At 63.0% G+C, this 66862-nt stretch overlaps 4 protein-coding genes across 5 annotated transcripts; 2 read left to right on the top strand and 2 right to left on the bottom strand.

Moving 5' to 3' along the window:
* Positions 1 to 10631: 10631 nt before the first annotated feature.
* Positions 10632 to 33950, top strand: SEMA3F (semaphorin 3F). 2 transcript variants are annotated; one of them, XM_074152237.1, is made up of 19 exons: positions 10632 to 10753; positions 13829 to 13988; positions 22998 to 23158; positions 23324 to 23386; positions 24197 to 24316; positions 25695 to 25775; positions 27832 to 27925; positions 28316 to 28435; positions 29445 to 29584; positions 29663 to 29777; positions 29982 to 30051; positions 30164 to 30308; positions 30425 to 30647; positions 31477 to 31565; positions 31827 to 31868; positions 32126 to 32283; positions 32363 to 32430; positions 33246 to 33379; positions 33471 to 33950. In XM_074152237.1, exons 2-19 carry the CDS (start codon positions 13868 to 13870, stop codon positions 33879 to 33881), a joined length of 2355 nt encoding a protein of 784 aa, XP_074008338.1. In that variant the 5' UTR covers positions 10632 to 10753; positions 13829 to 13867; the 3' UTR covers positions 33882 to 33950. The 2 variants fall into 2 exon arrangements, with proteins under 2 accessions (XP_074008338.1, XP_074008339.1); XM_074152238.1 differs by lacking the exon at positions 25695 to 25775 and having other exon boundaries at positions 10679 to 10753.
* A 3151-nt stretch (positions 33951 to 37101) lies between these two features.
* On the top strand, positions 37102 to 40721 carry GNAT1 (G protein subunit alpha transducin 1). The gene is made up of 8 exons (XM_074152052.1): positions 37102 to 37207; positions 38824 to 38866; positions 39220 to 39361; positions 39435 to 39592; positions 39684 to 39812; positions 39901 to 40030; positions 40125 to 40278; positions 40531 to 40721. Exons 1-8 carry the CDS (start codon positions 37102 to 37104, stop codon positions 40719 to 40721), a joined length of 1053 nt encoding a protein of 350 aa, XP_074008153.1.
* Positions 40722 to 41877: 1156 nt separating this feature from the next.
* On the bottom strand, positions 41878 to 56971 carry GNAI2 (G protein subunit alpha i2). Its single transcript, XM_074151924.1, has 9 exons — positions 56795 to 56971; positions 48686 to 48728; positions 48364 to 48505; positions 47823 to 47983; positions 45215 to 45343; positions 43894 to 44023; positions 43531 to 43684; positions 42956 to 43163; positions 41878 to 42789 (listed from the first exon to the last, which is right to left on the bottom strand). The coding sequence occupies exons 1-8, from the start codon at positions 56910 to 56912 to the stop codon at positions 42973 to 42975; spliced, it is 1068 nt and encodes a 355-aa protein (XP_074008025.1). The 5' UTR covers positions 56913 to 56971; the 3' UTR covers positions 41878 to 42789; positions 42956 to 42972.
* Positions 56972 to 59328: 2357 nt separating this feature from the next.
* Positions 59329 to 66384, bottom strand: SLC38A3 (solute carrier family 38 member 3). Its single transcript, XM_074151238.1, has 15 exons — positions 66260 to 66384; positions 66019 to 66103; positions 65817 to 65932; positions 65270 to 65343; positions 65098 to 65190; positions 64922 to 65003; positions 63933 to 64015; positions 63718 to 63776; positions 63088 to 63261; positions 62876 to 62955; positions 62279 to 62379; positions 62053 to 62177; positions 61304 to 61448; positions 60709 to 60812; positions 59329 to 60601 (listed from the first exon to the last, which is right to left on the bottom strand). Exons 1-15 carry the CDS (start codon positions 66367 to 66369, stop codon positions 60497 to 60499), a joined length of 1536 nt encoding a protein of 511 aa, XP_074007339.1. The 5' UTR covers positions 66370 to 66384; the 3' UTR covers positions 59329 to 60496.
* Between the last annotated feature and the right edge of the window lie 478 nt (positions 66385 to 66862).

The following is a 66862-nucleotide window of genomic DNA, read 5'->3' as shown; positions in this document are numbered from 1 at the left end:
CCTTAATGATGAGCTCTGCTTGTCTGTCCCCTCAATTAACTCTGCTGTGCCGGCTCATTAGGCTGCACACGCTGAGAAACGCCGCAGCAAAGGGATGCTGCAGTCTCACAGGCGTGCAACGCCAGCTTGGAAATGCACATATATACATACATATACATATATGTATATGTATCTCCCCATAGATGCACACAGATGCACACGGTCCTGAGCACACACATGTGCTGACACACGCGCATGCGTGCCTGGACATGCACATGCTGCTGACCACGCGTGTCCCAGAAACACCCCCTCCCCACCAGCTCACACATGCACCCCCTGCCTGCACCCCAGCTCCCACTCTTCCCACTAATTCCAGAGCTAAAGGCGGTGGAATGTTTTGCAGGGAATGTACGCAGAGCAGCCAACTCTAGACCGGGGCTTTGCCAGCAGCTAAGCCCACCCTGAGCCAAGGGGCTGGGAGTGGGCAGCGTGGGGACTGTGGGGTGGGATGCTGCTTGGGCACCCATGGTCCATCTTGGGCGTCTCACCGCCGCCCCCCCCCCCCCGCCCTCCAGCCAGAGGACGTGCGGGCAGAGCGGCCACGTCTCACACATCAGCCCTGCCCGCAGGCTCTCTTGGCCTCCGTCCTGGAGGGCAGCAGGTGACGGAAAGCGAGCCCCTGCCTGGAAGGAGATGAAAGGCGGCTCGCAGCTGCGGACACCCGATGCCACCTGCCCGGGCTGCGCGGGCAGGAGCCAGGACGTCCTTGCTCCTGTGGGCAGATCCCCGTCCGGTGGAGGTGGTGCGGGCTCTCCAAAGAGCCCTGCCAGGAGCTGCCTGCCCGTCAGGCAGCAGAGGAGCCCCATGGTCCCACCAGCCCATGGGAGAGCTTCCTGGGACGAGCTGTGGCTGGGAATCCCAGGGCTGCAGAGTCCCCATCTTGGCTGAACCCCCCTACAATGGGGACAGGCATCCCCTGCCATGCCTCAGTTTACCCTCTGCCAAACACCTCTCTTCCCAGATGTCTCTGCTGGGGAGAAGCCATGGACGCCTGGGACACAAGGCTTTGAGAGCAGAGGGATGTCCAGCCAGCCAGACCTCCCAGTCAGGACATGCTCTCTCCCTCCAGCTGAGCACCAGGATGCTTCCCTGAGAATAGACATGTCCCAAGCCCCTGCGCTGCCCAGTGGGACCACCCCCATTGCCACGGGAGTAAATCCAACTCTGGGGAAGGCTGAGGAATTTCTAGCCTGCCACCCTGGGTCTCAGCCCCATCCTGCTCCAGTAGCCCCTTCTCCTCCATCAGCACCTGCCATGTGTGCCCAGTGCTGCCTCCTCCACCTGGCCGATCCCTCCATCCATAAATCACACCCCATGGGGGTGGGGGCTGCCAGCTTGTTTCAGGTGGCCATGACATGGCCTAGATGGGTTGGCCCCACCCCTTCTAGCTACAGAGGCCACCACGGGGAGGTGGCCAACCCACCCAGTTCAAGCAGCGCTGCCTGGTGTCCCCCGTGTTGGCATGTCCCCACTTTAGCAGCAGCAGCAGCAGCGCTGTCTCCTCCCTGCTCCTCACACCTCCATCCCAGGGCATCAGTAAATGCCCTACCCCACAGCTGCCCTGGGCTGCACAGGGAATTTGTTCCTACTGTTTGCCTCCTGCCTCCCAGTTAAATTTGACTCCATGATGCGTCTCCCACTCTTGGCATCCCAGCCTGCCGATGCTGCAGCGTCCCTGGCCATCTCCTGGCCATCTCCCCCACCCAGCACCCAGTCTCAGCCCTGGAGGGCGCCCAAGGATTGGTCCTGCTGGGGAGTCCTGGCTCCTGCATCCCTCTGCCAGGTCACTGTCTCCAGAGGGGAGCCTGTGGCTGATCATTACCCCCACATCAAGATGTTCTGCTGCAACATTCCCGTCCTTGGTGGGGGGAAAACAGAAATAATAAGCCAGTTTTGAAGCCTACCACCTTCCTGCAAAGCTGGCCAAGGCTTAAAATTGCAACCCTGGGAGCTGGGAAACATGTTTTCTCTGTGTTTGTAGCAGGTTTGTGGCTCAGGTGAACGCTGCAGGCTCTGGGTGATTCATCCCAATTTAATTTCCCTGCTTGCTTTGGCACTGCTCAGTGCCTCTCGGCCCCTGACAACATCTCCCCAAGACAACGAGCCCCCAGGTTGTTTTTCTGTTCCATCCTTTTCGTGGTGGAGTGGGATATTAGGTAAATCACATCCTTCCTCCGCCCTGGCCGCCCACCTCCCTCCCACGCTCCAGCCTGGGGCTGCCTGCCCCCAGCCTCAGCCGCTTTGATGCCTGCCCTGCGGGGTCATCTCCCCCCCGCCAGGGTGCCTGGACATCCCACCCCCAGCTGCTGAGCATCCCTGGGCATATTCTGACCCTCTGGGAAACAGACAGGACAGACAGATACGGATCCAGCCCCTTCGCTGTGTGTCATGACACGTCCTGAGTGGGCTCTGTCTCCAAACCTCACTACCTCCCATGCACAGCAGGGACAAAACCTTGACCCCCGGTGCAGGCAAAGGGGGGGTCTCCCAGAGCTGAACCCCCACCACAAGGCAATGGGGAGCATCTGCATCCCCCCTCCGGCGGCTTTTCCAGCCCGGCACTAGTGCTAACCTTTGGCGCGGCAGTAGCTCCCCCCACCCGCCCTCCCTGGTGGGTTGCATATTTTTAGCTGACAAAGACAAGGGGAGAAAAAAAATGAGAGAGAGAAGAGAAACAAAGAGGAAAAAGGCTCCTTTTTTGTGGGGTTTTGAAAAAAATGGAAATTACCCTGCGGAGGAGGGGAGAAGGGCCAGGGGCTTTCAAAGCATCTTCTCCACCCTGGAAGGGATGCAGAGAAGATGCTCCAGGCCATGTGGCCTTTGGTGGCTTTGAAGTTCAGGCAGCAGCCGGGGAGGGATGGTGGTGAAGGGCAAGGCAGGGAGGCAGCTTCCTGGTGAGGCGTGTGCTGGCATCGGCATCAGCATCGGCATCAGCATCGGCATCTGCTGCCTGGGCCTCACTTGCCCCTCAGCTGGAGCCCGGCCGCAGGAAGGGGGCAGCCCCCCAGCAAGGAACCAGCTATGGGGAGATGGGGCTGTGGAGGTGTCAGGAAGCGGTCCCAAGTGGGGGTAGTGATGGGGGTCAGATCCTGCACCCCCCCTCGTCGCGCCTGCCGGTTGCCACGGCGACCTGGGAGCAGGAGCATCCTGTCGACAGATTTTTGCCGGGAAGAGGAGAGGCAGGTTGTACTTCTGGGAGAGGGGGGAGAGGATCCAAGGGCAGCACGGCAGCAGGGATCAGGAGGAGGCTCTCCCAGTTCCCCTAGCCTCCATGGAGAACCCTTCCACCAGTATTGCCACTGTGGACCCTGTCAGGGTTCCAGATTCATGCTGGGATGAATGTCCTTTCTCCACCCCAGAGGGATGCTGGAGGTGGCTGGGCCGTGCTGGGCGCGGGGCTGCGGCCAGGATCCGTCTGCCTTTGCCAGGATGAAGGCAGCCATCCCTGGAGGCATCCCGGTGAGGAGTTTTGTAGCTGAGCAATTGCTGAACCCCGCAGCCCATAACCCTCCCTGCACACTGGCCCAGCTCCCAGGCCAACTTCTCTGGGAGGACCCACGTGTGTGGAGGTGTCCCAGTTTTTTCCAGCCCTTGAGCCATTCCGGCTGCCACCGCCCTGTCCTCTCCAGCTCCTCTGTGCCCGCTGGTGCCCACGGCTGTACCACTGACCCACTTACATGGCACACCAGTACATCGGGGCCGTGCCGCAGAGCCGCTGGCTCCCACCCTCTGCCCATGTTGCCTTCCCAGGCTCTTGAAAACCCTTGGTAGCCCCAGAAAATTGGGAGGTTATCTTAAGTGTTGAGCTACTCAATTCTCCCTCTCCCGCAGATGACACTGAGCATCTCCCTGCATTTGTGGGGGCTGGAAAATGGCTGCAGGCAGCAGCGAAGGGGAGGACAGAGGCTCTGCACCACGACCGATGCTGCCCTTACCCTGAAGATGCTGCTTCTTCTGGCTCGGTGGTTTGACTCCCACTGTGATGACCTGTGACGGTCCTTGTGCTACCTCCTGTGCACCACTGGGACAACATTTCTGCTGCAGAGCCTGGAGATGTGTTTGTGGGGTCAGGGGGAGGAGATGGATGAGATGGGGCTGCCCCCCATGCAAGGGTGGGTGATGGCTTCTTTCTCCAGAGCATGGAGAGCAGCAAGGATGGATGACCTCGGCACTGCCATCTGAACTGCAGCTGGGGGAAGATGTCCTGCTCGTCTGCCTGGCTCCGCAACTGGCACAGGGACAGGGCAGGACGGGTCCCTGTGGCCAGACTTGGCACGGGCAGCACCAGACATCCCCTGCCCACGTCCTCGGGCAGGGCTTGTGTGCTGTGACTGTCATCCCAAGCCTCCTGGGATGCAGCTGGGGAGTGAAACACCCCAGCCCCGGGGGTAGCGCTGACTCCAGCAATTCCCATCTCAGGAGGTTCGACCTCCCCCCAGCCCCGTGCCCGCCAGCACGTCATGCTGCCGACATTGCCAGGGCACCCGTCTGCCCTCCTTCGCAAGCTCCTGCTGTGCCTGGGGACCCCCTGGCAGCATCTGCCCCTGCCTTTGCAGGCGGCTATCGACCTGCTGAGAGCCTCACCATCATCAGTGAGAGCTGCTCTTCAAACGCCTTTGCCGTCGGCCCTGGGCTGGCCATCGATCTGGCGCCACCTTTCATGTCCTCACCGCATCCCCTTCCTGGAAGAGCCGCGGCCAGGCTGTCCTCTGCCCAAGGGACTCTGCTTTGTCTGGTGCCCCTCTAGCTCCCCACCCCACAGCCCCCTGCCCCACAGCACCCGCTGCCAGGCCCTGCTGCCTTCCTGCCTCAGTTTCCCCACCTGCAAAGCACAGGGCTCAGTGACCCCAAGGGCTGGGGGCAGGTCTGCCTGATGGCATCTCCACCTGATGGCATCTCCAAGTGCAGGGCATATCTGGGTGGCCAAACCCACTTTGCCAGGGCACAACAGGCTCACCTCATCCCCATGTCACCCATGCCGCACCTACTGGGTCCCTCTGCTTGTCCTCTCGCCTCGCCGGCACCTCACTCTGCCCATCTGGGGCAGACCCCTCCACTGCTGCTGCCAGGGGACCCGCTTGGGCACCCGCTCCAGCGCAACCCCCCGTTGGCTTTCCCAGCTCGTCATGGTGCGAGGCGGAGGAGATGACATCCCCGCTCCTGCCAAGACAAACACGACGCCTTCCAAACACGCAGGGCTTGGCAAGCCCACGCCTCGGCCATCGATCACTGAGTCCGCTGCGCTCCAGCCCACGACAGCCTGGCCGGGGAGCAGAGCCAGGGGGTACAGGGGGGGGGTCTCAGCAACCCCCTCCCTCCCAGTGCTGCCGGCTGAAGGATGGAGCTCCCAGCTCCATCCCTTGCCTGGGACTGGGGGTTTGCCCTGGGCTCTTGGTGCCCACCTGCTGCTGCCACGGGATGCTGGGTGATGCCAGGGGGTCGGTCCCCAATGTCATGGCATGCAGAGGGTGCCCTGGGGTGGGGACAGCTCATCCCCAGGGTGGCTGTGCTAAAGGGTGCCCTGCAGCTGCTGGCTTGGCCCCAGGCGGAAAGTTGGCCGGAGCCACCTCCAGGCTCTTACAATAATAAACCCCGCTCAGGCAAGCATTTGTCACCGGGGCCAGAGCGGCAAGGGCCCAGCTATCCCAAACATCTGCGGGAGGGAGCGTGGGAGGCAGAGGGCAATCGGGGAGGTCCTGGGGGGCCGGGCAGGGTCCGTCCTCTCCACAGTGTCCTCGAATGGTGACAGCAGAGCGTGGCAATGCCAGATCAGCCCTTCCGACAGGCTCGATTTAGCCTGGAAGGGAGAATCCTGCTCCTTCCTTACATCCCCTGCAGCTGGGAGCCGCTCAGGGTTACGTATGAAGTTGGCAGCTCGGAGAGCTGTGGCATGGGGACAACTTGTGGGGACTTTGGGGGATGGAGGCTGCTCTCGTGGCATTCCCAGGCTGAGCCGGGCTGGAAGCAGGAGGCTGTGGCGCTACTGCCTCCGTGCACCGAGGTGTGCCGTTCTCAGCAGCAGGAATGGAGCAGCCGCCCTGGGGGGAGTCCTGCGGCCGCAGCTCCCACCTGCCTTCTTTTACCGGCCCCCATCTGTGGGGGAGACCTGCAGATGAATCTCTGCCGGGGGCTGGGGCACCCCCCCAGCACCACTTCCCACAGCAGGGTGGAAAGAGCAGAGTGTTGGGGTGGGCCAGGGGAGGCCCAGCCCCTCACCCTGCACCCGTCTGCCTCCCCTCCCACCCTTGTATCCCCCTGCCCTGCAGTGCAGCTCCTCTCTCCCCCCACGCTGCATCCCCCTGGTCCCTGCGTCCCCCTGCCCTGCCCCAGCCTCTGAGCCCGGTGCCCCCCTTCCCAGCACCCAGCTGTGGGGTCCCCCAGCCCTGCTCTCCGTGTGGGTGTCTGGCACTGGCCACCATGACCCCAGCGAAGCCCTGCAAGGATGGGCAGGGTGCCTGGCAAGCTGGCATGCAGCCCTGGCTCAGTCGCCTGCTCCTGCCCTGCTCTCTGCAGGACGCTGCCAGGCTCTGGGCACTCTGGGTACCTGGAAGACCACCCCGCACTACCCAGATGGGTTGGGGGGCACTGACATTATGGGGGGGTCGGTCCTGTGAGTCATATCTCTGGGGCACAGCAAGGGGCAGATGCTGTTTCCCAGAGGCTGCGAGGCAGCAGAGGGTTAAGCAAGCGTCTGGCAGGCGGGAAGGGGACCGAGAGGAGGGGGGAGAGACGGAGGAGTTTGTTTAATAGCTGGAGACAAGCTATGCAGCTGTGCAGGTCGGACGGGCCCTGCAGCGCCTCGACCCCTTTCCCCACCACCCTGCCTGGCCATGCCTGGGCACAGCCCCCCTGGGCTGCTCTGGGGTGAGCAGGCAGGGCTGGGCAGGCAGTGCAGGCAGGGCAGGCTGGCTGGCACGGGGCTGGCAGCTGGGGAGCATCAGCAGGGTTATAAAAAGCAGGAATGCTTCCCCCAGCAGCAGGACACCGAAGGCGATGCCTGCCAGCCCGGCAGGGAAGGCGGTGGGAGCAGGGGGCTGGCACAGAGGGATCCCAGCAGCCAAGTCCCCAGCCCAGGGTGCTGGGGACCCTTTGGCACCGGGGCGCGACCCAAAGGGCTGAGCAGGTCCTAGGGTCCCTGCAGGTTCCTGGGGTGGGTGACAGCAGGTCAGTCTCCAGGCTGGCAGGCAGGGTCCACCAAAGCCAATCCTGGCATCTCCCTGCTGCTCAGCCGCCAGCATTGCTCGGGTCTGTCCTGGCATTGTCCTCCTCCCTGAGGACACCCATCCACTGCCTGGTCCTCCCTGGGGACACCCACCCTGGAGCCTGCTGGCATCCGCTGCCTAGGGCGGGCGAGCCGGGTCCCCTGGCCCCGAGGAGGAGGCGTGAGACGGCAGGCAGGCGGGGGACAGATGGCCGGAGCACGAAGCTGGCACAGGCTGTGCTGAGGCATCCGAGAGCAGCCTGGGGCCTCCGCACTGCTGCGCAGCAGGGCCAGGGAGGAGAGGGGATGGGGAGGGAAGGGGGGAGTGGGGATGGGTGTTAGAGGTAGGGGTGGGAATGGGGACAGGCATAGGAATGAGGACAAGGATAGGGATGGGAATGGGAACTGGGACAGGAAAAAGGATGAGAATGGGAATGGGGACAGGAACAAGGATAGGGAGAGGGATGGGAGTGGGAACGGGGCCAAGAACAGGTATAGGGATGGGAACGGGCATGGGAACAGGAACAGGGGTGGGGACAAGGATAGGATGGGAATGGGGTGGGGATGGTTATAAGGGTGAGAACAAGGACAAGAATGGGGATGAGGACAGGGATAGGGTACCAGATGGGTGGTGGGTGCCCACCCCAGGCCTGCAGACAAGAGTCAGGGAGGCAAAAACCAGCTGGCAGGAGCTGGGACTGGTGGGCAGCCACCCTCAGCAGTGGTGTGAGCAGGGCTGCATCAGAGCTTCCCATCCCGGACGCTCCTGGGAGAGCTCATGGTGAGGGGAAGGGTCTGAGGGTCAGTGCATGAACAGGGAAAGCAGTGACCCGCTCCTCAGAGAGCCTTGGAGGTGTGAAGAGGCTGGAGACCAATTAACCTCACTGGTTAATTAGGACAGGAAGCCACAGGCTTAAACTGTAGCAGGGGAGAAGGAAGTTACGGGGAAGGCTGATTTATAACGACGGGGACTTGGGAGAGTCGGGCTGTTAATGGCTCAGTTCTGGGTTAATGATACACCGGGTGGGGCCAGGAGCCTTTCCGTGCCAGCGAGCCAGGGTTGATGGGGACAGGGGGGGTGATGGGGACTCAGCTGCATGGCCCTGGCTCCTTTGCAGGTTTCTGGGACCCCCACACCCAATCTGGGGGGCAGATCATTGGAGGGTGGCCTGGGGCAGGGCTGGGCACCCCCTCTCCTACTTGATGTCACCCCACTGCAGCTTGAGGGAGCACCCACAGCCCAACCAGCACCGGGCAGGTAGCTGGGGGGGAGGGAGTTGAGAGCTGCCTACGGCTGTGACTGCCCCAGTTTAATTTGCTGCCAAATATGTGTCACCACCCCCAGAACTGCAACCAGGGGCTGGGAGGCTGTGCCGGAGCCTGGTGGCCTGGGGATGCCGTCAGCCTGGGGAGGCTGGATGACCTGCCACCACTGCAGCCAGCGTGCTGAGTCGCCAGTGCAGGGGAGAGGGTGCCCCAAACCATCGCCCAACTCGCCAGCTGCGAGGAGAGAAAGTGAGACGAGAAATTCAGGACAGCCTTTGTGTTTGGACCAGACCACGAGAGACTGGGGCTCTGAGGGGAAAATAAAACCTCTCCTTAGAAATTCTTTTATCCCAGGAAGCTCTCGCATATCGTGTTTCGGGCCATTTATTTGTACTGCTGACTAGGGCCATTACGGCTGCCCTCTCCCGCACACAGAGTGGCTGGTGATGAGAAGCCAGTGACAAACTCCTCATTTTTCAGAGAAAGCCATAGGAGAAGCATGAGGGCGGAGGATGGAGATGTTTATTCCTGAGGAGCCATCCCTGGAAAAGGAGGTGGCAGCGGGGTGCAGATCACAGCAGGGCTAGGAGCAGACACCACCTCTGCCTCCTCCTCCTCCAGCCCCAAGGGGTGACAAGGTGGCCCTGCCTGGCTGGAGACCCTGCCCTGCAAACTGTCCACTCTTCCTGCCGTGGAACTGGGGTGATGGAAGGGTACTGGGACAGAGTGGGAGGCTGTGCTAAGGGGAGTAATTGCTCCAGCAGCAAGGTCTGCTTGTGGGTGTCTACTGCTCTCTATCCTGTGGCTCTTGTGCCAGGACAGCCCTGGCTCCCCCATGCCCTGCTCCTGCCTGGGAAGCCAGGCTTGGAGGCACCGGGACCATCCTCGGTGTGGGGACAGCTCAAGCCCACCCACCCATATGATGGGTCTAAGATCAGGGCACCTTCCCCTCCAGCACCCCTTTTTGTGCTTTCTCATCATCCTTAACACCTCATTACCCTGCACGGGAGCAGCGTGTGGATGGGACCTCTGAGGCCAAGGGAGAAGGTCTTGCTAGGATGAAGGGGAGCATGGGGCAAAGCTCCATGGTGCTTGCAGGGGGATTGTATCTGCAGCTGGGGGTGGAGGCAGCTCCTGCCTTTGCAGGCAGCACCATAGAGGCCCCCAGCCCAGTGGGAGCAGAGCAGGGGAACTAAGGCACGTGCCTGGCATCTGGAGGGCTCCAAGGTCCCCAGCTTGGGGCAGGAAGGACCAGGGCAGAGCTACAGGGCTCAGCTGCACGGTGCCTGCCAGTCGCTGCCTTGGAGGGAAGCGTGCCATGGTGTGCAGGGGAAATGGTGCTGGGCAGGATCAGCCAGGGGCCAGCAGATCCTGGAGCAGAGGGATTCTGGGGAATCGATGTTGGGCAGGGATCACCCAGGGGTAAGCAGGTCTCAGGTAGGGGTACCCCAGGGAGGGGTCCTGGGGAAGGATACCCCAGGGCCAGCAGATCCTGGAGCAGCAGGATGCGAGGGCCCCGGAGCAGGACTGGGATCACCTGTCTCCCGTGGGCTGAGGGTCACCGGTGGGGGGGGATAACCGGGGTGGGGGGTGGCAAAGGAGCGAGGTGGGGCCGGGGGAAGGAGCCCCGCTCCCTGCCCAAAGAGTTGCCGTGTGTGGGAGGCGGTTTCTCGCCGGAGCCGGAGCTCTCACAAAGCCGCGGCTCGCCCGGGCTCGGCTCCCCGCTGCCTCCCGCCGCCCCGGGCCGCCCCCCGCCGCCCGCCTCGGCAGACAAAGGAGGGACACGGCGCTTATTTATCCGCTTCCTCCCCGGGGCCGGCGGGAGGGTGGTGGGCGCCGGAGGCCAACCGAGCCGCCCGCCGCCTCACACGGCGGGGGGGAGCCGCCGGCACGAAGCAACAAAAGGCCAGAGCCGGAGGTGAGCGGGGGCGGCGGCGGGGCTCGAACCCGCGGTCCCGAGGGCGGTGGGTGGGGCCGGAGGGAGTGGCTATGCAAATGAGGCCCCCGGCGGCGAGCGCACGGGCTGCGGCGCCCGGTGGGGCCGGGCCGCCGGCGCCGCCGCTGGCCCCGCCCCCGGCCCCGCCCCGCCCCGCCCCGCCCCGCCGCCGCTCCACGGGCCGGGGCCGCGGCGGCAGTCGAGATGGCGGGGGGCCGCGGGTGCCCGGCGCGGCGCTGAGCCCCGCCGCCCTCCACACACCCCCCCCCTTCCCACCCCCTCCAGCCGCCGCCGCCCGGAGCCCCGCAGAGGTAAGGGCAGGGGCGGGCGGCGGAGCGGGGGCTCGGCGGGTGGGTTGGGGGGCGCCCCGGGAAAACTTTCCGCCGTTCGGAACTCGCGTGTGTGTGTGTCCGTCCGTGTGTCAGTGCCCCCCCCCCCCCCAACACGCCCCGGGCCGCAACTTGCAAGTGGGGCGGGGAGGGGGGGCTGGTGGCTGCGGTCCGGTGCTGGGATCCCTGCCCCGAGCTGGCAGCGCCACCGGGGGCTTTGCAGACCCCCACCGTCCCGACGCGCCTCGGAGCGGGGCAATACCGGGGAGAGGGAGGGGAAGGGTCTCTGCCGGTGCCCCCACCCGTGGGAGCCCATGCCGGGCAGGCGCGCCCCGGTCCTGCGGGGGGGACGGTCCCCGGGGCAGGGTGCAGGCAGGGACGGAGGCTGGCAGGGAGCTCCCGGGGCGGGGGGGGGGGGGGGCTGCGGCAGGGTGGGTGCCCCCAAAGGGAGGGGGTGCCGGAGGGGGTGCCGGAGGGGGAGACAGACACACACACCAGAGACACATACTCCCCCCCAGCACCGTGGAGCGGGTGGTGTGGGGCAGCCGAAACCCGCCCCGGTGGGACCCCCCGCCCCGGCAGCACCCCGAGCCCCGGTGGGGGCCGCAGAACAGGGGACAGCAGGCTCTCCCAGGGGACAGGCCAGGCGTGCCGGCGGTGCGAAGTTGTGCAAAGTTATTCCCCGGGTGCGAGAGGCCGCGGCGGATGATTAGCGTTATTATTTTATTTCTTACGTTTTTTTCTCCCCTTCCCGCCGGTGGCATCACGCGTTCGGGCACCCTGGGCAGGCTCCCCTCCCGCTGCCCATCCTCCCTGCATTTCTTTTTCCCTCCCAAAACGTTTCCTGCTCGCAAGGCTCGCTCCTGAGGCCGCTGGGACCAGACGTACGGGCAGCCCTACCCCCAAGCCCCCCCTGTGCACCCCCTCTGCACCGGGATTTCGGCCCCCCCAGGGGAGTTCCTATTCCAGCCAGGAAAACCTTTTCCTAATTGCTTCGGCTCGGCGCGCTCGGTTCACCAGCCTTGGGGAGGGGGGATAAAGCCGAGCGGGATTTTGATCTTCCTGCGGCAGCACCAGCAATGGCCAAACTTTAATTGCCAAAAAAAAAAAATCCTAACCCCAGCCAGCCCGGGTGCTGTGGGGGGGCGGGAACGTGGCCACTCTCCCCTGGAGTTTCCAGTTTCCCTGGAGCGCAGATGACCCTGGAAATAGAGATTTCCTGGTCAAGGTGCGCTCCAATGGGCCGTTTCCCCTTTTTGCTTCCTTGGAATTTGCCTTTCCTGGCCGGGCCTGGGTGCCCCCGGCTCCCCGCCGGCCCTTTCCCCCCTCCTCGCCCTGCGCTCGCTGCGCTCCCCTCCTCTCCCTCTTTTCCTTTGTTTGCCATCTCGCTCCCTGTCTCTGACGCGTACGCCGCTCCATCCAAATGCAATAGTGGGATTTGCCAGAATTATTTCCTAAAGCTGCTGGGGAGAGGGGGGGGAGGTTTGGTTGGGGAGGGGGGTATTTAACTGCAACCAACTGGAGTTTTGGCTGGTGGAGGGACTGGGGGGCTCGGGCTGTCCCGGCCCGGCTGATGGGAAGGGCAGAGCCTGAGAACGGGTGGGAGAAGGGGGGGGCAGCCTGGAAAGGGACCGAATGCCAGTACAATGGAGCAGAGCTTGTGTGTGTGGGGGGAGAGGAGCAAACTGAAATATTTACTCACTCCAAAGGCAAGAGTGAGGGGAAAAAAAAAATAATAATGGAGCCCCAGGGAACAACAGTGCTGCCGTGCTCCGGGTCTTGCCCAGCCACCCGAGGGAGCGCATTGCTGGAGGGGCTGCAGTGGCAGCCCCCTGGCCACCCTGCTTGCTTGCCCGCCAGTGACAATGCTGCTGCCCTTGTCCTGCATCATGGGTGCCCCCCTTGTGGCTCAGTATCCCTCTCCAGGGGTGCCCTGAGGGGTTCCTGGCCATCCACCCGTCACCTTTCTGTGTGCCCGTCCCCCATGGGGCTGTGCGGTGGCAGCTGGCAGAGCCATGGGGGGCATGTCCCTGAGGGGGAGGCACAGCAGGGACCCCCCCAGTGTAGTGTGCTGGGCAGCAGTGCCCATCCCCATGGCTGGGCTGGCCGGGCACTCCCTGGATGCCCGAGCCCACCCGGGTACCACAACGCATCCCACCCTGGGCGTGCAGCTCCCTGGGGACGCAAGGGGCTTCCCACTGAGGGCCTCCTTCCAAATCTGGCCCTGAGCCTCCTGGAGCTTCCCGGGAGGGTGCTGCCTCGGGAGGGGGGACCTGGGGACCGTCCTCTCTCCGGGAGGGGCAGCGGGGCACACCGGGGGCACTGCGTGCCGTGCCGTGCTGGGATGCGTGTGTGGCTTGCTGGAGGCAGCTTGGCGGACTCCGCTCAGTGCCGGAGCCCCAGGGAGTCCAGCTGCCTGGCACACAGGCAGGGCTTTTTTTTTTTTTTTTTCCCTTTTTCTTCCTCTTTTATTTATGAAAAAAAAATCCCTTTTTTTTTTTTTTGTACGTTCTTGGAATAATGAAGTCCAGATTTCCTTCATGTTGGAAAGATTTGATCCCGGCTCTGCTCGCTGTGGCTTTGCCGGGGGCTGGGAGGAGAGGTGGGGGGGAATGGGAGAGGGCTGGAGATGGGACCCCTCTGGGTGCCAGGGCGGGGGGAGCCAGCCTGGCGGGGTGGGGATGCTGCATGCTGGTGGGGGGGGGACGAGGAGGGATTCTCCTCACCTGGGCAAGGCTTGCCGGTTTGGGTGGAGGAGCGCGCTGCCGTGATGCTTGCCGCCACACTCACCTCGCCCTGCACGCTTGGCTGGGCACCCGAGGAGGTGAGGCTGGGTACCCCCCAATTCCTGCCCCCCACTCCCCTCAGTCTGCAGAGTGGGGTTCAGCTGAGCACCCCCCCTGCAGGGCTGGCTCCCAGCCCTCCCCAGAGGATGCTGCGTGCTGGCGGGTGATGAAGAGCGGCATGAGGAGATGTGGGGGGCTTGTCCCCCCCCACATTGGGGGTGTGGTGGGTACAGCAAACTGATGTCCTTACCCCCTGTGCCCTCCTTGGCAGGCTCGGCCCCCCCCTGGACTCCCCTCGACGACCAGGCGCATGCCCACCATGCCCGTGGTCAGCGTCCTCCTCTGGGCCACCCTGCTGACTCTGGGCTGGCGGGCCACCCACGCCAAGGACCACGGCTTTGCCACCCCCAGGGTCCAGCTCTCCTTCAAAGGTAAGAGCCCGGCGGAGGGGGTCAGGGAGTGGGGTGGGACCCCGGAAAGGTGGAGAAGACCAGGAGCACCCCAGTCCAGGCTGCCTCTCCTCGCTTGAGTGGGGGGCATCAGCAGGCTGCACCCCCAGAAATCTCTGTGTGGATGACTGAGCTCCCAGTCTGCCCCCTCACTCCCAGTCTGGGGGTGCTGGTAGCCTGCCCAGTCCCCCCAGTACTCTTCCCTTTGTGGGTGGGTGGCTTCCTCCATCTGGCAAAGCTGAGTGCTGGGGTGCGAGGACACCCCCTCCCTGCAGCGCCCCGAGTCCAGACAGCAGCTTGACGCCGCCCCGACCCCCCCAGCTGGTATTAGCGCCTGGGAGCTGGCAGGGAGCCGGCAAGAGGCAGGAGGGGAGGATGCCGGGCAGGGGGGGTGGGGGAGAGAAGGGGCTTAACCCTTTGGTACCGGGGCTGCCTCACCCACCCAGCGGGCTCTGGGAGCTGGGGGGGGACCCCGGAGTCAGTTTTGGGGTGCGTGTTGCCAGAGAGGTTGGCCAAAATAACATGGGAGCTGCTCCTGCCATGGAGATGCTGAGAGTGGGCGGGATGGGGGGCAATGCAGCAAACCTGGAGGAGCAGAACGAAAATTGCCCCCACCAGAAACAGTGTATTTGGTGCTGCCATTGCCCTGGGGCTGGCTGCTCGCTTGGACGCATCCCAGCCTGGGGATGTGTGTCAGGAGGGTGACAGGCACACAGAGCCTTGCGTCTGCCTCCCCTCAGGGTCCCGGGGGAGGAGAGCTGGGGCCGTGCTGCCTGCACCCCTGCAGAGCCGTCCCACCGTGCCTTTGCCCTCCGGTCACATCCCGAACCGGCAAGCCCGGGATGTGGTAGCAAAGCCCATGGTGAGCATGGCGGCTCCAGTCCTGCAGAGCCTGGCTGGAGGGGGCTGACGGCAAGCATGGCACAGGCAGGACGAGCCGCTGGCGCTGGAGGCTGGTCTCGACAGGAAAAATGGCTGGTATGAAGATGCAGGGGACAAGTCCAGGCTGGAAAGGAGTGAGCAGTTCCTCCCAGCATGGCAGATGCCGTTTTCTTCTCTGATAGGTGGTTTTGGAGGGTTTTTCGGGGCTGCTGGGGCACTTTGGCCACTGCTGTTTCCTGCCCAGGGATGTGTCTCTTGCCCCGTCTTGGAGCATCCCTTCCTTGTGTCCATGGTGAGGGGAGGGTCCGGCAAAGCCCTGGCTGGACCCGGCGCCTGCTGCCCTGGCGAGGTGTGTGTTAACGCCTGTCGCCGTCCCACAGCCGCCGGCATGCCCCGGGAGTGGGATTAATTCCGGATAAGCGTGGTTAGGCCTGCTGTGCCGCAGGGTGGGGGCTGGTTTGGGGTTGGTTTTTTAGCCCTGGCTAGGTGAAGCGGAGGTCCCTGGCCTTGTCCAGGGGACCTGGGAGTGTCACCCAAGTGCCTGGTGTTGGGATCTCAGTCTCTCCCTCCTGCCTGGGGTGGCCTGGAAGGGCTCCCCCTGCCCTCACTGCCCAGAGAGGGGATTTGTGGTGGGAAAAGGGCTGGTTCACGCTTGCACATGGAGAAGAAATGCCGGCGGCATGCCAGATCCAAGCACACCAGGACTGGGAAGGAACGCCACTTGCCCTTTCCCTGCCCATACTTTTGCAGCAGTGGCAGCAGAGAATTATCCCAGGGTCTTCCTCAAGGACCAGCCGGGAGCCGCATGCCAAGCTGCCAGTAAGAGGCTTCCCTGGTTGATAATCTGCCCCTCTCGAAGCCGTGGGGCCGTGAGATGTGGGGTGGCAGCAGCGTTTCCCAGCCAGCCTACCCCCTTCTCTTGCTTGGAGAGCTAGGGCTGGTACTCAAATCCCCAGCCCCAAATCCCCCAGGGCAGCTGACCAGGCAGTGGAGCTGGGCGTGATGCGAGATGGGCTGTGGGACACTGGTGTGATGAGCTGGGGTGGGCTCTGCCAGCAGGGACACAGCTGCGGTACTGCGGGGGACCCAGTGGCCGTTGGTGCGGGCATGGCTGGAGGGATGCCGCTGGGGTTGGGGTGCGGGTCCCCACCACCAGCATCTCTCTGCCTGAAGCATCCCCGTGCCAAGGCGCTATCTGGTGGGACCGAGGTGGCTGTGGCCTTGCACTGGTGCCCAGCGGGGTGCTGGGGAAGGAGCTGTGCTGGCGGGAGCTGCCATGTCCCTGTGTGTACCCCCCCCCCGTGCCTCGCCTCGGCCGCGCTGCCTGGAGCCCCGCCAGCCCCGGGAGCGTCTCTGGGTTTGTTTGCCTTTGCTTGTTATCGCGCGCCGGAGGTTTGTCGCAGCTCCCCAGGGCCTGCGTCATCCTCTACGGAGCCCCATCGTCTCAGAGTGCTTTAAAAATAATAATATATAAATTAACAAAGCAATAGGAAAGGGATTGGAGCCGACCTTCTTCCCCCCGGTGCAGGGTGATGGGCTGGACAGGGTCACCCCCTGGTCCTGCCCCCCCATTCCATGACCCCCGTGGTCCCTATCCATCTGTCCTCCCTCTCAAGGCTTTCCTGTCCGTGCGTCGGCAGGAGGAAGGTGACCAGCATGGAAAGAACAGTGCTGGGAGCGGCTCCGGCTCCGCTCCCTTTTGCCAACAGCTCTTCCCAGATTCCAGCCTGGTGCTGGCCAGAAATAGGGTGGATATTTTTAATCATCTCCTTGCTAACAGTTCCCCCGTCTCTCCTGTACACATCCTGTGGCCCCCTCTCCTCCGGACCTTCCTCCGTGCCGGGGGGCTCGGGCACCGGGGTTGACTGCCCGGCCCGTGCTTTCCCCGTGAGGATGCCGGAGGTGATGATGATGATGATGGTGATTCATCCCTCCGTGTCCTGCTCCCTGTCCGGCGTGGGAAAAGCGTGCGGGAAGGAAGGGTGGGCTCTCGCCCCCCATCGCCGCGGGAAGCCCTCAGGGTCAGGGCTCTCGTTGAGGCTTCAAAGGGGGAGCCGCTCCCCCCCACCCTGCTGCAATGGGAACAGCTATGCCGGCACCTCTCGGAAAAGCTGCGGCAGAGGTCCAGCCGGGGGGCAGCCCTGGCTGGGAGGGACCGGGTGAGAGGCAGGGCAGTTCCTGCAGGGGGAAAAAAAAAAAATCACTTTAAAAAGAATAAATCAAGCAGCAGAGTCTCCTGTTGGTGCTGCTGCCAGCCCTCTGCGTGACTGTGCTCCTCCCCACCTTGTGCCTCAGTTTCCCCTCCTTCCCCGCTGGCATCTCGGCTGGCGGCCGGGGGACATCGGCACCTTTGATCTGGGGCTGGGGGTGGCAGATGGCTGGAGAGGAGCCCGGCCAGGGGACCATGTCCCCGAGGGCCGCCCCGGCGCCCTCCTAAGCTGCTGCAGCTGTGGGCACCGCTCGGCGACAGCGGGCTGGGATAAACATGGGGGGGGACACACACGGGGGAGGAATATGCAGGCAGGGCCAAGGGCTCGGGGACAGCCAGCTCTGGGGACGTGCTGGGACAGCCAGTGCCATCGGTCCCCACCCTGGTGTGGGTTGGGGGGTTTGTGCCAGACCCCCATGCTGCTCCTCAGACCCCCTGAAGGTAGGGGACACACCACGGTCCCCTCTTCCATGCCCTGGGGGATGGGGATGTGGGGCTGAGCCCCCCTAAGAGGATTTCTCTGGCTGGGGCGGTAGGGGGCTGCGGCAGAGCCCCCCCCACCTGCTGCGACCGGCTGCCGCTGGGGCTGAGACCCCCCCGGCTCCAGCTTCAAAGATCCGTAAGCTCCTTAACTCGTGTCCCTGACCCCGTCCCTCCCCTCCCCAAAAAAACCCCACCCGTGTGACTTCACCCCCCCCCAGCCAGTACCTAATAAGCTTGTTATCCCTCAAATTAGCAACGCTCCTTCTGGAGCAGCACAGCCAGCGCGGCCCTTCCTGGGGTCCTGATTGTGTTGTGTCCCCCGCCCCCAGCTCTGGTGCCACTGGCCCCTGCCCCGGAGCCCCCCCCAGCCACTGCCTTCCCCGCTGCCTTTTTGGTGTGGAGCAAATGGCCTGGGAAAGCGGCTGCCTGCCTGCCCAGCGCCTTGCCCTGCTCTCGGGGGGCTGAAAATAATGTCACAAAAATTAAAAACCCCCACAAATCCAAAGGTGACGGGTGGGGACCCCTCAGCTCAGCCCTTTGCTTTCGCTTTTGCAGAGATTAAAGTGTTTTTTCCGAAGCCGGGCTCTTTCCCGAGAGGGTTTTCCTGCTGCCGGAGCATCCCCTGGCCCAGCTTCCCCTTGGGGACCGGGGTCACCACTGCCGAGTGATGCTCGGTGGGGACGGGGTCCCCCTTGCCAGCGATGCTGGCTGGGGCACGTCCCCCTGTGAGCGCTTTGGGCAGGCTCGCCAGGGGATGAATCAGCGGTTTCGGCTGAAAAAATGTGGTTTTTCCCTTTTTTTTTTTTTTTTTTTTTTTTTTTTGGCCGGTTCCCAACTGGCCGGGCGGTGATGGTGGCCAGGGGGGGAGCACCCGCCCGGCCCTGCCTTTATCCCAAGGGATTTGACCCGGGTGGCCGTAGCACCTGTCTCCTCCTGGGGGGGGGCTGGGGAAGCGGGTGCCGGGTGCTGGTGTGGGGCGACACTCTTGGGGGGGGGGGGGGCTGGGGATGGCCGGGGGTGGAAGGCGGTGAGCGGGAGCCGGAGCCATTTCATCTCCCAAGCCCCGGCAAGGCAGCTTCGGTTTCCTCCCACCTGTGAATCGGTTAAATGGGAAAAGAGCTTGGCTGGGGGCCACGGAAACTCTCTTATTACATGTAATTAGCTTAATTACATCATAAATAACCCATCAAGGGGTAGCGGAGTGACGCTCAAACAAATAAGCAATTCTGCTTTCATCGGGCGACCCACCCAGCGCTTTGATCAACCCCAATAACAACAAATGCTTTAAACGCGCGAGGGGACGCATCCAGCCCCCCATCCCTCTCCCGGCAGCGCTCCCCATCCCTCCCCTCCGCCGGGTACCCAGACACCTGCATCCCGGATTGCCAGTAGGGAAAAAAAATTAGGGAGGAGCATCCTCAGAATTTGGGGCGCGCTTTAAATTTGTCGGGGATAAAACGCTTCAGGATGGAGCCGGGATTTATCCCTGCTGGGCCAGGCTCCCTCGGGATCAGCGCTGGGCTTCTCCATCGGCATTCGGAGTGAATTCATTCACCCCCGTGCAAAGAAAGGGCTCCCGAAAGGCGCTGCCGCTGCCAGCCGGGGGGGAGAGCGGTTATTGAATATAAACACGCCGTGTAATTTACATACTAATTATGTTGAATGCGCTACAAGCCCATAATTAGAAACTAATTAGGTGAGAGCGCCTGTAATTGGTTTTGGGGGGGGGGGGGAGGGTGCAGTGATGGTGCACCTGGGGAGGTGACCGGCTCGGGTCCTAATGACATTAACTCTTTCTGGTGGCACCCTGGTGATGTTTGGGGGAGTCAGGGGGATATGGGGGGCTGGGGTGGGGTGAGCAGCACCCCAGGATGCTTGATTTTTTTGGGTTCCCCCCCAAAATCTCACCCTTGCTTTGGAGATCAAGGCCGGTCTCTGTATCGATGGGCGATGATGGGTAGGGACCGCTCATCCCTGCCCGATGGGGACTGTGGTGGCAGCCAAAGAGGGTGGAGGTGTGGGCAGCTGCCGGAGCCGCAAATTCAGCCTGAATTTGGCATTACAAGGGGGATTTGGCTTTGCAGAGTGTGTAATTGGGTGGTGCCGCTCGCCACCATCACAGGCAGAGCTGAGCGTGGCCCCGTGTTGCCGGCCAAGGGTCTGATGGGTTCCTGGCCGCTGGCATCGCTTGAGGGCACAGGGTAATTAAATCTCAACGCCCAAGACCACCGAATAATGCCGGGGGGGGGGGGCTCGGTGGGGGGCTCCATGGAATGCTGCAAGGGGACTGTCCCCAGGGAGGCCACCCCGGCTGCGATGCCGGGCGGCTCCTGGCTCCGGTGCTGGGCAATTAAAATGGGATTAGGCTCCCGGCCAGCCAGGGAAGCTCCGCCGGTGCCAGGGTTGGCAGTGGGGCTGCAGGAGGGAATACGCTCATCAGTGCGCATCCGCTAACGAGCTGGCTTCTCCAGTCCTGGGGGACACCCCCTGCCCTGCTCCATCCCTGGGGACACCCTGTGGCTGCCGGGGGCACGTTTGGGGGCACGGTGCTGGGGGATTAGGCGAGGAGGGCGGGGGGGGTGGCGGTTCGGGAGGTCAGAGGTTGGGGCGGGGGCTTGCCTGCCCCTCCATCCCCTTTGGAGAGGGCGTCACGGGGCAGCGGGTCTGTCACCGCCCCGCTTTGGGGGTGCCCCTCTGATCGCTGGGGCGTGGGGGGCTGAATGGGGCTCCCTGCAGGAGGCCTGGGCCCTTTGTGCTACTGGCCCCATCCCCTGCCGAGCCCTGGGGTTGTCCATCCTGATGGATGTGGGATATTTGGGACTGTCGCTGGCACAGGACCCTCCGCCGCTGGTGTCCCCTGGCTCAGCCCCAGCTGGGAGGGGAGGGTGAGGACGGGACCGTGTCCCCTGTGGAGGTTGGACATGGCATCCCTGGACCAGACAGCGATGGGAGGTGTGGGGATGTCCCACATGAGGTCTCCCCACCCGGTTTAACCACCATCCCCGACTCTGCCTGCACAAGGGGTGTCTCTGCCCCAAGCCTGATGGCTGCCGGTGCCAGCAGTGGGTCCCCAGCGCTGGTGACAACCTCTCCTGCTCCTCCACCTGCGTCACCCTGGAGCCACTCTGCCCTTTCCTGGCTCTGAGCCCCAGCTCCCACCGACACCAGTGTCCCCCTGGGGGAATCCCCATTAAATTCATCCTGTGCCCCCATGCCACTGTGTGGGTCACGGGCGCCCACATGCTATGGGGCACTCACCTCCTTGCACACACACACCCATGCGCACACATGTACACACACAGTGTGGGGCACACACATGCACACACGTTGCACTCCGTACACACACCCCCCTCGCACACACACTGCACCGGCAGCCACAGGCTATGGGGCAGGCAGGGACCGGACCCAGTGTGCTGCAGGACAGGCAGGGGACACCGCAGGACAGGCAGGGGACGCCACGGGTGGCAGGCAAGCCAGCGCTGGCAGCAGGGAGCATCTGGAGCCCAGATGGGAGAGGCGGGAGGAGGAGCGTGCTATGGGGGGGGAGGCAGCCACCCACCCTTCACACTGTACCACCCCACCTCTGCCATGGCGGGGGGCACCCCCAAACCTCCAGCCCCTCCAATTGCCCACCACGCTCGCCCCGTCCATCCAGCCCCGCTGGGCGGGCGGACCCCCGGGCCGGGGGGAGGTTGATGTCATGTCCCGTGACGCTGTTTCCCGCAGCGTGTCCCGGGGGGGTTCCGCCCCATGGTGCCCGGCACGTAATGGCCTTGCTCCCTTGCTGCTGTGGCTGAGCGGTGCGGAGCGGGCTGCGGGTGTCCCGTTGTGGGGCTGGGACAGAGCCGGTGACACCAGTGAGCATGGATCTGGCTACGCCTGGACACCCTTGTGTCCCCTTGGCGTGGGCTCCCATGGAGACCTCTCTTCCCCCCGGCTAACAGGAGGGTGGGTGCCCACCCTGCCCCACAGGCTCTCACCCCCTGCCAGCTCCCCATCCCACCCCTGAGATGCCAAGCAGGGGGTCCCCGAGGCTGTGCGACGGGGTCCCTGAGACCGCCCGAGTGCTAGGGTGCAGGGCACAGCCCCCCTCTCATCCCTTCTGCTCGACAAAAAGGGCAGACTCCCATGTCCCCGGGGTGCTCAGGGTAGGAAGGGACCCTAGGGACACCCTTGGGATGTTGCCAGCCCCCCGTGGGGCTGGGAGGAGGGAGGTCAGGGTGATCTGCAGGCACTTGGCATCCTGGCTGGGAACAGCAGCTGGCCGCTGGAGCCCTGCCCGGCCCTGCCTGGAAGCCATCGTGCTTCTTCCCGCTACTGACCTACAGGATTGTCCTCTGCTCCTGCCTGGGAACTGGGGGGGTCCATGGGGAGCTGCCCCCAGCCCCAAGGGAGCTCCAGCACCCAGGCATGCCTCTGTGTGGAGGAACAAACTGTGGGATGGGGATGCTCGTGGGATCCAAAGAGAGTGGCATCTCTGGAGAGAGTGGCACCTCCAGATGGAGTGGCACCTCCAAAGGGGGTGGCATCTGGGACAGATGTCATCCCATGGAGGTGGCATCTGGTGGCTGAAGATGTCCAAAGGGGGTGACATCTGCAAAGGGGGTGGCGTCTGAGGAAGATGATGTCCTGTAGGGGTGGCGTCTGATGGCTGTTGGTGGCATCCAAAGGGGTGGCACCTCCAAAGGGGTGGCACTTCCAAAGGAGGTGGCATCCAGGGCAGATTGGTGTCCCTTGGGATAGGTTCCTCTGTGTCGCTCGTGCCTTGGCCCCTGCCGCGTGGTCCTTGGCACCGGCCCACATCATCTGCAGCACTTCTGCCTTCCATCTGGCTGCCTCATTGCACTTGTGAATATTCATGACCCTCATTATCCTCTTTCACTCGTTGCTCCCACACTTGAGCTAAAAATAACATCCCAAGGGGGGATGGGGTGCACGGGGTGGGGGAGTCCCCTCGCTGGGAGCTGGCTTCTTGGGGTCCCAGCTCCTCCATCCAAGAAGCCAGTGGCCTGGCTGGTACATGGGGACACTGATGTAGGGGCACCAGAGCCAGAGTGATGCCAGAGGTTTGCGGAGCTGCGGACTCTTGCATGGGGTGCCAGGAAGCCGCCCCTTTCCTCCCCTATCTGAGTGGGGTGCTGGTTCTTCTGAGCCCAGGTCCTGCTGCCCCCTCCCCTGGCCACTCTTGGTTGTTCCAATGAACCATGAGCATCTCTGTCATTGTCCCATGTCCCACATAGAGGTGACAGCATCATGGCGCTCATGGAGGATGAGGTGGGCACCATGGCCTGGAAGGTGCCCACCTCCTCTTGCAGGAGGTCCTCCAGCTGGGACCAGGCTTGGACTCAGGGGCAGGGGTGGCACTGGGGAAGGCAGGGATCCCCAGGGTGCTGATGTGTGTCCCTTTGCCCCTGCAGAGCTGAAGGCCACGGGCACAGCACACTTCTTCAACTTCCTCCTCAACTCCAGCGACTATCGCATCCTGCTGAAAGACGAGGACCACGACCGCATGTATGTGGGCAGCAAGGACTACGTCCTCTCGCTGGACCTCCACGACATCAACCGCGAGCCCCTCATTGTAAGCTGCCATCATAGGGTAGCATGGGTGGAAGGGGGGCAACTGGGCACCTGGGCAGGCATTTCGGATGCTGGGGCAGGAGCTCGATGGGCATCACTGGTGCTGGTGCGGGGAGGGTTGGGCCAGGTGGGAACCGTGGTCTCCCCTGGACTGTTGTCTCCACAGATCCACTGGCCTGCGTCCCAGCAGAGGATTGAGGAGTGCATCCTGTCGGGCAAGAACAGCAATGTGAGTGGTCACCATGAACCCCTTTCTGGTAGCATTGAGGGGGCTGGTGGCCAGCACTGGAGGGGGATTTGTGTCCTCGTGTCCTACCCTGGAAAAACCATCCGCCTGGTAGCCTGTAGCCCAGGAGTATCTGCAGCCATGCTGGGATGGGGTGACACTCCAAAGTTGGTCACGGTGTCCTGCCACCCTTTCTGTCCCAGCCATGCATGTCCGTGAGAGCTTCATGGGCGAACAGGAGGCTGGGGTCCCCACACTGCATCCCCCTGCCAGCCAGAACTGGGCTCTCCAGCATGCCAGCTAAAGGCCCATGCCAACCCCTGACCTGTGTCATCCCATGCCACATGCTAACCCACGACCCATGCCATCCTGTGACCCACACCAAGCCATGGCTCCATGCTAACCCACGACCCATGCCATCCTGTGACCCACACCAAGCTATGGCCCAATGGCAACCCATGGCTCCATGACAACCCATGACCCATGCCATCCTGTGACCCACACCAAGCCATGGCCCAATGGCAACCCATGGCTCCATGACAACCCATGACCCATGCCACCCCATGACCCATACCAATCCATTACCCATGCCAACCTGTGGCCCCACCCCACCCCATGGCCTCATGCCATGTCCCATGCCAGCCTTCCACCTTCCTGGCTCCTTGGCCTGCTTTCTCCCTTCCCCAGCTCCTGCCCCATGCCAGGGGGCTGGACCCCATGGTGCCCGCCCCAGCACGGGTACTGGCAGGCGGTGGGAAGGAGGTTGACCCTGTTCCCTTGCTGGGGTTGTCACCCCCTTCTTCTGCTTCCCAGGGGGAGTGTGGCAACTTCATCCGCCTGATCCAGCCCTGGAACCGGACCCACCTCTACGTGTGCGGCACTGGTGCCTACAACCCCATCTGCGCCTTCGTCAACCGTGGGCGCAAAGCCCAGGTGAGGGGTGGGAGGGATGCGGGGCTGAGTCGGTGTCCAGCCCAGCGGTGCTGGCACAGCCGCTACGGGACTGCGGTGGGGTGCGGGAGGGTGGCACAGCACGACTCGGCTCTGTCGGCTGGTGCTGGGAGGGTTGGAGGGAGCGAGGGTTGGGGGGCAGCAGCAGGATGAGGGGTGACCGTGGCTAACGGTGCTGTGCTACCGAGTGGGGCCGAGCCATCTCCGCAGACCGAGGACTTCACTCTGATGCCAGCTTCCAGGCAATGTGCCCTCCCACCCCGCTGGCCGCAGCCACCGCTGGATCTCCATGGGAAAGAGGGACATGTCTCCCCCCAGTTTCCCACCTGCCGCTGGGCCACTGAGCCCCTTGCCACGGATGTGGAGGATGCCCGGCACCACGCCAGCACCGGTGTTGCACAGGGAGAAGCATGGCATGGGCTGTGCTGGCACATGTGGCCATGTCAGAGATGTCCCTGGATGGATGTCACCAAGCCCTGAGGACCACAATGTGCAGCAAGAGGGTGGCACTGAAGCCGCATGCCACTGGGCTGGATGCGTGGCAGATAGAGGAGCGCTTTTGGCACAGCCCTGGGAGGGAACCAGTCTCTGCAAGTAGCAGCACGGGTATCCCGGGGGGCCCTGAGCCCCGCGAGGTGTCCATCCTCTCCGCGCCGGGGTGCCAGGTACCAGGCTTTGTCCTCTCCTGTGGTCAGAGTGAGCTGGGCACCGCCAGCCTGAGCTGAGGGAGGAGCACGGCGCTGGACGTGGAGGACAGGGGTCTGCCTCAGTGTCCCCCAAGCCTGGCATGGACCGCAAGAGAGGCAGGTGCCGCTCAGGCTACTCTGGATTGGGACCAGACTGGGACTGGATTGGGGCTGGATTGGAACCGGATTGGAACTGGACTGAGCAGTGGCAGCATTTGAGGACCAGGGGTGCTGGTGCAATTGAGGACAGCGTCGTGTGTCCTCTCCAGCAGAGACAGTAGTGGTGTGGCAGGGACAGGGGGTCCTGGTGACCCCTGTGGTGTCACTGCTTTCCACGGGGTTCTGCCAACTGGTGGCAGATCCCAGTGTTGTGTCCCTGGGCATGAGCCCAACCTGGCCGGCTGTGGGCAGCCACCTCTCCGCTCACTCCTGCCCCATGCTGGAGCATCCCAGTTCTGAGGGAAAGGGCAGGATCCATCCCAGAGAAACTGCTGCTGGAGGCCATTCCAGCCCAGAGCATCCGCAGACCCCCACTGGCACCACCTGGGGGACCGCAGCTCTGCTGCTCCATGGCCACCCATCATCCCAGGTCTTGGGGTCCCCCTACCAGCCCCCTCCCCAGGGGGTCCTTCCTCCCTGCCAGTGCTAACTCTCTGCCTGCTCCTTTTCCCCAGGGGTTTCCGCCGAGCCAGCCGGGAGGCCGGGAAAGCAGATCCACCGACAGCCCCCTCAGCCCAAGACCAGCACAAAGCAAGGTGGGAACCTGTCTGGGAGCCCGCCGCAGCCGTGCCCACCTCTCCCCCGGGCCACGACGGAGCCGCGGGCTCCTTCTCCTTCCCACCGGCATGCTTCCAACCCCCGAGCCGGGCGCCCCATGCCATGGGCATCCCCGCCATCTCCCCTCATCTTGGCACAGCATCCTCCAGCCACTGGCCTGGTGTCTCTGCTCTCTTTCTTTCACTAACTCCTTTCTCCCAGGCCACACATGGGTCCCCTACGGGGCGCACTGTCAGGGATGGTGGCTCCCCATGCCCAACCGACAGCTTTTCCCGGCTCTGGGCTTTCTGTGTCCATTGGAAGCAGGGCCACATGTCAGCAGAGCCATGGGGCTATGGATAGTTCAAGGGAGGATGCCAGGGCAATGTGCAGGAGGTGTTTTGGTAGGGTCTACAAAAACGTCATTGAACCGCTGCTTCACCCTGCCCTGTGAGCAAGTGGGCTCAGGGAGGCGATGGCATCCCCGGCTTCTGGGGTCACCCAGCATCCAGCCTGCCCTGACAGTGTCACCCCCCAAGCCTCTCCTCTCTGGACTAACGGGGGTTGGTGCATGGGCTGGGGAGTGTGTGGGGTGCGGGCACCCTGTGGCAGCCCATCCCTCTGTCCCCTCCAGTCTCTCTATTCTGAGGGTGGGCGGTAGGAGGGCAGAGGGTGATGCTCGGCTGTGAGCATCTCACTGGCTTTGGGCAGCTTCTGCTACCAGCTTCCCCAGTGGGGAAGCACTGTTGCCATTTCAGCCCTGTCAGGGCCCCCCAGTTCCTTCTTCCCTACCAGATCTGGTCCCAGCATCTGCAGGGAGAAGCTCCCTGGTGCAGCTCCCTGTGCCCTGAGGAGGGGCTTCCTGGGGGCTACCACCTCCCCACTTTCTGGCAGCTCCGACGCAGTTCAAGACATATGAGCCAAATGGCAGTGCTGGCACTGTGACGACTCATGGGTTGCCCAGCCAGGAGGGTGATGGTGTGGCCGGTTTGCCCACCTTGGTAGTGGGACCGGCGTCAAGCAGAGGAGTTTGTGGTGGTGACAGTGGTGACAGTGGTACAGGCAGCGCGGTGCTGCGATGGGGAGGGCAGAAGTGTGGCCGTGGCCATCCCTGGGTAAGGGTGCTCCAGGAGGAGCTGGCATGAGGACACCCTCTGGTGGGAGATGTGCGCAGTGAGCATCCTGGCTCCCACCCCTCCTGCCCTTCCTGGAGCTGGGTGCTCTTCAAGGACCCCCCTCGCCTCTCGACAGAGGCTGGCCACAGCCTCGCCAGCCTGACTTGGTTGCTTGAAGTTCTCCATGCTGCCATGCTGCTGCTTAGTCCTGTCTCCGGGGGTCTGTATGCCAGGGTGAGGGGTGACCTGGCTGGGCCAGCCTGGCCCTGCCTGCCCCTAGCCAGCACTGGCTGAGGATTTGTGTGCGTCTCCAGAGGTCATGTGGGTCTCGTCCCTGGCTGGGCACGCGTGACAGTGCTGAGTATGGCCACAGGGAAGGCAAAGGCGACAGTGGGGAGAAGGCTTCTAACGGCGTGGGGCAGGTCCCCCAGAGCGGGTGCAGCATCTCACGGTGATGTCACCCTGGCGGTGCCTGCTGGAAAATGGATCTTGGCAAGAAGAACGTGGTGGGTCCATCAGCTGAGCTGTGCCAAGCTGTGCCACTGGCCAAACCCTGCCTTCTGAAGCTGCTGGAGCTGCGTGACCTGGAACCACCCAAGTGGTGATGTGTAGCGTGGCTGGAGCGAAGAGGTGGCCAGAGGGAGATTGCTTGCCCAGAAGCGGGCCTGGGGGATCGATGTCCCCTTTCAGCCTGGTGGCTCAGCCAAGTCTCCAAGCAATGGAGGGCATGGAGAAGCACCCAGAAACATCAGAAGAGTAGCTCACAGGGTCTTCAGCTTCTCAGGAGACCTGCAGACCCCTGGTGTGGTCCATCCGCATCTGTCCTCACTGCTGGACTCCATCCTGGAGGAGGCTGCCTCTCCTGGTGGGCTTTGGAAGGTGCCACAGGGATGGGAGGGGTGAAAGTCTAACCAGCTCCTTGGTTTGCTTCCTTTTTCAGGATTATATCTTCTACCTGGAGCCAGACAAGCTGGAGTCGGGCAAGGGGAAGTGCTCCTATGACCCCAAAGTAGACACCGTCTCTGCGTTAATAAGTGAGTCCCGTAGCTCTCCGGGGCCAGCACTGCCTGCATCAAGCAGAAGGAACATGCAGGCAAGATGGGACAACTGCTCCCACCATCTTCTTGGATTGCCCAGATATTCCCAAGGAGTTGGGTTCCTGCCCCTGCCCACCCCTGCCTGCTCCAGCTGTAGGCCAGGCACCCAGGATGCCCAGTCCTTGGGCACCTGGCCCAGCAGAGGCGGTAGTCCTGGTTACAGACCAGTGCCAACCTCCCAAGCTCTCTGGGATGGCCACAGGCAGTGGGTTTTTGTTGCCTGGTGGCTAATGGCTGGGGCTGGAGCTGGATGGAGCCTGGTGGAGCAGGAGAAGGTGGATGGATGGGACTAGGTGGGGGTCTCCAGCCGATCTCTGCCCTCTGCAGATGAAGAGCTCTATGCTGGTGTCTACATTGACTTCATGGGCACGGACGCAGCCATCTTCCGCACCATGGGCAAGCAGACAGCCATGAGGACAGACCAGTACAATTCACGCTGGCTCAATGGTGAGTTTGGGTGTCATTGGCCTAGTTTCCCTGGGGACCCCACAACTCTAGCCCTAGAGATGAGACTTGTCATGTTGTACTGCATCCTCCTCCCAGGACAGAGACAGTAGCCAGCATGGGCAGGTGGATGAGTGGTGGTGTGGGATGGATAGGTGGGCGGACAGATGGGTAGACAGATGATGGATGGACATATGATGGATAGGCAGATAATGGATGGATGAGTGGATGAATGAATGGATCGGTGTATGATGGATGAGTGGGTGGATGGATGGGGGATGGATGGATGGATGGATGGATGGATGGATGGATGGAAATCTAGGCAGAGGAGCAGAGGGATAGCTGTGTGGAGCATGGTGACAGACATGCTGGGAACTTTGCTGGGTGGTGGGAGCAGCCAGCCGGTGAGAGATGGGATGGGCTCTGCCGGAGCCTGTGCATGGGTTTCTGCAGGGCTGAGATGTCAACCATGTCGCCTGCAATCAGTGACCCCAAGCGCTCATCCTGCCCCCCCCGGAGCACCCCTGCCTGTGGGGCAGCAGCTGAGTAAACAGAGCAGAGCAGATGGGCTGATCCTGCCGGGCCGGGGAGCCGGCAGGGCGGTAACCTGAAGAGGGGGAGCTGTCAGCGCAGGCTGGGCACCGGCTGATGGATGGCAGGGAGAAGCTTCCTGAGAAGCTTCCAGGCTGTGTGGTTCCTCCCTGGGGGGAAAGACCAGTTCCCACAGCCCTGCTTATGGAGCCACTAGAGCACTCCACCCTGTGGACCTCAGGGATGTTCCCAGGGACCTCAGGGATGCTCTGAGCCTCTCTCAGAGCACCAATAATCACCAGAGAGACCCAGATCCTCAGCCCACCTCTGGAGCTCTTGTCCAGATCCAGCACCTGCCCTGTGACCATGGCAGTGCTTTTCCAGGAGTAGGGCAATGCTGGAGGAAAGGGGGTTCAGCATCCCACTGTGGCATGGGGCAGGGGTGCTGCTGGGCTGACGGTGCCATGCTGTGCCATTCCAGACCCGGCCTTCGTCCGTGCCCAGCTCATCCCCGACAGCAGCGAGAGGAACGACGACAAGCTCTACTTCTTCTTCCGAGAGAAATCGGCCGATGCCCCACTGAGCCCTGGGGTCTATTCCCGCATTGGGCGCATCTGCCTGGTAGGTGGAGGGGTGGCTGGGCAGGGGAGCGGGCAGAGGGGGCAGGCAGGGCTGAGCATGGGGGTCCTTCCGTTGCAGAACGACGATGGGGGCCACTGCTGCCTCGTGAACAAGTGGAGCACCTTCCTGAAGGCCCGGCTTGTTTGCTCCGTGCCGGGACCCGACGGGATTGAAACACACTTCGACGAGCTCCGTGAGTGGGCGAGGCAGGGGCCAGGGGCCTTCTGCACCTCTGTGGGCTTGGGGAGCACCCTGAGGAGGGCTGGGGACCCCCTTGCTGCCCCCCACCTCTTACCTCTCCCACGCGGAGCTGCTCTTTGCCCTGCCCCAGTGATCCTGGGTGCGAGGAGGGGGTCTTGCCTCTCCCATGGTGACACCTCTGTCTTTCTGTCCCAAGAGGACGTCTTCATTCAGCAGACTCAGGACACCAAGAACCCTGTTATCTACGCTGTGTTCTCTGCTTCAGGGTGAGTGCTGACCCTCCCAGTACAGAGCGGAGGAGGGGGGTCCCCAGCTGGGTAGGGTTCTCAGTGATGCCCTGGTGGTGGGCAGAGGGTGGCAGCAGGTTCTTCCTCCCAGGTCGGTCTTCAAAGGCTCTGCTGTCTGTGTCTACTCCATGGCTGACATCCGCATGGTCTTCAACGGGCCCTTCGCACACAAAGAGGGACCCAACTACCAGTGGATGCCCTACACGGGCAAGATGCCCTACCCCCGGCCGGGCACTGTAAGTACTCCCCGGGCATGCACAGGGAGGTGAGCCAGCACCTGTCAGGCAGCTGTCACCCTCAGACCCATGTCCAGATATCGGGTCATCAAGTGCTGGTGACATTTGTTCTGCAGTGCCCTGGGGGGACCTTCACCCCATCCATGAAGTCAACCAAGGACTACCCTGATGAAGTGATCAACTTCATGCGCGCGCACCCGCTGATGTACCACGCTGTCTACCCCACCCACCGCCAGCCACTGGTGGTCCGTACCAACGTCAACTACCGCTTCACCACCGTGGCCGTCGACCAGGTGGATGCAGCAGACGGGCGCTATGAGGTGCTTTTCCTGGGCACAGGTACCCACGCCGCGCACCGCGGGGAACGCAGCATGCTCCGGCGCGGCCCCGGAGGGCACGGGCACCACCAGGGCTGGCCAGAGCACGGTGCCCTCTGCCATGCTGGAGCTGGGCGAGGGGCTGAGACCCCTGCCCTGAGATCCCTGTCCCTCCTCGAGGCTGCAGCCTGGTCCTTCCCCTGCCCCAGTGCCCATCCCACAGACCACACCATCCAGCCTGGTCCTTCCTCTAGCCTAGTCCCTGGCCCTAGGGCCAAGGATCCAGCATGATACCTCCCATCCCAGAGATGCCACCATCCAACCTGATCCTCTCCATGTCCCAGGGCCCCACCATCCAGCCTTATCCTTTCCTAACCCCAGTGCCCATCCTATGGGCTCTGTGATCTAGCCTCATGCTTCCCATTGCCCATCCTAAGCCTCGTGCTTCTCCTGCTCGATTGCCCATCCTAAAGGCACCAGCATCTTGCCCGGTCCTTCCCCAGCCCCGCTGCCCATCATGGGGGCGCTGGTGCCCACCCTGGTGCTTCCCCTGCTCTAATGTGCATCCCAGAGCCCCTGTGATCCATCCTGGTCCTTCCCCTGCCCCGGTGCCCGTTCCCAGCTGCTGTCCTCACCCTGCCCTGGGTGGTGGCAGTCCCTCGCCACTTGCGGTGACCTGAGCTGGTACACTGCACTCCAGGCACAGCTGCCCACTGAAGCAGGAGAGAGATGGGGATGGGCTTGGGGAGTCCTTCCTCCCCCCAGCCCCAGCAGGGACCCCCTTCCCAGGAGGGGATGGCATGGGTGCCCAGGGGTAGTACTGAGCACCTGGGCACCATGGTGTCTTGCAGATCGGGGCACCGTGCAGAAGGTCATCGTGCTGCCCCGGGATGACATGGAGACGGAGGAGCTCATGCTAGAGGAGATCGAGGTGTTCAAGGTAAGGGCTGGCCTGTCCTCCAGCCTCTGCTGAGTGTCCTCAACGCAGCCAACCAGCCCCCTGGGACACGAGCCACCCCTTGGAACATCATCCAGCCCCTTGGGCCACCAGGCACCCCTTGGCTGGCTCTGGAGGGCCCACCCCAGCTGCCTGGGAGCAAGGGGGGTCTGGGGTGGGCCCTCATGCAGTGGGCCTCCCCAGGGCTGCAGTGCCAGGGCAGGTGGTCACCCCTCCATCTCCTTTGCTCCTGCTCCTGTCTAGGTGCCAGCACCCATCAAGACGATGACCATCTCCTCCAAGAGGGTGAGTCACGGCGTGTGGTGGGGGACAGGAAGATCCTACCGTGGGCGCAGCTGTGGCATTGCCCAGTGTCACCGCAGCTCTGGAGCGGCTGGTGGGAGGCATGCGGGTGGCCGCAGGGCATCTGGCTCCAGTGGTCTCAGGCGGCTCTGGTGTCTTGGCCAGTCCCAGGTCCAGGAGGCTGCAGCTCATTCTGGGGGGTCCTTGCAGGGTGGGGATGAGATAGCATCTCACCCCATCCTCTTTTTACCCCCCAACAGCAACAGCTGTACGTGTCCTCGGCTGTCGGTGTGACTCATCTGGCCCTGCACCGCTGCGACGTGTATGGGGAAGCCTGTGCTGACTGCTGCCTGGCCCGGGACCCCTACTGTGCCTGGGACGGCAGCGCCTGCACTCGCTACTCTGCCTCCTCCAAGAGGTACGGGGAGCCGGGGGGGAGCAGCAGGGAGAGACCCCCCAGCCCCAGGCTGCCCCGCTTACCTCCCACCTCCCCACAGGCGGAGCCGGCGGCAGGACGTCCGACATGGCAACCCCATCCGCCAGTGCCGAGGCTACAACTCCAACGGTGAGTGAGGTCTGGGGCACAGCCCCACAGCAACTGGGGGGTTGGGGGGGGGGGGTGTCTGGAGGGCAGGGAGCAGGAAAGTGTGAGCAGCGACCAGAGGAGGACATGGATGGATGGATGGATGCACCATCCAACCCTGGTGGGTTGATGGTTTTATGGGTGGATATATGGGAAAAGGGTGATCATGGATGGATGGGTGGAGTAATGGATGAATTGATGAAAGAGGAGGAGGAGGATGATGGACAGGAGGATAGACATGGATGAGTGGATACAATGGGGATGAGGATGAGCACTGATGGATGGATGGATGGATGGATGGATGGATGGTTGAATGGAGGGATTGATGGGTGAATGGATACATATATCGGGGAGTAGGATGAACACGGATGGATAGATGGATACATTGGGGATGGAACATGGATGGATAGGTGGGTATGTTGGGGAGGAAAATGAGCAGATTTGGATGGGTGGGTAGAGGGATGGATGGATACGGTGGGGGAAGGATGACCACAGCTTGATGGGTGTGTAGATGAATGAATGGATGAATGAATGGATGGTTCTTCAGCGGAATGTGAATATGGGTGGGTAGATGGATAGGTGGATGGATGGATGGATGGACGGACAGACACCCTTGTAGAAGCATGGCTACACTAGAGGAGGAGCACACTTCCTGGGTGGCTGGGGAGCAGGCAGACCTGTGGCTGGAGGTGGACAGGAGCTCTCCCTTGGAGAGCCTGTGGGCTGCACAGGAGGGCAGCAGGGCAGGGGCACGGAGGGGCACATGTGACCTGGCTGCCCGTGGTCCACCCCTGCAGCTAACAAGAACGCGGTGGAGGCCGTGCAGTATGGCGTGGAGGGCAGCACCGCCTTCCTGGAGTGCCAGCCCCGCTCCCCCCAGGCCAGCATCAAGTGGCTGCTGCAGAAGGACAACAGCGACCGGCGGAAAGAGGTAGGGCAGGGTGGTGCACCGGGGGTGCCAGGGGACCCTGGGGGGGGGCCGGGCACCAACCAGCTGAGTCATGTCGCCTCTCCCCCCCCAGCTGCGGGTGGAGGGCCGGGTGCTGCGGACGGAGCAGGGCTTGCTGCTGCGCGCCCTCCAGCTCTCCGACAGCGGCCTCTACTCCTGCACCGCCACCGAGAACAACTTCAAGCACACGGTGACCAAGGTGCAGCTTCGCGTCCTCAGCAGCCGCGCCGTCCACGCCGTGCTGGTCCAGGCGGAGACCCCCCCCGGCCTGCCGGGTGCCCCCACTCCCCGCTACCAGGACCTGCTGCAGCTCCTCACCCAGCCTGAAATGGGACTCCTGGACCAGTACTGCCAGGGCTACTGGCGGCACACGGCTGCCAGCCCCCCGCAGCCGCTGGCTGGCCTCAAAGCCAAGGAGCAGCAGGACCAGAAGAAGCCTCGAAACCGCCGGAATCACCAGCCAGAGACCTACGGGCATACATGAAACCATCATCAGGGACTTTGCTAGCACAGTGGTCTATTTTTCCCCCCTTTTAATATTAAAAATATCTATAAATAAATATATATATATATATATACATCCAGGCACACACGCACGCAGACACACGCGCTCCTCCCTCCCACAGGAGACGGTATTTATTTGTAGTTTGTACATAGTCACTGGGGCGATGTGACCCCCGCCTCCTGGCCCTGGGGGGGAGCGGGGACCCCCAGAGTGGCCGCAGCCAGCATCGCTGTCTTCCCCCCTGCCCCAGGACCCCACGACCATGGTGTGTGGGGACTGCTGGACACTGTGGCCAATGTCTCCCCCTCCTCTGGGGCACAACGCCACACTGGGGGCCTGAAGTGCTGGGTCCTCATGCAGGATGGGGGTGATTCTCTGCGAAGGGGGACAAAACCCAGCCAGGGGGGATGAGGCAGGGGCAGGGGAGAGGTGGTGCTGGACAAGATCTGGCCCCCACAACCCGGGCATGGCTCTCACACCTTCCTACCTCAGTTTCCCCACCTGGTTATTGAAGAGCAAGTGCTTTCCATGGGGAAGCTGCAGACCACCAGGCAAGCCTAGGAGAAAGGGGCTGTGAGACTTGGGAGGGGGGTAGACAGGACCCTCAAGACAAGACCCAGGTGTCCAGGCCACAGTGGGGGCTTGGCCATGGTCTTTGGGTGGAGAAGGGAAGGAGAAGGGTCTGTGCCGGGATAAAACTTCAGGCAGCTGCTGGCGCTTGCTGGCACCAGCATCCCTGGGCATTTGGGGCACCTATCGCATCAGCCGCCCCCTCGGGGCACCCCAGCAGTTGTGGGGGGATTGTAAATAGTTGTACATGGGGAGTGCAGGGGCAGCTGGGGCCAAGCAAATGCCCCCCACCGCAGCTGGGGGCACCCCCAAATAAACACTGGCTTTGGGATGTACATGGGCGCCTGTGTGTGCTCTGTCGGGGATGGGGAGTGGGCACGGGGGGCTGCGCTGCCGCTGGCCCCATCGCATAATCCCCTTAACTCTGCCCCCAAGCCCTGCCGGGGAGGGGGGAAGGGCTGGGCGGGGGCCAGGTGGGGAGCAGTGGGCCTGGGGAAGCACTGGGAACACTGGGAAGCCAGGGGCACTGGGTGCTGGGTGGGTGGGCACCAGGCAGGACAGAGGGGCACAGGGAGGTGGCAGCACTGTCTGCGTGTTAGGGGTATGCTGGGGGCATATGCTGGTCTGGGCTAGCGGCCAGTACTGGGTGTTACTGCAGGCACTGGGGGCACTCAGAGTCAGTACTGGGGGTACTGGGGTAAGTACTGGGGCTCTAGGATTTGGTACTGGGAACCGCTACTTGGTGGTACTGGGGGCATGGGGCAGGGGGAGAGAGAGTGTCTCTACAGGGGCCACTGGTGGTGGTATTGGGCAATACTTGGCTGTACTGGGGGCACTCTGGTCGGTACTGGGGCAATGAGGATGGTACTGAGCTCTTCTGGGCAGCCCTGGGAGGCACTGGGGTCAGTGCTGGGAGGTCCTGGACTGTATTGGGGACAGTACTCAGGGCATGGGAAGTTGGTACTGGGTGGTACTGGAGGCATTCAGAGTCAGTACTGGGGGCATGGGAAGAAGTACTAGGGCATTAGGATTTGGTACTGGGAGCCGGTACTTGGTGGTACTGGGGGCACGGGGCAGAGGAGTGGCACTGGGCTCTATAGGGGGGCACTGTGTGCGTGATACTGGGCTGTACTGGGGGCACTCTGGTCGGTACTGGGGCAATGGAGGTGGTACCGAGCTCCTCTGGGCAGTCCCGGGAGGCACTGGGGTCGGTGCTGGGAGGTCCTGGGCTATGCTGGGGGCAGTGCTGGGCACAGGGGGGGTGGTGCGGGGCTGTACTGGGAGCTGTGCTGGGTCCGTTCGCCCCCTGGTGGCCCAGAGTGGCGCTGCAGGAGCCCAGCGGGGCCGGGGGGGGGACACGACACACTGAGGACAGCGGGTTGGGGGGGGTCGGGACATGGGGGCACTGGGCTGTACTGGGAACACCTGAGGGAGTCCTGGCAGTGCCTAGGGACACTCGGGACGAGGGCGTGGGGACACAGGGGGGTTACTGGGGTGTCCCTGGGGACACTAATTCCTACTGGGGTGGCCACGATGGCGAGGGGGTCACTAGGGACATGGGAGGGTGACCTGGTGGCCTAAGGACAGTGGGGAGGGGTGCTGAGGAGCCTGGGGACATTGGGGATGTCACTGTGGTTCGTGTGGGAGCACAGGAGTGGTACTTGGGTGCCCCTGGACATGGGGCAGCTTGTGGGGTGAGGGAAGCATGTCCTGAGGACACTTGGCGGGTGGGGAATGGGGTTGGTTGGGGACATTTGTGAGATACTGGGATTTCTCCTTGTGATACTGTGAAGTGTTACTGGGGAGGGGTTTGGAGACCCTGTGGAGGGTACTTGGGTGTCCCTGGGGACATTATGCAGGTGTTCCTGGAGGGGCCTAGGGACACTCTGGGGGATGATACTGGGCTGGCCTGGTGACACTGGGACCGTACTGGTGTGTGTCTGGGGACATTCGTGGAGGGTCCTGGAAGGGGCCCAAGGTGGGATAACTGAGGCATTTGATCACTGGGAGTGCCCCTGGAGTTGCTGGGATGGCTTAATTGTGGGGCTGTGGGCACTGGTCCAGAGCAGAGTGGATGACCAGCATGAGCTGGGGACAATGGGGACATTTCCACCCACTGCCCACAGTCCCTGCCAGACCTCAGCGGACTACCCCCCCAGCTCCAACCTCCCAGGGTCCACCACAGAGCCAGAGCTGGGGGGGGGGGGGGGTGTCCCACAACCCCAAGGGTGGCCAAGTCACTGTCCCGAGCCCCAGGGTGGGGGCAAAGAGGGGGGCTGGCTGTCCTTGCCCCCCAACCCAGCAGAAGCGCTGACGCCGGGAGCCATGGGATTGCTGAGCTCAGCCCGCTGCAGATTTAAGGGGGTTTATCCAGGGAGGGCAGGGGGGGGGCCCAGCTTAAGCCACGGGTGCTGAGCGCAGCATCCTGCCGGGCGGCCCCCTGGGACCTTGGCCCCGTCCTTGGCCCACATTGGGTGGGCGGTGGCGGTGGTGGCAGGGGTGGCAGTCGGCGGCGGGCGCAGCGGGCGCAGGGAGGCGAGCGCTGGAGGCGGCGGGGGGCTGGAACTCGTTGCCCATCCTGGTGCTGACCTCCAAGGAACGGGTGAGCCGCAGGGCTGCAGGGCCGAGGATGGGCGCCGGGGCCAGCGCCGAGGAGAAGCACTCCCGCGAGCTGGAGAAGAAGCTCAAGGAGGACGCTGAGAAGGATGCCAGGACCGTCAAGCTGCTGCTGCTAGGTATGGGGGGACAACACCCTGGGGGAGATGCCCATCCTTTGTGCATCTCACCCCAACAGCCTACCCAGTGCTTCTCTGACACCTCCCAGCACACCTCAACCCAACCAGCCCACCCCAACAACCCCTCTTAAACCCAACCAGCCCACCCAATGTTCCCCTAGCCCCCAGCTGCACCCCCAGATCCAATCAGCCCACCCAATGTTCCCCTGACAACCCACAGACACATCCCACTAAACCCAAGCAGCCCACCTCAACAGCCCACCCAATGTTTCCCCGACTCCTCCAGCATCCCTAAAACCAACTAGCCCACCCTAACAGCACCCCCATTAGTTAGGTAGCCCTAACACCCCCCCTACTCCCCACCTCAACAGTCCACCCAATGTTTCCCTGATGCCTCCAGCACCCCTTAGCTCAACCAGTCCACCCCAAGAGTGCCTCCAACAACCTCCTGCTCCCAGGCACCCCTAAACCCAACCAACCCATCGTAACAGCCCACCCAATGTTTCCCTGACTCCCCCTAAACCCAACCAACCCAGCCCAAGAGTCCACCCAACAGCCTCCATCTCCTAAGCACCCCTAAACCCAACCAGCCCAACCTAGAATCCCCCTAATGTTTGTCTGCCCTCCCCAGCACCCCTAAACCCAACCAGCCCAACCTAACAGCCCCCTAACATTTGTCTGCCCTCCCCAGAACCCCTAAACCCAAACAGCCCAACTGAACAGCCCCTTCCCATATTTCCCTGTCTGTCCGCACCCTCCACCACTCCTGGCACAGCTAAGCCCAACCAACCCCAAGAGCCCACCCACCATTTCTCTCTCCCCTACGGCACCCCTAAACTTAATCAGCCCACACCAACAGCCCCCCCATTCCCAGACTCCCCTAAACCAGCTTATTCCCCAGCCCCGAATGCCCTCCCAGATATCCTGAGCCCAACAACCCATCTCAGTAGCCCACCCTAAGATTCTCCAGCTTCCAGGTATCCCTCAAACCCAGCCAGCCCACTCAATATCCCCCCCACTCCAAGGCCCCCTCACCCCAACCAACCCATCTCTAGAGCCTTCACCAACACTATCTATGAACACCCCACCCCGACATCACCTCCCTCCTCCTCCCAGGAACCCCTGTGTAGCCCACAATACCACCCCTCTGCCCAGCCCTGGGGTCTGTCCCTGCACCCCCTCCCCAGCACTACAGATCTGTCCCAATCCCTCCCAGCTGCCCCAGTGGTGCCCAAAGACTAGGATGCTCTGGACATGGTGGGACCATGGGTGCTATTGCTGTCTTCCCATCCCAGCCCAGGACATGTCCTCCTGTACTGCCACAGGCTTGAGGCATCGGGTGGTGGGTGGTGGAGTTGCAATGCCACTGTGTCCCCTACCCCTCCCCTGGGTCCCCAAGCACGTCCCTGGCTGAGCCGCAACAGATCCCATTAGCCACAGCGGCTCAGCCCAACCTTAATGCCCGCTGGAAAAAGGCTGTAATCCCCCTGCCTTGGCATGGCCACCACTGTCCCCTGGCCATGCCAGGCACCAGGAATCCCAGGGGGCCAATGTGGGGTGCAGCTGAGGGTGCCCACGGTGCAGGCAGCGCCATGACCCATGCTTTGTCCCCACAGGAGCAGGAGAGTCAGGGAAGAGTACCATCGTCAAGCAGATGAAGTAAGTGCCAGGGGGTGACACTTAGCCATGCCCCCCATGCCACATGCCTGCCCCACGCAGCAGACACGGGGTGCCCCTGTCCCACCATGCCTTGCTCTGCCCCATGCCACAGCTATGGCGTGTACCCAGCTCAGCTCCATGCTGCACCCATGGATGCCCTCTATGCCACAGTGCCCACCTCAGCCCCATGCTGCATCTGTGGATGCCCCCCACACCATAGTGCCCAGACCAGCCCCATGTGGCACCCATTGGTGCCTTCACCCCACAGCACCCACCTCAGCTCCATGCTGCACCCACGGGTGCCCCCCCAGTTCCCGTCTCCCAGCTAAGCCCCATGTACCTGCCCTGGCCAGGATTATCCACCAGGATGGTTACTCGCTGGAGGAATGCCTGGAGTTCATCGCCATCATCTACAGCAACACGCTCCAGTCCATGCTGGCCATCGTGCGGGCCATGAGCACCCTCAACATCCAGTACGGGGACACGGCTCGCCAGGTGAGCGGCACCCCACGCTGGGCTTGGCGGTCCCCCCAGCCCTCAGGCCTTGCTGAGACCCTCTGCCTTGTAGGATGATGCCCGCAAGCTGCTACATCTTTCGGACACCATCGAGGAGGGCACCATGCCCAAGGAGATGTCAGACATCATTGGGCGGCTCTGGAAGGACGCGGGCATCCAAGCCTGCTTCGACCGTGCCTCTGAGTACCAGCTCAATGACTCAGCCGGCTAGTATGTGGGGTGGGGGAGTCGGGGGGGGGGGGGAGGGGTATGTGTCTTGGGGTGCTAATCCATGTCTCATGCGCACCATGTGCCTGGCTAGCTACTTGTCAGACCTGGAGCGCCTGGTGACCCCTGGCTACGTCCCCACGGAGCAGGACGTGCTGCGCTCCCGTGTCAAGACCACTGGCATCATTGAGACCCAGTTCTCCTTCAAAGACCTCAACTTCAGGTGGGGGCCGAGCCCCCGGTGAGGGCTGGCACTCAGGGGGTGGGCAGGGGGTTGGGAGGGGGTGCTGACCCCTCCTTGTCCTGCCCAGGATGTTCGACGTGGGTGGCCAGCGCTCGGAGCGGAAGAAGTGGATCCATTGCTTCGAGGGGGTGACCTGCATCATCTTCATCGCGGCCCTCAGCGCCTATGACATGGTCCTGGTGGAGGATGACGAAGTGGTGAGGAAGGCGCACCACCCCATACCCCCTCTGCTTTGTTCCCATCATGATGTGGGGGTCAACATGGGGCTGATGGGCTTGTGTCCCAACACAGAACCGCATGCACGAGAGCCTGCACCTCTTCAATAGCATCTGCAACCACCGCTACTTTGCCACCACCTCCATTGTCCTCTTCCTCAACAAGAAGGACGTCTTCTTGGAGAAGATCAAGAAGGCCCATCTCAGCATCTGCTTCCCCGACTATGATGGTGAGGGTGGCAGCGGCTTCCCCATCGGGTGCAGGCGGGTGGTGATGGGGGGGTTGGTGGTGAAGGGTTGGGTGCCAGCACCCTGCAGCAGCCACCCACCAGGTGTCCTCAGCATCCCATGCAAGAGATGCTGCACTAGCCTTGCTCATGGACCAAGCAAGGTTTGCCCACCCGGGGGAGCCCTAGATAACGCTGGGCCAGCACCCATGGTGGGGAGACACCAGCCCAGGAGGGGACCCTGCTCACTACCAGGTCCCAACACCTATGACGATGCGGGCAACTACATCAAGCTGCAGTTCCTGGAGCTGAATATGCGGCGAGACGTGAAGGAGATCTACTCCCACATGACCTGCGCCACTGATACCGAAAACGTCAAGTTTGTCTTCGATGCTGTCACCGACATCATCATCAAGGAGAACCTCAAGGACTGTGGGCTCTTCTGAGCCCCAGCCCTAGCGCCCCCTCCCCAGCCCTGACCTCCCCTTCCCCTGGGGCCCAGCCCACATCCCACCTCCTTACCGCTGCCCCCATCCCACCTCCACAACCATCTCCCCTGGCCCTGAATCCCCAGGATTTGACCCACTGAGCCTCAGAGCCACCCCTGGGTGGGGGAGCACAGTCCCACTCCCCCTCCCCACCGGCCAGCACTTTGGGGCACCCAGTACCACTGGGTGCTGGGGGTCACTGAGGGCTCCAGGTGCTGGGGGGCACTGGGTGACCCTGGGTACTGGGGGTCCCTGGTACCCTTGGAGCTGGGGGGTGCTGAGGGTCCCTTGGGTGTTGAGGGTCCCTGGATACCCCTTGGAGCCGGGGGGGGTACTGGGAATCCCTTGGCTGCTGGGGATCCCTGGCCCCCTTGGAGCTGAGGGGTGCTGAGGGGCCCTGGCTTCCTTCTGGATCTGGGGGGTGCTGGGGGCATCTCCAGGAACCCCTTGGAGCTGAGGGGTGCTGGGAGTCCCCAGATCACCCTTAGCTCTGGAGAGGCTGGGGGGTCTTTGAGTGCCCTTTGGTGCTGAGGGTCCCTTGGAGCACTGCAGGGTGTTGGGGGACCCCGGTACACCTTTGAGCTGAGGGGTGCTGGGGGGTGGTGTCCCTTGAGTGCCCCCTTGGAGCTGGGGGCTGCTGGGGTCCCTTGGGTGCTTCAGGGTGTCCATGGGTGCCCCTAGAGCTGGGGGTCCCTGTGGGCTGCTGGGTGGGGTGCAAGGGGTGCTACATCTCCCTCAGGGCCACAGGTCAGTGGGTGTCCCCGAGGACTGGGTAGTACTGGGATCCCCTGGGTGCCACCATTCCCCTGCTGCAGGGCCAGGTGTTGGTCATGGCCCCCCACAGCTGCTGAGCCAGCACCCTCGGGGGGGCTCAGCCCCCTCAGCAATATCCCAGCTCCTTCCCAAAGGGTCTCACTGCTGCCCTCACCCCCCCTCACCCAGGGGATGCTGCTGAGCTCCCAGGGTGATGCCAGCACACCCTGTGTCCCCCTCCCACCCCTGGGGACCCCCAGCCCTCCCACAGAGGTGAAGCACCCACACCCACCCCAGCGCCATGGAGCAGGGTGTGTGTGTGTGTGTCAGTATATGTATTTTTTTTCTCTTTTGTTTTTTTCCTTTCTACATTTTATTATTTCAAACCATGTGAACAATTCGGTAAAACATCCCGTGGGAAAAGCGAGGCCGCAGGCACCGGCTGAGGGGGTCCCCCCACCCTGGACTGGGAGGGGGGACACAGCAGGGGCCGCTCTGTACAGCGGGCTCTCCTCGCCCAACGCAACAGCTAGCCCTACGAAACTAGGCTTAGAAAGAAGGGGGGGGGGGGATACAGGCAGTGGGCAGCACCCCCTGCCCGCCCTCCTGCCCAGCCGCTGCCCACCAGGGGCTGCCTGACCCTCAGGGCAGGGGGGCAGCGAGGGGGAGTGGGGCGCGGACCCCCCCAAGGCACACGGTTGGGGGGTGGGCTGGCCACAGAGGACGCCGCCACCACGTAGCACTTGACGCTTTTAAATAGTTTGGTAAAAAGATTTCTTTAAAAAGCAACCTGGCCCCAGCCGGTGTGGTGTGGGTTTTTTTTGCGTCGTTTTGGGGGGGAGGGAGGGGGTGTTTCCTTTTTTTTTTTCCTTTCTTTTCTGGTTTACTAAATGGAATGTTGTCGGTGGTGTTTGCAGCCGGGTGGGTGTCCCCAAGGGGACCCCTGCGTCCCCCCCGTGCCAGCAACACTTGCAATGTAAACAGTGAGAGCGCCAGGGCTCGGGAGCAAATGATGAGGGAGGGCTGGAGCGGTTCAGGGGTTAAAAACCAAGATGGAAACCTCATTTTCCCCAGGAAGGCAAAAAGGGTGACGCCGACGAGGAGGAGGAGGATGGGGGGGTGGCGAGCAGGGACGGCAGGGGGGACACGGGTCCTGCCACCATGCTGGCACCCAAAAAGTCTCTTTATGGGATGAGGGTGGAGGGATGAATCCGAAGAGAAGCAGGAGTGGGGAGGTGGCATGGTCCTTCCTTCGCCGGCATGGCCGGGGGTCCTAGGAAAGAGCAGAGGGTGAGCAGATGGGGTCTGGGGACAGGGGGGGAGACAGGCACCCCCTGCCAGCCTGTGCCACAGCAGGATGGCAGGCAGTGCCCGTCCCAGCCCCAGAGGGTGCTCCATGACCACCCATTTGGGGGGCCACCACTGGGACCACCACCCACCTGGGCAGCGCCAGCCCTCAGAAGAGCCCACAGTCCTTCAGGTTGTTTTTGATGATGACGTCAGTGACGGCATCAAAGACAAACTGCACGTTCTTGGTGTCGGTGGCGCAGGTGAAGTGGGTGTAGATCTCCTTGGTGTCCTTCCGCTTGTTCAGGTCCTCGAACTTGCTCTGGATGTAGCTGGCCGCCTCGTCATACTTGTTGGCCCCTGGGGAGGAGGAGACACTGGGCTGTCCTACAGTTGCCCAGAGACCCCACCACCACCGGCACCAAAGGGGTTTGGGCTTGGCTTGGCTCCCCATACTACTGCAGCCACCACCCTGATGCTGAATTGATGTTCCCCAGCCACAGAGAGCCTCAGCTAAACCGTCCCCCCACCCAGGGCTGCTGCCCCTTCTTCCCCTTCCCATCTTTCCCCATCCCCTGGGGCACCCCAAACACCACTGCATCCCCCCTTCCTGCCCCAACACACTGCTCCCCAGGCACAGGACAGCCAGCATCTCCATCCCCAGCATCTCCTGCTACACTGCCTGGGCAAGGCACTGCCAGGGGAACTGCGGGGGACCCCACAGTACCTGTGTACTCAGGGAAGCAAATGGTCAGGGGGCTGTGCACGATCTTCTCCTCAAAGAGGTCCTTCTTGTTGAGGAAGAGGATGATGGACGTGTCCGTGAACCACTTGTTGTTGCAGATGCTGTCGAACAGCTTCATGCTCTCGTGCATGCGGTTCTGGCAGGGGAGACAGCAGCCTGAGATGGGCAGGGACCCCCAGGCAGCACCCGCCCCACTGCTGCCCCCCCAGGCAGGGGATGCTGAGGGCCTTGCAGGGCTTGGGCCATGCTGGCCAGGTCACTGGTAGTCACCAGAGGAGGGGGTGCTCCCCTGGATCCCCAAGGAGGGGAGGGCTCATGGCACCGGCTCCATTACCCCCAACTCACCATCTCCTCGTCTTCAGCCAGCACCAGGTCATAGGCACTGAGGGCCACGCAGAAAATGATGGCCGTCACCCCCTCGAAGCAGTGGATCCACTTCTTCCGCTCCGAGCGCTGGCCGCCCACATCGAACATCCTGGGCAGGGAGGCAATGTGGCGGTGGGCAGCAGCTCCTGGCCCCACCACCCTTGCCCCTCTCCCTGTCTAAGTTTCCCCAGCTGCCCAGAGCAGGAGCTGGGTGGGCAGAGCGTGGCACCTCTGCCCCAGGGGTTTTGCTGCTGCCACGGATCTGCCCCGGCACCCACTGTCCATCCCAGGTGGTGTCTGGGCTTATTTCCCAGTCGGAGCAAATCCCCACCATGAGCTGGGGCAGGATCAGGCCACCTTTCCCAGACTGTGCCAGCGCGATGCTCCCTGGAGCCAGGCTCCAGCAGATGCTCTCGGAGACCTGCTCTGGAGCAGGCACTGCAGGGTTTTGCCAGAGACCTCGGACCAAGGGGATCCACTGGTGCTCAGCCAAGTGTCTGGGGGCTCAGTGGGATCACGGGCAGCATGAGGGCTCGGGGGATGATCCCAGTACACCGTGTGCCTCTCCTGCTGCCGGCAGCAGAGGATGCCCTGACTCCACAGAGAAGAGCCCGGCTGCAGCCCCACATCCACTGCAAACCACCCGGTCAGCAGGGAGGCTTCCTCACTGCCGTGCTCCCCCCTGGACTACCCTCTCTGCCCCGCTGCCACCTCCAAACCACAGCCCTGGCAACGCATGCCCAAGTATCGCCATCCCACTGGGGTGGCACAGAGGTCCCTGTGAGCCCCCCACGCTGGGGGAGGAGCCCAGCAGGTCTTTCTGCCAGCAGCTCCGTTGCAAAGTGACTAAATCCCCCGGGATGTATCCAATGCCAGCTTTTTGCCTTGGAAACCTGACTATTTCCCATGGTTTTTGGTGGAAAGGAATGCCAGGATGCCAGCGGGCAGCAATGACAGTTCCTGACCCCAAGACCCCCAGCTCCCACCCAGAGCCCTTCCTACAGCGGAAGCAGCGTCACAGCACCCGGAGCCGCCTTGCGCCTTCCCCCTTCCCTCCTCGCCAGAGGCTGGATCCGCCCCCGGGCCAAGCCCTGCAAGGCGTTTTTGAGGCTGCTCCAGCTATTTCAGCGGTTTCCGCTCTCTCTGAGGCAGCAGCTCCCGCCATGAGCAAAGCCGGGGGGGAGCTCCGTGCATCATGCAACCAGGATCCAGGCTGGCATGGAGAGGCAGGGAGGGTTTTTCTTTTTTTTTTTGTTTTTTTTTGCCTTGGAGAAGGCAAAAGGGAAAGGGTCAAACCTACTTGAAGTGCAGGTCCTTGAAGGTGAAGTGGGTCTCTACGATGCCGGTGGTCTTCACCCTGGTGCGCAGCACATCCTGCTGGGTGGGGATGTAGTCAGCACGGGCTATCCTCTCCAGGTCATTCAGGTAGCTGGGGAGGGAGCAGAAAGGCACTGGGGAAGCTGGACCCAAGGGGCATGACCCACCCAAATCCCACCCAGAGGTCCCAGGGACCCCTGGCCACACCTCGGCATCATCCATTCGGGGTGAGCAGCACCGAGCCGGGCAGCCCAGCAGCCCCCATCCCCACCCCGGGGTCACCCCGCCGCCCCTGCCCGTGTTGGGGTAGCAAGGGGCCGCGGAAGAACGAGAGCTCGGGGGGCAGCACGCGGGCACTGGGGGCCGGGCAGGGGATTCAGCCGGGGCTGGGGGGCTCCCCCCCATTCCCCTGGCGGTTTGCACGGAGGGAAACGGCAAGAGGAAAGTATTCAGTGCTATGGCAACCGGCCACAGCGCCGGCGGAAACAATCGATGGCGCCGTGCCATTTATAGTCAAAAAACACAAAGGGCCGGCGTCCTGGGAGGAAGCGGGAGGCGGGCAACCGGAGGGATGGGGAGCAGCATGGTCAGGGGGCTGCTGCCCACCCCGAGCCCCCCAGGGTGACATCGCCTGCCCTGCTGCCTGCCTGGCCGTGCCAGACCCCGGCTCCCAGCAGCAGTGGTGGCTCTGTCCCTAAGCCACTGCCGGACCTGCCGAGGGATGCCAGGGGGATCAAGGCAGGTTTCAATTTCTCCAGCTCACGTTGCTTTAATTGGGTTATTATGAACGGGTTCCTTTAAGCAAATTAGGCTTGCGCTCATTAAGGCCTTTGCAGCCCCGTAATCTGGTGAAAGCCAGATTACAGCTTGCGAGGCCACGGAGATCCCAGACTCCAATAGCAGTGTGGTGGCTCTCCCGCTCCCGGGAAGCCCTCCGGTGTGCCGGGTCAAAGCCGGAGCCGTGGGTGCCCCGGGACCCTGCTGCCAGTGGGAGGGCGGGGGGGCCGGCACGCCGCCGCCGCTGCAGAGCAGCTCAAAAACAGCCGGAAACACACGCGGCCTCCGGCTGACAAAAAAACAGGAAACACCAAGGCAGGGCCATGCGCGGCGCCGGCAGCACTCGGACCTCGCACCCGGCCCCAGGGTGCCGGTGAGCACCCACCCCGGCACCCTGAGCTCTGGGCACCCCGGGGGGCTGCGGAGGAGGAGGCTGGGGGCTGCTGCTGGGGCACGGGTGGGCTGGGTGTCGGGCACGGGGTTCCTCATCCCCAGGGTGCCCCATGCCGGTGGCACCACAGTCACAGCACCATCCTCACGGGGATGAACGGGCATCGGCCACCAGCATCTCCACAGGGTTGGAGAAAGGCCGGAGCAACAGTTCAAGGCAGCTCCTAATTAATACCTGTCCAACCCCCGCCATGTGCCAAACACTCCATAAACGCACTTATGGCGATACTCGATTTGCAGACACTTTGCAGATGTGTTTGCTGGAACCGTGCGTGCGTGCGAGCTGCCAGGCTCCCGCCGGGGCTGCCGTGCCCCAAAACCAGCACCCACGGACAGCACAGCGCAGCACTGCCGGGGAAACGCCGGCGCTGGCTGGGGAGCGATGGGGCCGAGCTGGAGAGGGGCCGGGGAGGGCGGGTGGGTGCTGAGCAGGAGGAAGCGAAAGCCACAGGCACCGGAGGAGAGCGCCGGCAGGAGCTTCTCCGTGGTCGGCACTTGCCGGCAGCTTTCCTGCAACCTCTTCCCTCCAGTGACCTCGGTGCAGAAGAGGGACCTGCCGGTGCCAAGCCCCGGGGGACGGCTGGGCTGGCACATGGGGGCACCAAGCAGCCCCCAGGATGGCAGCAAGTCCCAAGGGTGCTCAATCCCCAGCAGGGGCAGCTTTGGCAGGGGTTTCCTGGGACACCACAAGCTCCCCCCAGCACTGCTTTATCGTGAGGGGTCTGGGCAGAGAGGGCAGGCAGGAGGGTACCGTGCGAGCTGAGCGCAGCCTCGGCCGCACCGCCCTCTCCAGCAATCATACTTTAGGCAGATTAACTTATTTAATAAATCTCTTCAGGGATAAACCCAACCAGATGCAGGCAATTTATCTATCTAACACCAGTTTGCTGGCTAACACACCAGCGTAATGCCGAGTCCTGCCACATAGACTCATTTAAAAGGAAAAAGAAAACCCTCTTGTGCACCCTGTTCAGATATAAGGGTCCCCAGTGCTTTCTTTGGGGTTCTTCCCTGTCTTCATGACCCATGCTCACGGGCGGGCAGGATCCCTGGCTCTGCTTACACCGGGGGGAGCCACCACAGGGAGGCCAGGGGAGAGCATCCCCGGGGAAGGGCGGTGGGGACAGAAGGGGATGCCTCTGTGCCCACCTCCTGGGGGATACAGCACCTCATCAGAGGAGGAAACAGCTTTCAAAACATCTGCCTTCCCAGTTCTGCTTGGGCTCAGCCCTAGCGCCGGGCGGGAAGCGGCAGCACCAGCCCCCAAGCAGCCCCCGGGGGGATTTTCTGTTGCTCAATAAAAGCGATGCAGCCAGCAGGGCTCGGATCCAGCCGAGAAAGGGGAGAGGAGCAGGGGTACTCACTAGGCAGCAGAGTCGTTCAGCTGGTACTCTCGGGAGCGGTTAAAACAAGCCTGGACCCCGTTGTCAGCCCACAGCCTCCGGATCACGTTGGCCAGGTCCTCCGGCATGATGCCCTGCTCCTCGGCAGTGCAAGAGAGCGCAAACAGCTGCCGAGCGTCATCCTGCAGGGAAAAAACAGGGCTCAAGCATCAGCACAAGGTTATCAAAGCTCGCTCTGCCCCTAAGGACCTGACCAGAGTCCACCGCATCCCACCCAGACAGCAGGGCAGGAGCTGCAGTGGTGGATGGGGACAAGACCCAAGGGAAGCAGTGGGACCCCCACCCCTGCACCCATCAGGGGCTGTGCTGGGGCAGGCCGCTCACGGGTCATGCTTTGGGTCCCCCAGCCTCAGCGCCAGGGATGGGAGGTCACAGCCAGCCAGGGAGCAGCAGGGCTTGGGCAGGACCACCCTTAATCCTGGTCCAGCTTTGGGCACATCTGCTTTTGCCCCCCAAGAACCTCCACCCCTGCCAGGCACAGAGGGAGCAGGAGGGCACCAACCGCTCTGGAGGAGTCTCCAAAGTCAATCTGCAGGTTCCCCATTGCCTTGATGATGGCCATGATGGACTGGATGGTGTTGCTGTAGACCACAGCTTTGTACTGCCGGCACTCCTCCTCTGAGTAGCCATCCTCGTGGATGATCCTGGGGTAGGGGAGAGACACAGGCAAGGTCAGCCCTTTGCGGGGCACCCCGGGGTGCTGCTCCCCACCCATGCTCTGCGGCAGCACCGATGGGGAGCTTTCCCTGGCTGCCACCGGTTTCAGAGCCTGCAGCCGAGGTCTGCATGACATCGGCCACAGTGATGGTGTGGGGACCACTCACTTCATCTGTTTGACGATGGTGCTCTTCCCAGACTCGCCAGCACCTGTGGAGAAACAGAGAAGGGGGGGGGACAAGCAGTGAGGTGCTGCCCGAAGCAAGAGACCCCAACCCTGCCGGCACCCCAGCTCAGGGAGGCAGGGCAGCGGGTGCCTCAGCCATTGGAGAAGAGCCACAGCAGATGCTTGGATGGGCACTGGGAATGTCAGGGCCAAGAAAGGAGGGGAAAGAGGGGAGTCGGGGAGGGAGCCTTGCATGAAGAAATGACACCTGCTCTGGGCCAGGAAAGTGACATCAATGCATTAATGTTTGCCCTGTGGTTCTGGGGCAAGATTACTGACACCCCTGGCTTCGGCTGAGCTTGGGGACCCCCTGCAACAGCGGGAGCTAAACCCTGCCTATCACCTGCCATCACAGCTGCAGGCAGAGCCTGAGCTTAGCTGCCACATCCCACATCCCGCATCCCACATCCTGCATCCCTATTGTGTCAGGGGACAATGGAGCACCAGCCTTGCCATGAGCCCACGGATGGAGCTGGCAGCGGCCAGGACGAGAAGATGCTCGTGCCACCAGGTGCGGGCAGGGGGGTGGGTACCTGAAGCCGAGCACCCCAGGGAACTCAGGAAGAAGCTGCCGCCTCCGCCAGGCAGCTCGAGCAAATCCCAGCGGGATCAGCCGCCCCCGGGTTGCTTTTTAAATAGCGCGCACTTCCCAGGCTGCCGGGTCCCGTGCCCCAGCCTGGCTGTGGAGGTGGCTGCCAGCAGGGAAAGCCGATGGCTTCAGGAGTGGGTTTATTTTTCAGCATCTGAATGCGGGATGGCAGGGGTTCAGAGAGGACAGCCAGGGCGCCTAAGGCTCCCCCTCTGCTACCATGTCCCCTCTTGGGGATGTCACCCCCCTGCAGGCAACATGCAGCTCCTGGCCCAGCCCTCCCTCCCCGGGCTGGGAGCAGGGAAGGAGCAAAGTCACCCCGGCTGCAGAAAAGGGGAAGCTCAAAGGGGAAGCTGAAAGGGATGGCGCATGTCCCTTGTCCCCTCTCCGGGCAGGGAGTGCCACTGAGATGGACGAGTGCCTGGCTCGCCTCACCCCCAGGACCCCCAGCAGGATGAACCCCCTTTGGCCAGAGACCAGCGGAGTCCCTGCCTCCAGGTGCCAATCCTGGGGGATCCCCCAGAGCCAAGCCCATCCCTGTGCCCTCTTCCACCCCTTGGGGGTCCCTCTGCCGCTGCCCTCAGCCACGGAACTGCCCTTACGGGGGGCCCCAAGCAGGCAGCGGCAGGGCTGTGCCAGCACGGCCACAGAGGGGGAAGAGAGATTACAGAGGAGGGGAAAAAAAAAAAAAAAAAAAAATTTAAAAATGGAGATTATGCTAAAATTAACCAGGAAAAACAGAGCCCGTCATGCCAGCTGAGACATGGCGGCAGGGAGCATATGCCTGCTGCCCCTGCCCGTGCCACCGGCATAAACGCAGCCTAGGTGATGGGCATGGACCCCCATGGACATCGCTCAGGGCACAGAGACCCCCGAGGCTGGGGCCATACTGAGGCTATGCAGACCCTAGCTTTACTGCCACGACCACCCCGCCCCACGGTTTCCACGCTGTATGTGCTTTGCTCAGCCCCGAGGTTGGGGTTCGGCTCGGCGGGGGCTCCCCGGCACTGCTGTCCCAGCCTCCCCCGGCGCCCTGGAGATGCTGACGCGGCAGCCGGCATGGCCCGGCCAGCGCGGCCGACGTTCGTGGTCAGTCCTGGCAACTCCTGCCCAGAGTTGGGAGAAGGGGGGTGGGGTGGGGGGAAGGACTCAGTGTATCCCTTCATTTTTTCCATGAAATATCTCTGGTTTCTGGCAAGGCCACCCCACACCACCGGGCTGGGCAGCATTCCCCGATGGGTGCCCAGGAGGGAAACTGAGACACAGAGCAAGAGTGGACCCTGCTTATAATCATCCCTGGGGCAAGGTGCCAGACAGTCGCCCCCCAGCCTCCTGCCTGCCATTCCCTCCCCATCCGGGACCCTTCCCGCCCCCCTCCCCAGGGGAGCACAACAAAGGGGAAGGGCTTCCAATCCCCGGAAAACCCCGACTGCCGTCCATTCAGCCCCAAAACAATCCCCGGGCAGGGCGCCAGCTGCCAGCTTCCACCCCCCCTGCCCAAAGCAGGCAGAAGGCAGGCAGCACCAGAGGGGTTGTGCATCCTTCAGACCCCCCCACACCAGCCAGGCATTGGGGGGTGACAGAGAGAAGCCCACCGCCATGGGGTGACCCCGTGGCCAGACGTTCTCCAGCCCTGCCCGTTCCCTGCCTGCGCTGCCTGCCCTTCCTGGGACCGGGCAGCGCTCATTCCCAGAGCGGCGCCTGTCAAAAATAGGAGGAGAGCTCTCTCTCGGGCCGATTTCTCCCATTTTTTAGTTAAAAACAAACTTCAAAAATTTAAAACAAGCAAGCAGCTGCCCGGCTCCAAAACGCCCTGTTAATCCAGCGGCAAAAAATGTATCTAGCCAACATATATTTTGCAGCCTGCGATTTTAAGATGCTTTCTGGCCAGCACATATTTAATGCCATATATTTAAGGAGCTGGTCACAGGTTTCAGAGTCCACCTCACCCTGCATCGCTGAGAGGGGATTTTCCATCTTGCCACACAGCACCATCCTGGTTTATGCCTTGAAATATCCAGGCGTGCATGGAAGCAATGTACAGCTGGAAAATTTTCCTTATTATGAGGGAGAAGCTGGAATTCAATCCGCCAGTAGGTCCGGAGCCATCCCCATCACCAGCACCCGGAGCCCTGTCCCCATTCGCTGTGCCAGCAAGTTTTCCCAGCCCGGCAAACAGCAACTACTATTTGAGCATGGATTTACTGATGGTTTTTACTGCTGGACAAACCTGTCGATCCCCTTCCCTGCAGGACAGAGGGACGGCTGGACAGAGGGACAGCTGCAGAGCCCACCCCCCTTGGCACTGTGGGGTCCCCACCATCAAACAGGACTTTCAAAGGTGTGGGTTAAAAGTAGAGTTACCCTAAAGACTCAGAAAATAATAATAAAAAGAGATTCCCCTCGACATTTTCCTTCCTACCCAAAATAGATGGAAAATTGCTGTAAAAATAATCGCGTTTTTTTAAAACCCCACAGCAACACAGGGCGTTTTTCCCAGGGGCCGTCCCATTCCGGCACAGGGCTGGCTGCTTCCCAGAAGTCGTCCAGGCATTGGTGGTCAGTGGGATGCCACGTCTCCAGGCAAGACCCCCAAAAACTGGGGGGCATCAGGGAGGCACAGACCCCCCTGTCCAAGGCAGCCCATGGAGACGCAGGAAAAAAAACCCACAAAAATAAGTAAAATAGAAATAAATCAGCAGTGGGAAGAACGTTCGGAGCACACGGAGGAGGAGGAGGTGGGCTGGGGCTGATTTCCCTGGGGGAGCACAGCAAACGTACCCCAGTGCCAACAAGGGCCGCTGGTGTTCGCAAGCTGGACAAAACTATCCTTGTGCCAGGCTTTTTTCCAGGAATCCCGGAACTTTGCTGCTCTGTTTCTGCCCCTGCTGTAGCCGGGGTGGTCCCTCTCCCCCTCCACTGGCACCAGCCAATTCCATGCCCTTGTCCCCGACTCCAGCTGTGCCAGCACGGGGGCAGCTGGGGAAGAGCCCCCACTTGGCAGTGAGCTGTCCTCCCCTCCCGGACACACTCGGGGTCACCAGCATCAATTTTGGGGCTCAGCCCTAGAAAAGGGGGTTCCTGAAGACCATCACCCACTGTGTCCCTCAGCTGCTCTGGGCACAGGGATGCCACGATGCTCCCCACAGTCCCACACAAACACCCAGAGCCTGTGCCAGAGAGCCACCCCCAGCAGTGCTGTGTCCCTGGGTGCCATCATCCCCTCCATCCTCCCCTGTCAGAGTGGGGACTCACCCCCTAGCACAGCTGGGATGCTGCCGGCACCCTGCTCCCCCCGCCTGGGTTTTCCGCCAGCAGGGATGGAGGATTACTCAGCGCCCCCCCCCCACCACCCCGCCAGCTCCGGTGATTCAGCCAGCCTCCGGCCCGGAAACCCGCGCTCCGGCCCGGAGCAGGAAACCCAGCGGCTCTGGAGAGACCAGGCCAGCCCTGGCTATGGCAGCAGTGCTCGGGCACACTGTGATCCTGGCCCCGGCACCCACTGGCACCCACAGGCCTGGGGGGGCTCAGCTTCAGGGAGACCTTCTTCTGTAAAGCAATATATATATATATATATATATATATGCTTTTTAATACATATAAAAAGCAATTTATACATTGCTCCACACAAAAGAGCAATATATATATACACCAAAAAAGCAATATATATATTTAAATATATATTTTTAATGCACGTGTGTAAAAAAAACATATAAAATATAAGCCTGTTTCCTCTCCTGAGCAAAGCCTAAGTGCTCATCTCGGAGCAGAGAGCAGCTGCCTGCACCTGGGACACCACCAGCAGGGACACTGGGGTGACCCAGCCCATCCTGGCTGCCCAGCTCCTTCCTCCCGTCCCATCCCATCCCGAGCCTGGCCACCAGCTCCAGGGAGGTTGGCTGTGGGATCCCCCAGATCTAACAGCACCAAGCTCTTCCCTACTCCCCTCCCAGCACAACACCTCTGGGTCCGCAGCCAGAAACACCACCGGGACCCCACCAGCGTCCCCAACAAAGGGAGGACCCAATCCCCTCCCATCACCCCAGGCTGGGGCAGGATGGAGAAGAAAAACAAAACCCCAAGACAGGACAAAGTGCAGCAAACCCAGCCGCTTGCACGCGAGCCCAGGGCAGCGCGGGGACAACGCAGCCTCCGAAAGTCGCAGCTGGTCCCTCCCTTCCTCTATTTTTATGCAAGCATCGAAAAAAAAAAAAATATAAAGCTGCCGAGCCCTGCCCTGGCCACCCTCACCCCGGCTACCGGCTCGCCCAGGCAGGATCTTGTACAGGCAGCTGCCTGCGTGACTTACCCCGCTGAGACCCAGCCCGGGTGGGGTGCAAGGGGAGCATCCTCGCCCCAGGGTTTGCACCTCCAGCACTGAAAACCACCAGGGACAATCGACAAGATCAACCCACCAGCGTCTTCCCCCGCCCCGGGCACCTTCGCAGCCTCTAACACCTCCTGAGCAGCCGAGAAATACTTCGGCTTTCCTCATCCTCCAAAGGAAGATAAGGAATTAGGGGGTCCGAAGGCGGGCAACCACTTGCCTGCCACTGGTCCTGCATCCCCCCGGAGCATCCCAGCTTCCATGAGCAGGACCCGGCTGCCACTGCTGCCCAGCAGAACAGCCAGCGACTCCAGTGGTTTGAGCCCTGGTGATGCCGAGGAGCTGACGGTGGCACCAGGTGGACCTTCAGGTGCCGGTGGCAGCGCCCAGCCTCTCCCAGTACCAACACCTTGGGAGGTTGTCGGCACTGAGCCAAGGCAGCTTCACCGGTCAGCCCCAAGCCCTCTGTGGTGCCGGTGGCCAGTACAGCCCTGAGCTCCCGGTGCCACCGTGCACGCCAAGCTCGATGCTCCCTGCTTGCACCGCATCCTGCCCAGCTCCACCAGCAGCTCCAAGTCACGGCTGCGGTACGGCAAAATCCGTCTGGAAAAGGCATCTCTTTGTGCTGTGGGCTGATGCGGCACAAAGGGTGAAACCATTTTCCTCCCTAATTTTTCTTCCTGAATTTTCCTCCGAGCATGGGAAAAAAAAATAAGCCGTGGGCAGCAGGGATGCCAGGAGCATCTCCCCAGCACTGTGTCCCCAGCTCAAGGGGTTCTTGCGGAGGGGGGGATGCCATGAGCAGCAGTCCCCAGGGACAACACCAGCCCCATGTCCCCAGGCGCTCCCTGCCACCTCGGGAGGATTTTCCGGCTGCGGCTCAGCTCGGAAATGTGCAGTAGTGACCCAAGTCTCCAGCACTATTTACACCTGAACAGCTGTGAGGGGAAAAAAATACACGTTAAAAAAAAAAAGTAAAAAAAAAAAAAAAAGCTGTTTTGCTCTATTTTTGGCTTTGGAAACCAGCTGAGATCAGAAATGCCGCTCGTAAATGCTGGCTTCGGCAGAAGGGATGCAGCCCTCCTGCCTCCGCTTCGGCACAGAGTGGGACACGGGGAAGGGGGTGCGGGCCACCCGGCCCATGCCACGATCCTCGACACCCGGCGAGCCCCCGGTGATGCTCAGCACCAGCCAGGCTCCCCCAACCCAGGCACCCAGTGCCGACGGTGCCAGCGTGATGCTGCCCATCCCGGCCGGTCCCCGGAGCCCTGGGGGAAGGAGATGCCAACCCCCCCCAGCTGGCTGCACCCCCTGGCACCATTATTTCATGCCGGGCAGCGGTGGGAGAGGAGCCGAGCCGACAGCAAGGCCCAGCACAGGAGCAGCTCACGGAGAAGGGGGGGACCCACGTGTTTCCCCACCAGCCTGCAAACCCTGTGGGGTTTCTCTCCGCCGGCACCTTCCCCTCCCTGGAAAAAAAACGTCGAGTCCCCGCGGCGGCACAGACCCCCACCCAGCATCCCCCCACCCCAGGATGGGGCTTGCCACCGGCACGACTAACGCCAAGGCAAAAATAAACTAAAAATAAAAACAAAACAAAACAAACAAACAAAAAAACCCAACCCAAAGTGCTGTGTTAAAGGAGCGTTTCGAGGCGTTAACTACGTATTTCTCAAGGCAGGCAGGGGTTGAGCAAATAAAGGGCTGCCGGATTTCGGCGTGACTTCCTGCTGCCGGCGGCTTCCTCTGCCGACGGCGACGAGCCGAAAGACATTTTCTGCCGGCGCTCCCTCCCCAAGCAGCAGCCGGGGATTTCGCCGCCCGTCCCGCGTCCCCGCCGCCCCACCGTGCCGTGGGAGCCCCGTGAGCTCCTGCATCCCACCCGGAGCGAGGCGCTCCCTGGGAATTTCGGAAAGGGAGTAAAAAAAACCCAACTGGCAGTTATTAAAAAAAAAAATAAAAAAATATATAAATAAATTAAAATAAATAAGCGGCTGCCTTGCCCGCAGGCACAGGGCAGGTCTGTGAACGCCCACGGGAGCATCGCCGGGTGCTTTGAAGAGAGCGAACGGCCCGTTATCGGTATGAAAATCGGGTATCCGTGGGGTACCGGCTGCGGGCAGCACGTGAGGCAGAGCCGGCTGCCCGAGCCCCCCAGACCCCCACAGCGAGGAGGGGGTGAAGGCAGGATGGAGGCGCTCAGGCCCATATCGGTGCCCCAAGAGGGACATGGGTGTCCGTCGGCCCCGATACCTCCGTCCTAGCCAGACGGGGTGAGGGGAGCCCATGGAGGGGTCCCCCGGGGGTCCCGTGCAGGCAGAACGGGGCGCCCAGCCTTGCGGAGTCTTAGCTTGGGGGGGGGGACCAGCCAGGAGGAGGGTGGGGATGCCCCCGCTTGCACCTCCAAGGAATGGACACCGACAGGGTTGGGGGAACAGAACCACGGTGGGGTGGGGCCGGCACCCCCACCGCTGGGGGGAACCCCACGGCCCAGGGTGGGGCTGGCACCCTGCTCCTGGGGGACATCCAAGGCTTGCTGCAGGGTCAGAAGCCCACTCCGGGGGGGGATGCCCAAAGCCTGGGGTACAGCCGGCATCCCACTCCAGAGGGGATCCCCAAGGCCTGCTGCAGGGCCAGCATCCCACTGCTGGGGGGGGTGGTGGGGATCCCTGGTGCCTGGGATGGGGTTAACACCCCACTCCTTGGTGGGGATCCCCAAAGCCTGGGGTGGGGCCAGCATCCCACTCCTGTTGGGGATTCCCAAGATTTGGGGTGGGGCCAGCACCCCACTCCTGATGGGGAACCCGGAAGACTGGGGTGGGGCAGGCACCCCACTTCTTGAGGGCATTCCTGGGGGCCGAGATGGGTCTAATATCCCACGAGGGGGGGGACCCCGAAACCTGGGCTAGGCCCAGCATCCCACTCCTGGGGGATGCCCGGGGTGGGGCCGGCACCCCAGCGGGCTGGTACCCAGGGTCGCTCCAATACAGCACAGGGCGGGGGGCGGCGGGGCTGCCCCGGGGGGTGTCCGGAGGGGTTGTGGGGGGAACCGGGGCGGGGGGGGAGTGTCCCGGGGAGGGAGGAGTGTCCGGGGCGGGGGGGGGGGGTTGGGGGGGGTGTCCCGGGGGTCTCACCCAGCAGCAGCAGCTTCACCTCCCGCGCCGCCTTCTCGCCGTCCTCCCGCAGGTTCTTGTCGATCATGCGGGAGCGCTCGGCGGCCGCCTTGTCCTCGGCGCTCACGGTGCAGCCCATGGCGGCGGCGGCGGCGGCTGCCTGCGCGCGGCCGCGGCTCTGCCCTGCCCGCCCCGCCGGGGGGCGGGGCCCGAGGAAGGGCGGGGCCGAGGGGCGTGGCCAGGAGGAGGGCGGGGGCTGGAGGGCGGGGCCTGGCGGGCAGAGGGGGCGGGGTTTCGTCCCGGCCCGGCGGGAAGGGCCCCCAGGCGGCAGCTCCGGGCAGCGGCGGGCGGTGGGGCCCGGGGTGCCCCGGGACAGGCGGGCGGTGGGCCACGGTGTCCCCCGGGAGAGGCGAGCATGAGGTCATGGTGTGCCCTGGGACAGACATGGGGAGGGAGATGGACTTTAGGCCTGGGGTCCAAAGTGAGTGAAGCCCCAGGACCAGCCTTGTGGGGGGATGCTGTGTCTCAGGGCGACCACCTTCTGTGGGGACACGGTGTCACAGGGTGGTGGCTCAGAGCTTGGGGACCGGCTTGTCCAGTCGCTGGGTGTAGGGTTCAACTCTCAGGGACCCACATACCACGTTGCCAGAGGAGGGAGCTCCTCAGCAGATGCCAGGACTGGGGGTGCCCGCAAGAAGGGATGAGACCAGGCAGGATGGGACTGGGCAGGATGGGGCACCTGGCAGCTCTCACCCAGGGCAGGGGGTACCCCAGCGCTTTCTCTCCGCCCCCAGCTCCCAGGGCACCTCCTTTGGGAACTGGACCCCCCACGCAGCCCCAGGAGGGAGCCCAGCTGTGCCAGCTGCCCCGCGGGGCTGGCCTGTGCCCAGCAAGCCGCCCCAGCTCTGTGCCAGCCCTGCAGCAGAGCCTCACCGCCTGCCTAGGCCCCCAGCCCCTCCTCACTCCCCAAACTGTCACCCACCGAGCCGGGTGGGGGACAGCAAGGGATGCTCTAATTTGGAAGGTGCAATGCCAGGGGAGGGGGCACAGCATCCTCCCATGCAGCCCAGCCCTGGGGTCTGTGGGGCAGTGCTTGTAGGCCCCAGCGTGGAGGGCGCAGGGCTGTTCCCGTGGGAGCGGGCCATGGCGCTAATAGGGCTTCGCTAACGAGCTGGCACTGTGCCCAGGCCTGGGGCCGGCTGGACCAAAGCCCCATGCCCGCGAGCAGGGGAGAGAGGGGCCCGGGCTGGGGAGGGAGAGCAGGGGAGGCTCACCCCCACTCCACACCGTGCCACAGGAGAGGGCTGGGGGGCTTGGGGCTGCCCCCCGGGGAGTGCTGGGGGGGCACCAGGAGCACCTGCTGCCCTGGCACTGGGCATTGGATGACTCCAGCCCTACTCCCACAGGAATCCCACTCCCCAGGGGTCCCACTCCCACGGGAGTCCCGCTTCCACAAGGGTCCTTTCCCACGGGTGTCCCAATCCCCGTGGGGGTCCTGATTCCCTGGGTTCCCGCTCCCGCGGGAAGTGAGAGTCCCTCCTCCCCGGGGGTCCGCCTTACCGGGGATCCCGCTCCCCGGGGGTCCCGGTCCGGCCCTCCCCGCCGGGTTTCCCGCGGGCCGGATCCGTGCGTGGAAGCGCAGCGCCCCCTGGCGCCCGCGGAGCCCTGCGCCCCTGCGTGTCCCCGCGTCCCCCGTGGGCCCACCGACCCAGCCTGCGCCCCCGCTGCTGTCCCCGCACCCCCAGGCGTGTGTCCCGGCAGGCGTCCCCCCGTGTGTGTCCCCACATCCATCTGTCCCCATGGGTGTGTGGGAGCGTCCACGTGTCCATGCTGTCCCCGTGTGTGTCTGTGCTGTCCTGCTCGTGTGTCTGTGCATCCATGTGCACGTGTATCCATATGTCTGTGCTGTCCCCATGTACGCCTGTGCATGCGTGTGCTCTGACCCTGTGCATGCGTGTCCCTATAGCCCTGATGTTCCCATGTACATCCACGTATCCATTTGCATGCGTGTCCATATGTCCATGCTGTCCCACGTACATCTGTGCATCCATGCGCTTGCATGCCTGTCCGTGCTGTCTCCATGTACATCTGTGCATCCATGTGCATGTGTGTCTGTCCATGCTGTCCCACGTACGTCTGTGCATCCATGGACATGCGTGTCCGTATGTCCGTGCTGTCCCAGGACGCTGTGTGCCGGGTGCCAGCCCGCGTGCCGGCTCCTCACCCACCCCAGTGACGCCCGAGACCTGGGCACGTTCACATCTTTATTCTCACGGCCAGAGGCTCCGCCGGCCTCCTCGCCAGCACAGACATCACCCCCACGGATAATTTAAAAGCGTCACTCCCCCTGGCATGGCGGAGGGGTGGCCGCAGGACAACTGGGCTGGGGACGGGGACGCTGGGGACGCGCTGAAGCCGGCAGCCCCAGGGCAATGGCGAGGGTCTGCAAAGCCCCCTGCCAGCACCGGGTCAGGGCTGCCTCCTCCTCCCCCCCATATAGATATATACATTATACAGAGCTACCCAGAGCAACACAACACATTAAAAAAGATCTACTCTTATATACAGTATTTATAAAAAGCATCCCAGCCTCCACCACCCCGGTAAAAAAATACGACTCTTATGTACTTCGCTGCAGGGCAGCCCCCCCCCTCCCAGTGCACTGCCCACCCTGCCAGGCTGCCCCCCACACACACTGGGAAGGGAGGTGGGGGTGGCAGAGCCACTCTCCGGGTTTTGGCATGGCATGGGGCATCCCAGCGGCGTGGGTGGGTGGGAGAGGGCTGCGGGGGCCTGGGTGCTGGCCCTGGGTGTGAGGTGAGCAGGGCCAGCTTGGGTTGCAGGGGGGCCCATCAACCTGGCGTCTGGACACGCAGACAGAGGGGTGGCTCCGGAGACCCGAGCTGGCCCCCAGCGAGCGCTGCGCCAAGCCCCCCACACTCCCCACCTGTGTCCCATGGCGGGGGCCAGGCCTTGGGCACAGGCAGGATGCCAGTGGGCCCCAAACCCCCGGCAGGCATGCCACCTCCCCAAAGCAATGGGGCAGGTCCCCAAGCACAGCCTGAGAGTCCCCGGGGTCCCATCCATGGGCACCAGGAGCCAACCATTCCCTCGGCAGGCTCAAGAGGGGCCGGGGTACCCCCGTGATGCTGGGGCAGTGGGGTGGCATCTCTCCAGGGACCAGGGGACAGCATGGGGAGAGGACAGGTAGCTTGGGCACTGGCACTGCCACGGGTCTGACCACCCTGCTGGACTCCAGCCCGCCGTGGACACTGTTCATCAGGGCTCTCGATGCTGCCTGGGGGGCCAGGAAAGGGCCCCGGTCCTTGGCCCCCATGGTGGGCAGTGCCCGCTGCCGGCGGCTCTGGGTGTGCAGAGACGAGCTCCACCTGACAGCCAGCTCCCGGTGAGGTAGGGCAGTATTATTCTCCCCATTTTACAGATGGGGAAACTGAGGCGCGGAGCAGGAAGGGTACCCGCTGGAGCTGGGTGGGGGCACAGCACCTGCCCCAGGCTCGCTGCCCCATCCCGGGTACAGGTCGGGGGGTGCCCGCGCCTGCCATGGCTCATGCCCCCTCACCACCACCGCGGGTGACGGGCAGCAACGGCGGAAGGTCCCCAGGGAAGCCTGGCAGGGCCGTGGCCCGGAGGCTGAGCCCGGGGCCGGCTCTCCCTGGGGCACCGGTGGGTCGGGGGGAGGTTGGCGTGGGCACCCGGTGCTGGCTAGTGGCTGCCGCCGCTCTTTCCACCCCCTGTGGCCCAGTCGATGATGATGAAGCTCAAGCTCATGATCATGAAGAGCACCCCGAGGAGGGCGAAGCAGGCAGCCTGCAGGGACAGGGAAGCGGGTCAGGGATGCCCAGGGTGATGGGGTCCCCAGACCAGCCCCAGGACCCCCATCTCTGTCCCCATCCCTGTGCCCCCCTCATGCTTACCAAGATTTTGGGGGTGGAGCGCAGCGGCTCCTTGTCCTTGGGCATGATGCGGATGTAGAAGATGGCAGGGAAGATGAAGATGAGACATGGAGCGGAGGTGGCACCTGGAGCAGAGAGGGACAGAGCAGGCAGGGGGCCCCCGCCCCACGGTTCAGCACTGCCAGCCCTGCTGCCGGGCCAGGTCCTGTCCCCCCCCTGCTATCCCTAGCCCTGGCAAAGCCTTCCAGGAACCCGGGGACGCCGTGTCCTGGCACTGTCCCCATGCCCCCCCCCCTGCAGCCAGGGCCTTGGCACCGAGCCGGGTGCTGAGCAGGGGGAGCCTGGCTTGGGGGATCAAGGGAAATACCCAGGGGAAGAGCAAGCGCCGGCCGGCAGCACCGCAAGCAGCCAGCACCGCACCATGGGAACCAGCCTGCCAGGAGGGGGACAGGGCTGGGGACCCCCCACACCCCCTGGTCCCAGCATGGTGAGAAGGGGAAACTGAGGAATGGGGGGCTCAGGCAAAGAGCCCAGCGCCAAGCCAAGGCAGGGGCTGGTGTGCTGCCCATGGAGCCCAGCACCCAGGGAGGGACAGGAGTGAGGCGCTGCCACACACCGATCATGCCGAAGATGCCAAGGATGGAGGGGGCGAAGATGACCAAGAGGTTGATGAAGGTCAGCAGGACCACGGCAATGGTGACATGGCGGACCCAGCTAAAGTCCTTCCCTTGGAACAGCATCTGCTGGATGGCGCGGCGCACCTGGGGAGAGGGACCAAGACAGGGTGTCACACTCCATCCTTGGACCCAGGGCCCATCCCATCCTCTATTCCTGAGTTGTGATGGTCCCCATCATCCCTTCCCAGCCCTGTCCTCACAGCCTGCCACTCCCCATCACCCCTTCCCCTGTCCCCACAGCCCTGCTGGTCCCCATCATCCCTTCCCAGTCCCGTCACCCCAGCCCTTCTGGTCCCCATCACCCCTGCCCATGCCCCAGCCCTGTTCCCATGGTACTACTGGTCACTGTAACCCCTCCCCAGCCCTGTCCCAATGGCCCTTCCGGTTCCCGTCACCCCTTTCCCTGCCCCAGCCCTGACCCTGATGCCCCACTGGTCCCTGTCACCCCTGCCCCAGCCCTGTCCCCATGGCCCTGTTGGTCCCCATCACCCCTTCCCCTGCCCCATCCGTGTCCCTGACATCAGCCCATCCTTTTCCTCAATCCCTGTGGCCCCACCAATCCCTGCCACCCTGATCCTGGGCCTCAGCCCCATCGCTGCCTCAGTTTCCCCTCTCAAAGCCTGGTGCTGAGGTCCTGTTTCGGCTAGGGAGTGGTGGTGCCACTGGCATCCCCATGAGGGCCACTCACCGGGAAGAGGACGATGGGGACGGTAAGGGTGACAGCTGTTAGCACAGCCACCCGCACGCACAGGATGAGCACGTCGAAGGGATCCACCTTGTTGTACGTGTGCAGCAGCTCTGACTCCACCCGGCCTGTGGGCACCAGTGGGGAGCCGCTGGGTGAGTGCTGCCACCGCCACCCCCCCGGTGCCAGCATGCCAGCAGGGCCCCCGGTCTCCTCCCTGAGAGCTCACCATAGAACGTGAGGTAGCCGAAGAGGGCAGCCAAGAAGTACATGAGGTACATGACCATGATGGAGATGTTGGAGATGCACTGCATCTTCTTCTTGGAGGGGCTGTGGGAGATGGTGGGCTCAGCACAGCACCCCCTGCCCAGCCCACCCTGTGGTACCCACTGGCACAGAGCATCCAGCCAGCAATGAGGGGTGACAACCAGAGCACCTTGGAGTGCATGAGGGCTGTGTGGAGAGGGGCTGCATTCCCCTTCCTGGGCTGTGTGGTGGGTTGAATCACCCACCACTAACCAACCACCCATCCTTGGTCACAACACCCACCTTCCAGGGGTCGTTTTACACATCACCCACCCCAAGTTGTATCACCCGCCTCCCAGGGGTGATTTCACCCAACACCAACCAGCCACCCACTCACCTGGGGTTATATCACCAATCTCTCTGGGGTCATATCACCCACCACCCAACCACCCATGCCAGGTCCTATCACCCACCTCCCCACAGAGCTCCGGTGCAGGTCCCACACCCAGATGGCACTGCATTTGGGATGGCGCTGGATGAAGCCCACCCCTCCCCGCGGTTGCCCCCACACAGGACTCACTCCTTCAGCTCGGTGTAGATGGGCAGGACCTCAGGGTGGCAGACGAAGGCGAAGGCCATGATGGGGATGGTGTATGCTGTCTGCAGGAGAGGAGGGCGTCTGAGTACTGGGGCCAAGCTGGTGCACCTGGCCAGCACCAGGACCCCCCTGCCTTCATGGGGTGCACAGGGTGCGGGCTCACCCAGAGCCTCAGGTGCCTCCCAGGTCCCTACCTGGGAGTTGAGGGTGAAGAAGCTGGGGGTGCAGGTGCCCTGGTCAGGCGCCTGGAGGACGGTGTAGCCATTCTGGTAGTCGCTGGTGCTGACAGGGGTGGCGTTGAGGCTGCCTGTGAAGTTCCCCTCCTGCTCAGGGAGCGGGCAGGGGATCTGGAACTTTTTATAGATGACCTAGCAGGGGGTGGACACGGGGATGGTCAGTGCCCAGCACCACCACCCCCCAGCACTGACCACCCAAGCTGGCACCACACTGGGTGTGAGGTTGCCCCTGCAGGGACCCCTCTATGGGTCACCCTTTGCCAGTGGTGCCCCACGGCGATGCTGGACCCCCAGTTTGCCCCTGCCAGGATGGGCAGTGGGGCAGAGCAGGGCAGCGGCACGTGGAGGGGTCATGCGCATGGTTCTCCCCCCAGCACCTTCTCCCTTCCCCTCTCCCCGGCGCTCGGCTCCTTCAGCCGAAAATAACCCAGCAGTGTGACAGCACCGCCACGGCGTCTCCGCAGCCCGGAGCGCCCGCTGTCCCCGTTGTGGCTGTCACCACAGCACACAGCCTGGCCACACGCCGGCAGAGCCATGCACCCCGGCAGAAGGGATGCTCTCCATCCCTGGCCACTGGCATGTGCTCACCGAGATGAGGAAGAAGCCCATACAGCTGAGGGAGAAGCCGCTGGCGTAGCCGAGGTAGCCTGGGGAAGGAGGAGAGTGGCCGGTGGGTGTGGGCAGGACCCCCACGTTGGCTGGGTGCCCCCTGCTTGCCTGTCACCCCCAGGCTGGCACCATCGCCCCGCAGGAGTCCCAGGGTGCTGAACCCTGGTGCCACACACAGCATCCCCCTGACTTACCCAGCTGCTTCATGAGGGCCAGGGGCAGGATAATGGTGACGGAAACCAGGATGACCAGGTAGTTCCCATTCATGTACCAGTCCCTGGAAGCACAGGGCCTGCTCACTGCCCGGCTCTGCCGGGGCACTGGAGGCACAGGCAGCCACTGGGGGGAGGCTGTCTGCTATCTGTGGGGACCCCAGAGATGGCAGCCCCAGGAACCCTGGAGCTGGCATCCCTGGACCCCTGAGCTGGCATCTCCAGGGATGCTGACATCTCTCGAGGCTGGCATCCCTGCTGTACTAGCATCCTCGGGGACCTCTGAGATGGCATCCCTGGTGACCCCTGAGGCCAGTGTCCCTGGGGACCCTTGAGCTGGGGTCCTGCCTACCCACATAGTGGCACACCCCCAAGGGCTAGAGCTGCTGTGGGCAGGCTGAGAACTGCTGTTCTCAGCACATGTTTGCCCATGGGCAGCCCAGGATATCAGCATCGGTGAGAGGGATCACCCAGGTCCTCAAGAGCCTGGGCAGATGGAGCTGCCCCCGTCCACCTGCGGGGCAGGACCCCTGCCCAGCCCTGCTCCCACATGCGATCGAGCACCCCAGAGCAGCCGGAGTCGAGCCTGGCTGAGATGCCCAGTCCTGGACTGGTGGAGGTCCCAGTGGCATCTCTGCTCAGCATTTGCCCGACTCTCGTCCCCCGTGCTGCCAGGTGGGGATGTGGGCACAGCATGGGGGGACCCCATTCCCAACCAGAGCCCCGGTGTTCCCCCCGCAGCCCTGGGCTCTGCTCAAGGAGGAAAGCCTGATCCCAAGGGGATGTGAGGAGCAGGGATTGGAAGTTCAGCCCGGTTTAATCCCACCCGGGGGCTTATTCAGCACTGACAGTTATCAAAAATAGTAGTGGCTTAATGGCACTAAATCCCTGCCATGGGCTGCACAGCTGGAGAGGAAGCCCCGGTGCCTGCCCGGGGAAGGCAGGCAGGCAGCGTGGCGGGAGACACTCACGTGGTCTTCTCCTCCAGGTTGAGGAAGGTCTGAATGACGAGAGGCACTTCAGATTTGACGATGTACAGGTAGCTGGACATGGCTGTGGGGCAGAGCAATGTCATGCTGCGCTGGCGTGCCCTAGCCCCGTCCCCCGTCCCCAGCCTCACCAGGTCCCTCCCCAGCCCCGTCCTCACCTCCGATGTTCTGCAGCGTGATGGCGATGGCCGCGGCCAGCTTCCCCGGCGTGCCGAAGGCTCGGTAGCCCAGCTGCTCATAGGCGCGGATGCCTGTAGGATGGGGAGTGGTGGCAGGGTGAGGGTCAGGAGGGGACCCCCAGCATAGCCCCGCTGGGGACCTAACACTCACCTACGATGCCAGAGGACTTGAGCAGCAGGTGGATGGAGTAGCTGGAGAGCAGGGCCACTGCCGTCAGGAGGAAGCTGCGGGAGGACAGCACCATCACCCGTGGGTCACAGCACAGCCATGGGCCAAACCCTGCATGGACAGGCTCTGCCTGCAGCTGTCCTGGCAGCCCACCCAGACCCTTGCCTTGGCACTGCCTGGGTGCTCACAGGGTGGATGGGTCCCAGGGTGTGGGCATCCCACAGGCAGGGGGGCTGCCACTGCCCTGTGGGTCCGTGTCCCCACACCCAAGGGGAGCCAGCACCTTTGGGCCATGTGGGGAAATCTGGTCTTGCATTAAGGAAGTCAAGCCTTCATCCTCCTCAGTGGGGCACAGAGCCCGGCAGGGGCAGATGGGCTCATGCCAAGGACTGGCATTGCTCAGGCAGCAGGACACCCATCCCTGTGTCACACTTTCTCACCTGCACCCCTGGCACCCACTGATCCCCCTGGATGAGCCCCCCAAATGTGGACCCCCCCTTCTGAGCCCCTGCGGGGATGCAGCACTCACAGAAAGAGGATGATGCCGGTGTTGGCCATGGCGTAGGCCAGCCCTAGGATGCCGCTGCCCATGATGGCGTTGCTCAGGTTGAAGACAGACATCCCGAAAGACGTCTTCCCTTCGAACTGCACACACAAGACACGACAGGGAGGGGATGCACCGGGAGCTGCCCCCGTCCTGCCGCCACCGCGGTGCCCGTGCCAATACTCACGTCAGTGAAGTGCGTCTGCTTCTTCTCAGCACCGTGGGGCAGGAACTCCTCCATCTCTGCTGCGCCAGACTGGTTCTCCTCAAACCTGGCCACCGGAGGGAGGGGTGTGAGGCCGAAGCAGAGCCGGGGGCCACCATGCCCACCCTGTGCCCATGCAGTGCTGGCTGGCATTGCAAGGGCAGGGAGCAGCCAGGAGGACTCCCCAAGTCCCTGGCACCCCCACTTGTCCCAAGGTCCCTACCTGTCTCCTGCCAGCGAAGGGACAGCAGAAGCAGTGAGCGCAGCTGTGTGCTTCCCATTGGGCACCAGCTCCACCATCTCGGCCTGGAGGGGCACGTCTGTGGCGTCCATGGTGAGGAGGTGGCTGGTCTCACTGCAGGCTCTCCTCGGGCTCTGCAAGATGGGGGCAACAGGGGTCCAGCTCTGGATGGGAGCACTGGAGGGGCTGGTCCCACGAGTCCTGCATCCACCAGGGATGCTGGAGTCAGGCTCAGCACCAGTGCTGGTGGCATCGCAGGGACAGGCACCCAGGGATGATGGAGATGCATCACCAGGGCTGAACTTCTCCCTTCTGCCTGCTCAGCACACAATGCCCTGCCAAGCTCACCCCAGCTCTGACAGCCCCACAGAGTCCCCAGGTGGGACAGTCCCCTTGCCCGGCAAACCACCCCACAGCCCACCCCGTGGGACCACTCCTCTCCCCTGCCTGCAGCCCGGTGCCAGCCCCGGAGCCTCCATCCGCGATGCCTGCCCACCTCCACTCCCTTGCCTGCAGCTCTCCACTCCGTGCCTCAGTTTCCCCTCCTGAAGACAGGCACTGACAGGGACGTTTGGGAGGGCAGCT

Source organism: Numenius arquata, chromosome 8 (assembly GCF_964106895.1).
Source record: "Numenius arquata chromosome 8, bNumArq3.hap1.1, whole genome shotgun sequence".
NCBI classification, from domain to species: domain Eukaryota; kingdom Metazoa; phylum Chordata; class Aves; order Charadriiformes; family Scolopacidae; genus Numenius; species Numenius arquata.
This window is presented reverse-complemented; position numbering and strand designations above follow the sequence as displayed.

What these genes read in the sequence shown, in the direction of transcription:
- SEMA3F (XM_074152237.1), top strand. Translation starts at nt 13,868, where the DNA reads ATGCCCACCATGCCCGTGGTCAGCGTCCTCCTCTGGGCCACCCTGCTG. An exon ending in GGTCCAGCTCTCCTTCAAAG is followed by an intron (nt 13,989 to 22,997) that starts GTAAGAGCCCGG and finishes TTGCCCCTGCAG; the next exon opens with AGCTGAAGGCCACGGGCACA. An exon ending in GCTGTGTTCTCTGCTTCAGG is followed by an intron (nt 30,052 to 30,163) that starts GTGAGTGCTGAC and finishes TCTTCCTCCCAG; the next exon opens with GTCGGTCTTCAAAGGCTCTG.
- GNAT1 (XM_074152052.1), top strand. Translation starts at nt 37,102, where the DNA reads ATGGGCGCCGGGGCCAGCGCCGAGGAGAAGCACTCCCGCGAGCTGGAG. An exon ending in ACCATCGTCAAGCAGATGAA is followed by an intron (nt 38,867 to 39,219) that starts GTAAGTGCCAGG and finishes TGCCCTGGCCAG; the next exon opens with GATTATCCACCAGGATGGTT. An exon ending in ACGGGGACACGGCTCGCCAG is followed by an intron (nt 39,362 to 39,434) that starts GTGAGCGGCACC and finishes TCTGCCTTGTAG; the next exon opens with GATGATGCCCGCAAGCTGCT.
- GNAI2 (XM_074151924.1), bottom strand. Translation starts at nt 56,912, where the DNA reads ATGGGCTGCACCGTGAGCGCCGAGGACAAGGCGGCCGCCGAGCGCTCC. An exon ending in TTCAAGGACCTGCACTTCAA is followed by an intron (nt 44,024 to 45,214) that starts GTAGGTTTGACC and finishes CTCCCTGCCCAG; the next exon opens with GATGTTCGATGTGGGCGGCC. An exon ending in TTGCTTCCCTGAGTACACAG is followed by an intron (nt 43,164 to 43,530) that starts GTACTGTGGGGT and finishes CCTCCTCCCCAG; the next exon opens with GGGCCAACAAGTATGACGAG.
- SLC38A3 (XM_074151238.1), bottom strand. Translation starts at nt 66,369, where the DNA reads ATGGACGCCACAGACGTGCCCCTCCAGGCCGAGATGGTGGAGCTGGTG. An exon ending in GGCCCTCATGAAGCAGCTGG is followed by an intron (nt 63,777 to 63,932) that starts GTAAGTCAGGGG and finishes CTCCTTCCCCAG; the next exon opens with GCTACCTCGGCTACGCCAGC. An exon ending in TCTTCACCCTCAACTCCCAG is followed by an intron (nt 62,956 to 63,087) that starts GTAGGGACCTGG and finishes CCTCTCCTGCAG; the next exon opens with ACAGCATACACCATCCCCAT.